General features: G+C 36.8%; 1 protein-coding gene and 1 long non-coding RNA gene across 2 annotated transcripts; both read right to left on the bottom strand.

Annotated features, from left to right (window-relative positions):
• Positions 1-11,558: 11,558 nt before the first annotated feature.
• On the bottom strand, positions 11,559-35,585 carry LOC131149160 (uncharacterized). Its single transcript, XR_009135153.1, has 5 exons — positions 35,378-35,585; positions 35,208-35,304; positions 14,207-14,302; positions 13,478-14,118; positions 11,559-13,373 (listed from the first exon to the last, which is right to left on the bottom strand). It is a non-coding gene; the product is annotated as an uncharacterized LOC131149160 (long non-coding RNA).
• A 1,122-nt stretch (positions 35,586-36,707) lies between these two features.
• Positions 36,708-43,820, bottom strand: LOC131149159 (ruBisCO large subunit-binding protein subunit alpha). The gene is made up of 8 exons (XM_058099334.1): positions 43,470-43,820; positions 42,925-43,111; positions 41,800-41,921; positions 40,669-40,876; positions 39,069-39,214; positions 38,654-38,960; positions 37,755-38,206; positions 36,708-37,215 (listed from the first exon to the last, which is right to left on the bottom strand). Exons 1-8 carry the CDS (start codon positions 43,521-43,523, stop codon positions 36,928-36,930), a joined length of 1,764 nt encoding a protein of 587 aa, XP_057955317.1. The 5' UTR covers positions 43,524-43,820; the 3' UTR covers positions 36,708-36,927.
• Between the last annotated feature and the right edge of the window lie 28,269 nt (positions 43,821-72,089).

Here is a 72,089-nt window from a genome sequence, read left to right as displayed (position 1 = left end):
AGGGGGTATATATAGACACCCCTGAAATTATAATTGTTTGGGACCTATCTGGAATTTTTGGAAAATTTTAAATAGGGTTAATTAAAATTAACAGTGTTTTAACCTCGATAAAATCCGTGCAACCCGAGAGGGTCGGTCAACCATTTTTATGGTTCGGTCGACCGAGTTGCCTAGTTCGGTCGACCAAGATGAATTTGAACTGGGAAGATGGTCCACCAGGCTTAAGTCGATTTTCAGAACCTCTGAGGTTCGATCGACCGGGTTGAGTTTGGTTGACCAAACATGGATGTTCGAACGACTAGGGCGTTGGGATTTTCCATGTGTCTATTTGGTCGACCAGGGCGTTGCTGCTTATTTTGAGGTCGGTCGACCGAAGGGTCAAACCACTGACTTTGGGGAGGTTCGGTCGACCGAAGTGCGCATAGTGTTGGGGTTTGATCAACTAAACATGCCAACTTTGTGCATTTCGGTCCTATTCTTCTTATAAAATTGTCTCTATTTAAATGATAGTTAAATATAAGATTATGGGGGACTTTTTCATGCATAATTGTAGGTCCTATAGTCAACCTAAGGCCTTTAAACTTATCTATCCAATCATGCATGCAATGCATTAATTATTACAGACCTTTGATCTTTAATTATTACAGATCCGAATAAATCTTAATTAAATTACAACAAATAAATGGACAGAGTCTCTAGCTTCTTCACGTCCATGTGCATCATATTGAAACCTCTAATTGATCCTGCACACAAACTCATTAATCATTAAATACCTAAGTATTTGTCATAATCAAAACAAGGTTTAACCTATTAGGTCAACATTCTCCCCCTTTTTGATGATAACAAATACATCATGCAAAAGTGGGTACAGCCTAAAAAGGCTCCCCCTGACAATATGCACAATGAGAATTTTTAAAGATTTATAAGATCAAATATTTTTCAAAAGTACCCAATTTTGTGTCTCTTCTCCCCCTTTTGGCAACAACAAAAAAGGGCTATGATAAACATAAAGCACATAGACGTAGGCATTGAGTATGAATCATTTGAATACAAGATATGTTTGGGAAAGGTTTTTAGAAATTTTGGCAGCATGTCATTCGAAAATAGAGCATTTTCCCAAAAATACATGTATAGAAATTACCTGATTAAGCTTTAGATTAACAGTTTATTCACAACTAACAACTTAAACAGTTCAGTATGAATTAAAACATAAGACATAATATAACTATCAACATGTAAGATATATGATAGCCATGCATTTGCAAAACACATACAAACTCATAAAGTATAAAGCAATGATAGATTTAAAGTTCAGAGCTGTACGTTTCAATGTAAAGACGCTCCCCCTAAGTTCGTGCACTCTATCAAAAATCTAGGAGGCATCTCTACTATGCATTATACCTAGCTCTAGTCTAATCTGTATGAACCTATCTTCTGAAAGGGGTTTGGTGAAAATATCCCCCACTGCTCATTGGTGCACACAAGCTCAAGTGTCACATCCCCTTTCTGCACATGATTACAAAGGAAATGATGTCTAATTTCAATATGTTTAGTTCGTGAATGTGAGATAGGATTTTTAGAAATATTAATTGCACTAGTATTATCACATTTAATTGAAACCGTATCATAGTGCAATCCAAAATCCATAAGTTGTTGTTTCATATAAAGTGTTTGGGCACAACAACTTCCAACCGCAATATATTCTGCTTCAGCTGTGGATAAGGCAACTGATTTTTGTTTCTTGGAGAACCAAGAAACAAGAGATTGTCCTAAGTGGTGACAAGTGCTTCTAGTACTCTTCCTATCAACCTTACTACTGGAAAAGTCAACATCAATATAGCTCACAATCTCAAATGTCGTATGCTTAGGGTACCATAAACCTAATTCTATAGTTCCAACTAGGTACCTAAGTTTTCTTTTCACAGCCAATAAATGAGACTCCTTAGGAGCGGCCTGAAACCTAACACACAAACACAGACTAAACATGATATCAAGTCGACTAACTGTAAAGTATAGGAGGCTACCAATCATACCACGATATAATTTCACATCAATAGGAATTCTTTGCTCATCTTTATCAAATTTGATTGAAGAACTCATAGGAATACTAAAAATTTTACCATCTTCCATATTAAATTTCTTTAGCAAGTCCTTAACATATTTAGATTGGCATATAAAGGCTCCATGTTTAGCCTATTTAATTTGAAATCCTAAGAAGAAACTCAGTTCACCCACCATGCTCATTTTGAATTCACTTTGCATGCATTTGGAAAACTCATTCACAAATCATTATTAGTTGCTCCAAAAATAATATCATCAACATATATTTGAACAAGGAGCATATCATCATTATTAGATTTGATGAAAAGTGTAGTATCAATTTTGCCATGGGTAAACCCATTTTCTAGTAGAAAACTACTAAGCCTCTCATACCAAACTCTAGGAGTTTGTTTCAATCCGTACAAGGCTTTGGACAATCGGTATACATGATCAAGATATTTATGATTTTCAAAATCGGGAGGTTGTTCTACATACACTTCTTCATTAATATAGTCATATAGAAATGCTCTTATAACATCCATTTGATACAATTTAAATTTCTTAAAAGTGGCATAAGCAAGCAACATATGAATGGCTTCCATTCTTACTACAGGAGCATAGGTTTCCTCAAAATCTATCCATTCTTCCTGATTATATCCCTGGGCAATTAGCCTAACTTTATTTCTAGTGACTACCCCATTTTCATCCTTTTTATTTCTATAGACCCATTTAGTTCCACTAATAGTATTATCATTGGGCCTAGGAACTAAGGTCCACACTTTGCTTCTTTCAAATTGGTTAAACTATTCCTGCATAGACATTACCCAAGATTCATCCTCTATGACTTCCTTAATGTTTTTGGGTTCTTCTTGTGATAGAAATGCAACATGACTTACTAGGTTTCTTAAGGAGGATCAGGAGGCTACACCACGTGAAGTTTCACCTATGATTTGATCTAAGCGATGGTTCCTAATAAATTTCCAATCCCTATGCAACTCTTGAACCTCACTCTCAACTTTATTTTCTTTAATTGATTTATCATTAATTTCTAAATTTTTGTCCACGTTACTTTCAATGGATAGCTTATCTAGTCCTTTTCTAATATCAATATCATATTCATCATCTCTTTTAGAAAATGGACTAGATTCATCAAACACAACATGAATAGATTCAATAACAATTAATGTTCTTTTATTAAAAACTATGTATGTTTTACTATTAAGTGAATAACTTAGGAAAATACCTTCATCAGATTTAGAGTCAAATTTCTCTAGGTTCTCATTATCTCTAAGTACAAAGCAATTTACAACCAAAAACATGAAAATATGAAATATTAGGTCTATGGTTGTTCCACAATTCATATGGAGTCTTATTAAATGAAGGTTTAATTAACACTCTATTCATGACATAACATGCAGTATTCACAGTTTCTGCCCAGAAATATTTGGATAATTTATGTTCATTTAGTATTGTCCTACCCATTTCTTGCAAGGACCTACTCTTTCTTTCTACAACTCTGTTTTGTTGTGGGGTCCTAGGTGCAGAAAAATTATATGAAATGCCTTCTAAGTCACAATAGTTTTCTATACCATCAGTTTTTAATTCAGTTCCCCTATCACTTCTTATGTGTCTGATTTTATAGCTTTTTTCATTCTAAATTCTTCTACATAATTTATTGAATTGTTCACATGATTCATCTTTTTGAGAAAGGAATAGCACCCATGTGAACCTAGAATAATCATCCACAATAACAAAGACATACAATTTACCACCTAGACTTTGAACCTAATTAGGACCAAATAAATCTACGTATAGCATTTCAAGTGATCTAGTGGTGGATATTCTTTTTCTTAAAACTTGATTTTGTTTGCTTACCCATTTGACATGCATCACAAATGTTATCTTTCACAAAATGAGTTTTTGGCAAGCCTTTAACTAAGTTCTTTTTTCACAAGTTTTGACGAGATCCATACTAGCATGTCCTAAACATCTATGCCACAACCAACTAACTTCGTTTATTGCAGAAAAACATGTGACTTGTTGAGAAGTTAAATTATCAAAACTAATTGTATACACATTTTCATGACGTTAGCAGTAAAAAGTACTTTGTTATCATATATACTCTCAATAATGCATTTATCATTTTCAAAAGATACTTTATATCCTTTGTCATAAAATTGGCTAATACTCAACAAATTATATTTCAAACCATCAACCAATAATACATTATCAATAACCAGGGAAGGTTCTTTACCAACCCTACCTATACCAATGATTCGCCCCTTTGCATTGTCTCTGAATGTCATGTATCCTCCATCTTTGGGAGTGATGGATGCGAACTTAGCCTTGTCGTCGATCATGTGTCATGAGCAACCGCTATCCAAGTACCATTTGTCCTTGGAAGAAGACGACCTTAAGCATACCTCTTCACCGTGTGCCATTAAGCACAGGTTAGCAACCTCCGAATCACTACGATATGAACCTGAGTCACTGCTAATTAGTTTATCCCATGAAGTGCCTGCTTTCATGGCTTTCTTCTTTTTCCTAAACTCCTTCTTCAGCAAAGGGTGGTCAAGTTTGATATGCCCAACCTTGTTGCAATTGTAGCATGTGGGAGCATGCAATTTTTCCTTTCTTTTACTAGACTCTCCCTTCTCTGATGTTGAATCCCTAAACTTTCTGTGTGGCCTACTGTTCTTCCTAAAGAACCTATTGAATTTTTTAGTAAGCATAGCCATGTCATTCCCAGATTCGGGTTCACTGCACTCACTAGATGTATTAGTAGATGTTTTTAATGCAGTCACCTTCTTCATTCTATTGTGCACATTTAGTCTTTCATTAATAGCTATCAGTTCATCTAATGACATAGCCTTAATGTCTCTACCTTCAGATATGGCCATAACCTTAGCTTCCCAAATAGGAGGCAAACCCCTAAGGACTTTCCTAATCATATCATACGTAGGATAGGTCTTACCTAATGCATGCAGTGAATTAATGATGTGTGTGAATCTAGTGTACATGCTCTTAATGGACTCACCAATATTCATCCTAAATGCTTCATACTCACTAGTCAACATATCAATCCTACTATCTTTTACATCTCTAGTACCCTCATATGTGACCTCTAACTTATCCCATATTTCCTTAGCAGATGAACATGTCATAACTTTATTAAATTTATTAACATCATAACCACAGTACAGGTTATTCATGGCAGTAGCATTTAAACTAACAAGTTTCATATCATCATCAGTATATTCCTCTTCAGTCTTAGGAACTATAGTTGTACATTCAGTTTTCATAGGAACATAGTTTCCCTTAGAGACAACTCTCCACACTTCTCAGTCAATATTCTGAAGATAAACACGCATCCTCTATTTCCAGAAGGTAACTGACACCACTGCAAATCAGAGGTCGTGTGGAAGAGAGTCCCTTAGAGAAAGGGGTTACAGTATTATGAGTCATCTAGATCTTTTGCAAAATAATTATTAAGTCTAAACTACTAAGCTCCAATACCAATTGTTAGCTTTGCTGTAATCCCAAAAGGTGGGGTGAATTGGTATTTTAAAAAATTAATCCCCTAGGTCAATCAACTAGCAACAGTATTACACAAACCTAAGGTCAATCTGGTATGGATAAAATAAATCAATGTATATATTCAGCAAAAAGTAAACTTCACAAGTAAACTAATTAAACATGCACAATAAAACAGTAAAAGAGAGATAACACTAGATATGTTATCGAGGCTTGGCAATAGTGTTTATGTCCCCACCTTGGCTCACAAGCACAAGGATTACACTAAAGCTCACTTAATGGGTGGAGTGGCACCTAATTACAACCAGATCAATTAGCACAGAGCTGATCTCAACCTTTACAACCAATCCTTCTGGGATGGATTACCACCCTCTCATACCACGCCTAGAATACAATCAAATTTCAATACAAGATGCGTACAAGCAATATGCTTCTCAATAAAGTTGATTTGCAACAGTAATAATCAACACACTACTATATGATAAGATATGATAAGTTCAGTGTAGTTTTAATATCTACTCTCAAAAATTAATGCAAATGTAGCAATCAGTACATGAGAGTGTATATGTTAGGATCTTTGTGTCAAGATACTAATATCAATCTCAATGCAGTAACAAAGATCTTCATAACGCAAGCAAATATCTCAAAAATATTTTTCTCAAAAATAAGCACAAGAGATATTTGAAAACGGTTTGTAAAAAATTATTTCATAAACAAAAAGTCATACAAGCTCTTGAGTATTGCAATGATAATGCAAAACTCACAAGCTCTAAGGAGTTTTCCCAAGGAAGACTTATTGATAAAGTCTCCAAGAAAAACTCTTAGCTTACTCTCCAATAAAAATATATCTCAATCAATTAGAACAAATGAGAGTGTAAGCTTAATGAGAAAATCACAAGAACATTCTTACTTAGCAAGATTTGCAATAAGGATGAGTAAGAATGGAAGTAGGATGCTTGAATATGAGAAGTGGGATTTTTTATTTTTAGAGAAAATTTGCTAATCGTGTTTGCTAATCTTGCCCTAATCCATGCAAATGAGGGGGTATATATAGACACCCCTGAAATTATAACCGTTGGGGACCTATCTGGCATTTTTGGAAAAGTTTAAATAGGGTTAATAAAGATTAACAGCGTTTTAACCTCGATAAAATACGAGCAACCCGAGAGGGTTGGTCGACCATTTTTATGGTTCGGTTGACCGGGTTGTCTAGTTCAGTTGACCAAGATGAATTTGAACTAGGAAGATGATTGACCAGGCTTAAGGCAATTTTTAGAACCTCCAAGGTTCAGTCGACTAGGTTGAATTCGGTTGACCGAACATCGACATTCGGTTGACCAGGTCAATTTTCTACAAAAAGTTTGGTCAAACAGAGCGTTGGGATTTCCCACATTTTTGTTTGGTCAACTAGAGTGTTGCTACTTATTTTGAGGTTGGTTGACCGAAGAGTCAAACCATTGACCCTAGGGAGGTTCGATCAACTGAACATGCCAAGTTTGTGCATTTCGGTCCTATTCTTCTTATAAAATTGTCCCCATTCACATGATAGTTAAATCTAAGATTATGGGAGTCTTTTTCATGCATAATTGTAGGTCCTATAGTCAACCTAAGGCCTTTGAGCTTAGCTATCCTATCATGCATGCAATGCATTAATTATTATAGACCTTTGAACTTTAATTATTACAAACCCGAATAAATTTTAATTAAATTACAAAAGATAAATGGAGTAGGTCTCTACCTTCTTCAATTCCATGTGCATCATATTGAAACCTCCAATTGATCCTGCACACAAACTCATTAATCATTAAGTACTAGAGTATTTGTCATAATCAAAACAAGGTATGACCTATCAGGACAACAGTATCCAAATCGAGCATACGAGGACCAAACTGAGCATTTTCAGTCCCGACATGTCCGTCACATTGAACTGGACATGTCAGATCTGTCATCCTCAAAAACTCCTCCCTGGAAGCTTTTTCCCAACTTAGAAGCAAAGTTAGAATAGAAACAAACTACTTAGTAAGCTTAATTCATTTTAAGCACTCAAGTATCCAAATCGGGCATATGAGGTCCAAACCGAGTGTGTTCAGTCCTGACACTTCCGTCACATTGAAATGGACATGCCGCATCTGACGGTCCCCAAAAGATCCAAGTCAATTGAAAATTATACGCTTAGAGGCGAACTTAGTGCACTTAGTTCATTTTAAGCACTCAAGTGTCCAAATCAGGAGGTCCAAACCGAGCGTGGTCAGTCCCAACATGTCTATCACATCAAACTAGACATGTCGGATCTAACTGTCCCCAAAAACTCAATGCCAATTGAAAATTATACGCTTAGAGGCGAACTTAGTACACTTAGTTGAATTTAACAACCCATGTGTCTAATTTGGGCATTTGAGTCCAAACTAAGTTTGGTCAGTCCCGACACATCCGTCACATCAAACTAGATGTGTCAGATCTAACGATCCCCATAAACTCCATGCTAATTAAAAATTATACGCTTAGAGGTGAACTTAGTACACTTAATTCATTTTTAAGCACTCAACTATCCAAATTGAGCAGACGAGGTCCAAACTAAGCGTGATCAATCCCAACTTCTATCACATCGAAGTGGACATGCCAAATCTGACAGTCCCTAAAAAATCCTCCCTGAAAGTGTTTTCCCTACTTAGAAGTAAAATTAGAATAGAAACAAACTACTAAGTAAACTTAGTTCATTTTAAGCACTCAGGTGTCCAAATCGGGCATATGAGGTCCAAACCAAGTGTGGTTTGTCCTGACACGTCCGACACATCGAACTGGACGTGCCGGATCAGATGGTCCCCAAAAACTCCATGCCAATTGAAAATTATATGCTTAGAGGCGAACTTAGTACACTTAGTTGAATTTAACCACCCATGTGTCCAATTCAGGCATTCAAGGTTCAAACTAAGTTCGGTTAGTCCTGACACATCCGTCACATCAAACTGGACGTGCCGAACCTGAAGGTCCCCATAAGTTCCATGCCAATTGAAAATTATATGCTTAGAGGCGAACTTAATACACTTAGTTCATTTTTAAGCACTCAGGTATCCAAATCGAGCATACAAGGTCCAAACTGAGCGTGGTCTATCTCGACACGTCCGTCGCATCGAATTGGACGTGCTGGATCTAATGGTACTCAAAAACTCCTTCCAAAAATCTTTTTCCCCACTTAAAAGCAAAGTTAGAATAGAAACAAACTACTTAGTAAACTTAGTTCATTATAAGCACTCCAATGTCCAAATCAGGAATACAAGGTCCAAACCGAGCATGGTCAGTCCCGACACATCCATCACATCGAACTGGATGTTCTAAATCTGACGGTCCCCAAAAACTTCATGCCAATTGAAAATTATACGCTTAAGGGCGAACTTAGTGCGCTTAGTTAAATTTAATCACCCATGTGTCCGATTTGGGCATTTGAGATCCAAACTAAATTTAGTTAGTTCTGACATGTCCATCACATCGAATTGGACATGCTGGATCTGATGGTCCCCAAAAACTCCTCCCCAAAAGCTTTTTCCCCACTTAAAAGGAAAGTTATAATACAAAAAAATTGCTTAGTAAACTTAGCTTACAATTCGGTCATACGAAGTCCGAACCGAGTGGGCTGACTTTCGACTGATCAAATTTAGTTATTTTATAATTGTATCATTTTTTTCCACTATGTCTGATTTTCCGATTATTTTGCTATCAAATCATATTTAATTATAGTATATACATATATGTTCAAATATTGTATACTAATTTCTTGCATAATTATGATTTTGTAGGATTCGCGGCTGTTAGACCATTACAACGATGACAGACACTACAGTCGGGTCGATGCACTATTGCTTTAATTTTGAATTTTCTTATATTTTGGACTTTATGAACAGAATTATTTTTTATCTTTTAATTTGAATTTGTATTAATGTGTATATATGTATTTGAATTTTGAACAATTTTTATTTGAATTTTGAATAATTCATGAATGTTTTAGTAATTCTGGTTTAATTTTATGTATGCTAAAATATAATTACAGGTTTTTACAAGAATTTTCAAAAAAAAAAAATATTTCAAAATATTAGTAACGATTTACAAAATCATTGCTAATAATAACAAGATGAACTTTTAGTGACGGTTTATTAATCGTCACTAAAAGTCTAAAACGGTCACTCTAAAATCACCATTTTCTGTGTTCAATTTCGTAACAAAAGGCACAATATTAGTAACGGCTTCATAATCATTACTAATAGTATATTATTAGTGACGGTTCTAGTAACCATCACTAAAAGCGTAATGTTAGTGATGGTTTGTTGAGCGTCACTAATAGTGTTATATTAGTGACGGTTATTAAATTCATCACTAATACTTGCGCTTTAATGACAAATTTTATCCAACCAAATGTAAAATTTATAGTGACAATCGTAGTCTATTACTGACGGTTTTTTTTTTTTTTTTTTCGTCACTAATACTCCACTATTAGTGACAATTTGAATATTTCATCACTAATAAGTATTAGTATTCGTAAATATGGTGACAAAGCTGGAACTGTCACTAATACTGACAAAACCGTGACTAATACTATTAATGATGATTTTTTTATTATTAGTGACGGTTTAAAATCGTCTCTAATAACCTTTTTTTCTTCTAGTGAAATATTCCCACACCCAAACTCTTGGATGCCGATGATCATTCATGGCTCTACAAATTCAAATGGATCGAGAAGAGAAAAAGAGGAGAGGAAGCATAAAGTTGGGATGTTTAATTTCTTAAACATGTGTCATTTTAAAATATTATTTTATTATTACTAAAATTATTTGTTTTCGCATACACTTAACAATTGACTAACGGTCAACTAATAAAAGTTTCATTTTGTCAAGAAAATTAAATTTTAGGGGATTTTTTTGGACAATTTTTTAAAACATAAGGGGCGGAGTGTCATTTTCTCGGAAAACTCCAAGAATGTTGGATTTTGCCTATTCTTCTCTCCTCAAACACTAAAGTTTTATCAAATTTGTTTTTAAAATTATGATATTTAAGAATATAAATTCCAAAGATATGACGTGAATAAAAATTTTTAATATTTTAAATAGAATACCAACCCATAAACAAATTTATTCACACGCTTTCACAAATATTCAGAATCTCACCTGCCTCTTCGCCTATTTAATCCAACTTTAAAACGAGGGCGAAACCACAAACCCGCTCGTCAACCACGCCAATGATGTGGGCTAGGCCCACCTCAACCCCTCGTTGAAGGAAATGGAAAATGGGCCACGGGCCCACGGGCCCACTGCAATGCTTTCAGTCTTTTTCTTTTTCATAAAGTGGGTTGGGCCGTGTCCATTAAGACAGTATTTCATATCGTACGGGCTGTTTCCATATGCGGCCCAACTAGTGGACCCACGTACGCTGGCCACCGCACAAACATCGAGGGTCAAGATTGTAAGTAGGTCGTTCCTTGGGGGCATTTGTAAACAATTTAAGTCCCCGAAAAAGGAAAAATAGAACTATAGTTTGAGAGTTTTGTTGGGCCTAACTCAGACCTGTCTTTATTGTTGGGCTTTCTGGCCCATCAGCAGCCCAAGCTCGAGGGAGTGGCCCACTTCCCAATTCTTGCATGGTTTAAACCTCCAATGGGACAGAGAGGTACGAATGAGTTCAATCATAATCAGTCAAATCGGCTGGGTTAACTTAGAATAAAAAATTTTGCAAATCGGGATTAACGTAACGTAACCAGCTTGGTCCGAACCAATCAAAACCGGTCTAAAACAGGAGCGACTAATGAGAGTGGGCCAATTCGGCCTTCGCTATAAAAAGAACTATAGGGTTTGCGAAAGGATGACTTAGTGGACAAATACAACACCACCTTATATTTAGTAGAGTAATTAATATTTATAATAATACGATATAAAACATAAACACCAAGACAATAATAATAATAATGATAGCACGTGCATCACACATGCATAATAATAATAATAATAATAATAATAATAATAATAAACATTTAATTAAAACTAATTTTTTATGTAAAAGATGTTTACTAATAGATACCCAAAAAATAAGGTGAAATTACAAGAGATTGATGCAAGCAAATCTTTGGCGTCGTGAATGATGTTGACACACCAGGTTGCTCTTGATGCTGTGAAGAAAATGCTTTCAAGAATCTGTTTCGCAGACGAGATTTTGTAATGCCATTCCACTCAAGCTCGGGTCCCAATTGAGGGATTCAAGGATGGCCCAGGCTTCTACTGAGAATGAAACCTTTCATACAAAATAATATGAATGGAAAAAAGGGAGCTGCCCCTGCAATAATACTTGTTGATGCTACAAGACTATAATCTTTCCCAAATGCTGCTCACCCAGTGGAGGGTGTGGTGCAATGGCTGATTTTCCAAGCAAGAGGTACTCTAATTATTGTTTCTTTTTTAACCATTTTATTCACATTTAATGATACATTTATAATTTGATGAGAAAATACTAGGCATATTTCAAGGTTCGGGTTCGGGTTCATATTTTGAGGTTTGGGTTCAAGTTTCGATTTCGTTTCCATTTTTGGTTCAGATCTTGAGATTCAGGTTTTGGGTTTCAGCGTAGGTTAACATCATGAAAAATTAATCCGTCCAAATTAACTTCTTGCTTCTTTCTAAATGCATATTAGCATTCTTGGTTGCTCCTTTATATGTTCCTCGCTTTTGCTCCTTTTTATGTTCTCTTTCCTCGACTTTGGCTCTCCACCAGGACAAAAATGCACGCAATAGAAGCATCCACATATCATCATTATTCTCGAATCATTGCATATACAAATCTAATTCCTATTTGAATTCTTTGTATGATGATGAACCCGCCTAGAATCAATGCCAATTAATTAGCTTATAATGTTTGTGAGTTCCTGTATGAGATTGTATACAATAATATGATGCTCCTATGAAATTTTGACTAGAAGAAATGAAATACCTTCATCACCCACAAAAGAGATTATTATATTTACTAAAGATGTGTGAACATTTTTGGAAAAGAACCTAACCAAAGTGAAGAGAATCACCCATGCGAAAATGACACACGAGTCCCAAAAAAGGTACCACTAAATTAAATTTGGAATTTTGAATTGATGACTTCCATTGTATGCGACACCTTTGCTTGGACAAGTGTTGAAGAAAACATGATGATTAGGGCATGAGATGCTTCTCGTAGTGCCTTGATGTCCCAGGGTGCCCTACCCAATGAATTTCTAAGCCGACAATGACAGGAGAACATACGTGAAAACCAGAGAATGAGGATCTACACATTTTTGTTGGCGACAAATGTGAGCACTTAGAAGAAAACTTCAAAGGGAATTTTTTTTGCGTATATATTTAAGAAACAAAAAAGGAAGTCAGCTGGAACTAGCTAGCATTTGTGGTGCCAAATGTAGGGTCATCTAGTACCCACTTTGAGTGCAGTGGGAAGTTGAAATTGGACGATGCAACGGCGAGATGGTGGAAGATAGAGGAGTTTATGATTATCACAAAGTTACCACGACCCATATTTCTACAGTTATTCTGTCTAGTTGATAGAGGCCCAAGTCCAGAAGCCCTTCTTGCAGCCTCAATCAGTGCCCTACCCAATTCCTTCATATCTACATCTTCATTTTCATCATCCACATCCTCCCTTGATTTAGCTGACCACAAATTATATCCCAGTTATTGTTTCAAATTAAAACAGAAGATGCAGCCAGAAGGCCTACTTCCTGATATGTGGTGTTCAACATTTCCCCATTGAGTGATTTCTGAGTGCAAAGAATCTGCCACCTGCATGTCACCAGAAATGCCCATAAAAGTATGACTTAAAATTACCATCCTCGGAATAACATCAACATTCCACCTGTAAAAGATATAAAGAATCATGGAAATACCTGAGGGAGTGCTCCCACTGTCCCACATTTTGGCATTACACAACCAAAAAGATAGATATCACACTATTCGATTTTCAGCCTGCCACTTGAAATTGGAGCATAAACCTAAAGAAGAAACCAGAGTGACGGCTTTGAGGGAGGTATCACTTTAAGTCTCTTTCCTTCCTGTTGATCTTGCAAGAAGGGTTGTGACAGAAGGTATTTCCCTGAAATGTGCTCTTAAGTTGAGGATCTGGGGCTTTTACTTTTTGACATTTTTATTTATCCATATGGAAGTTGAATCTCGTACGTTGTCACTCAAAAAAAGTAAGATCAACCACAACACCTGCATTTTTCTGTATTCTTCTTTCTACTCTTTTGAAGAGGAGCTTAGGCGCAATGGTAAGGTTGTCGCCGTGTGACCTGGAGGTCACGGGTTCGAGGCTTGGAAACAGCCTCTTGCAAAAATGCAAAGTAAGGCTGCATACTATAGACCCATTGTGGTCCGCCCCTTCCCTGAACCCCGCATACGAGGGGGCTTTGTGCACCTTTCTACTCTTTTAACAACTCTGGTAGAGGGAAAATCTGTGCAAGACAAAGCTTACTGAAACATGCACTGCAAAGCAGCTAGGTTGTAAGGCCAATGTTGGAGAGGGCCAGTCCTGCCAAGGAAGAAAATAAAACATGATTCAAATATTGAGCACTCCAGTAATATAATGACATGCCAATAGATTACTTGTAGTTACTTACAGGAAGCCCATCAATTTTTTGCTGTATAATGATGCTTCACTTTTATCAACCGCCCATGTCCTGGCTTGCCCAGAAGGACTTTAGCGCTCATTAACTCTATATGTGGACAGATTGACAGAAACAGGAATCATAAACATAATCAGTGCAAGACCTTGCTTTTTTATCATATGCTACCACAAAGAGCCCTGCTCTGCATAGGGATTTTATGAGAAACAAATTTTTTTTAAAAACCAAATTGCCATACAAAAGGAAGCAAAAAAAAAATATGTATGATAATTGCATAGAAAATAAGAAAAGATCTTTCCCCAAAATTTTTACAATCCAAAAAAGTTCAGAGGAAAGCATTTGTTTTCTTAATTTTTTTTTAAAAATAAATTTCTATATTTACTTAAAAATATAATCCAAGCAGTAAATATTTGATATACTTTCACAGTAATGGGATAATGGAACTTTGAAATGGACACCCGAATCTTTGTGATGTCATCATTATACCTGTATGTAGGTTGAAATGAGCATAAGCTTTTGGTTGAGATCTAACAGTTCTACCAAGTCCATCGACAATCTTGGTGAAAGAATTAGGACACTTACTTTTTGGAACAAAAGGTGAGGACCTGCATTTACTGTATCATCATAAAGAAGCTCATCCCATATCGAGTCAGCTAGCATATCCTCATATGAGATTCTAGGTGTAGTAACCCTAGGCCTAGGAAACACGGACACTTCTGGAAGCCTAAAGTGTTGGTGTTTGACACATATTGGACAGACACATTCCTGACACTCCCCAACAAGCATCCAAAATGTATCGGAAATTTATTTTTTATTTTTGGACATGGACGAGACACCAACATGGCAAGGAAACCTACGGAACGCTTCTTGCACTGAAATGCTGCATTTATGTTGTCCCTTTAATTTTGTTAACAAAATTCGAAAAAAAATTAAGGATGGGACAAAAAATCGAGAGTCAAGTTCTCTGACATTGGAGTGGTTAGACTTTGGAGCCCTAGTACCACTACACCAGCCTTGTAGACCACCGTTGGACCTCCCAGCCCCCAAAATTCCCCCAGGAATTAATCTGGTCTGAAGTTGTCGGAACGAGCTTTATTGAACAAATTTATAGGGGGGCAGCCCCCTATTTTCAACCATTGCAGCTGGCATCGACCTTCAATACAGACAGACACGAAGAAGAATGCAGGCAGCAGAAATGCAAAAGAAAAGAACAAAGATTCCTCACCTGTTATTGACTCAACCACAAATCACGTCAATTCCAATAGACTTAGGATTGGAGGGTCCGATTGGAGTGCATCCAGTAGGAACTGAACCTACGAATTTGCCAATTATGAGTTGGTTGCTTTAACCATTCAGCCATGGATGCTTAGCAGGGATCCTCGTACAAGGTGAATAACCAAATTCCAATTGAAATGAACTCTTTAGGATAAATCAATGCAATTTAGGAGGAATCAATGAATGAACATCAATTCAAATCCGGGATTTTCAAATTGAGAGAGATATTGAGAGAAATTGAGAATTCTCGCTATTTCTTAGATTCATGGACCCAATTCAATTAATGAGATCTTTCATTCACATTTTTTTCCCACCAAGAACATTTTATAAAACTCTTTGACCCCCAAATTTGGAGTATCCTACTTTCATGCAATTCACAAGGTTCAACAAGCAATCAATATTTCACGATCAAGGGTGTAGTACTTTTTGTAGTAGCGATCCTTAAATATAGTATTAACAATCAAAATATGGTGAAAAGAAAAAATCTCTATTTGATAGGGCTTCTTCATATACCTATGAATTCCGTTGGACTTTTTGGATACAACAGAAAAATCTTTTGTGTTTTCCAATATCAATAGATTGATTGTTTCGCTCCTGTATCTTCCAAAAGGAAAAAAGATCTCTGAGAGTTGTTTCCCTGGATCCACATTTTGCCACTCCTTGTTAATCTATTCCTTTTTTTGAATTTCCTGATGAGTGACAACCATTGCCCATTATCAGCCATCTTGAGTTGGTTTTTGGTTGCAACCAATATTTTATAACATGAACATAGTAGATGATCGTATAAGTGCAGTTTGTAAAATGTGTAAGTTTGTAAAATTTGTAATTGATAATTTTGCACAAATGGTGCTTATATTTCATTTTAAATCAAAATTACCAAATATTTGTGGCATGCCTCAATATATATGTTTATATCAATTAACTAATGTATCCCTGCCCTGTCATATCCTTACTTTTTTTTAAATTGCTATGTTGCAGTGTCCATATCGTGTCGTATCAGTATCTCATGTTGGGTGCTTCCTAGCCCTAGCAAAGGACCAACTAAAGGTTGCCCATGTTGCTTGACTTGGAGAAGATGGCTGCCTAATGCAGGCTCCCACATGAGTTGCATCTGCCGAGTAATTAGAGTATAGACTGGAATAGACCTAACAATCACAGGCAAGTTAGAGAGAGAAGCTCTCTTCCCTCTCTAGGGATGCTTGTCTAGGGCATGAATCTCGCTGGCTACCGCCCACCACCACACCCATTTTTCCTCCATCTACAATCTCTTCCCTCATTCTCCATCTCACCTCAACCTCTAGTTTGTTCGGCTAGGTGGTCATGGATTTTCAGCAGCCATTCTGATTCCAGTTTTGAATTTCAGATCTCCTGCCCCATTGCAAGTTTGAAAATTTGAATTTTTCACGGCCATGGGGCACAAGGCCAGGCGCATGGCTGTGAAAAGCCCTTCTATGGGTCCTAAGGTGCTCGGAGGGGACAAGAAGAAGGGCATCGTAACCCAGATTGAAGCAAAGTTGGGGAAGGTTGGGGTCGTAAATAACCAGAGTCCCACAAATGCAAAAGAGGATACTTTGGCTCAGGTTGCTGCGAGTGCTGCGGAGTCAGCTGGGAACTCTTCCAGATGCAGCTTAAGAGAGGTGGAAGATGAGGGCGAGTCTCAGGCTGTGAAGGGTAAACACTGGGACGATGATGACTTGTTGGAGTCTGAAACTTTGGGCACGGAGGACACATTGGAGGAGGCGGAGCACTCTGACGGAGAAAAATCTGCTCGCATGGGTAAGCCATTATCCAACAACAATCTGGAAGCTGAAGGTGTTAAGCAAGATCTTAAAAAGACGCAGGAGAGGAAGTTCTTTTCAAAAGAAAAAGGCAAAGTCCCGTGGGTTGAATTATTTGCCAACAACAGGCATGGTTCTAGCTGTGGGGCTCTGCCTGAGTTCACCTCCAAGGGTTCTGATGTTAGGCCGGATGTGGCAGACCTGGAAAGTCCACATGGCCATTGGAAGAACTGTCTTGTGGGTTATTTTGTTGGGAAGTACCCAGGGAAATCTGCTTTGGACCAGGTTGTTAGCTCATGGAAGGTGAAAGTTCAGATTCTCCATCATTGTAGTGGGTGGATTGTGTTTCAATTTTGTAGTGAGGATGAAATGAGCCAAGTAATCCAAAATGGCCCTTATCTGGCGTTTGGAAGACCACTTCTTTTGAAGATGATGCCACAGTTGTTTCAGTTTGACAACGAGGATCTGAGCACACTCCCAGTGTGGATCCAATTGAGGAACTTACCCCTTGAAATGTGGACTATGCACACCTTGGGGAAAATCTGTTCAGTATTGGGTAGGCCAATGTATGTGAATAAGCTGACCACCAACAAAGAAAGGATTTCTGTTGCTAGAGTGCTGGTTGAGGTGGATGTGGCAAAGGAAATTAAACGTGAAGTTAAAGTGTCGATGCCAAATGGGAAATCAATTGCCCAGGAAATCCACTACGAGAACCTGCCAAAGTTTTTCAAATTCTGCATTCTGGAAAAGAATGCAGGAGCAATCATCTAAAGATCAGACAAGAGCTAAGGACCAGATTAAGGCTCCTTGTGCTCAGGCAAGAGTTGAAGAGGATAGTTCATGCCAGCCACCTCCTAAGGCAGCAGTGAATAACGCACAGGTTCAAGTTAGGGCTGAGGGAACTGTTCAGAATTGCAAGGCCTCAAACAAAACCACTGAGAAATCCAATGCTAGACATAGTTCATGCCAACCGCCTCCTGAGGCAGCAGTGAACGATGCTCAGGTTCATGTAAGGGTTGAAGGAGGTAGTTCTTTCCAGCCACCTCCTAAGGCAGCAGTGAATGAAGTACATTTTCAAGTAAGGGTTGAGAAAGATGTTCAGAACTGCAAGGCATCTAACAAAGCCACTGAGGAAACCAATGGTAGAGGCATAAAGGGAACTAGCAAACTTCCTCTTAATGCGTCTACGCAACTCAAAGCTAAAGGAAAAGACCATCGAGAGGAGTTTTTAATGGTCAAGAGAGAGAAGAAGAGCAAAGGGGCACGTGATTCGTTCCTCTCCAGGGTGATTAATGAAGATAGCTAGTTGGAATGTAAGGGGCTTTAATAAACCCCTTAAGCAAAATGGGGTGTTGGACCTCATTAAGGATAAGAAGATTGATGTTGTAGGTACTTTGGAAACAAAACTAACTGCCAACAGAATGGAGTATTTCATGAAGAAAAGGATGTCTACCTGGTGTCAGGTTAATAATTTTGATGTACATGGTGCTGGCAGGATTCTGGTTGTTTGGAATCTTGAAAAAATTAAGGTTCATGTGATGGACAATACTCAAGTAATCCATTGCTCCCTGAACTCTTTGATTTCATCTTCTTGTATGTATGTTAGCTTTGTGTATGGGCTGCATTCTGTTGTTCCTAGGAGACCATTATGGCAGAGCATTTGTCAGTTTGGCAGCTCCTGCTCATCTCCTTGGATGCTTTTGGGTGATTTTAACAGTGTTTTGCAGACTGAAGAGAAAAAAAATGATAATCCTGTTTCAGCTTATGAAAATAGGGACATGATGGAGTGTTTTCTGATTGTGGACTTTCTGATTTGGGTTCTTCTGGTTGCTTCCTAACCTGGACCAACAGGAAAACCTGGTGTAAATTAGATAGGGCTGTGGTGAATAATGCTTGGACTCAGGCTGAGATGAATGCTCATGCTTCTTTCCAACTTCTTGGGATTATTTCTGATCATGCTTCATGTGTTGTCTCTATACTTAAAAAAGAAGATTTGGGAAGAAAGCCATTTAAATTTTTCAACATGTGAGCACAGCACTGTAGTTTTTTGGATGTGGTTAAGGACTCCTGGAGCAGCAGGGTGGAGGGATGTAAACTATTTCGTCTTACTCAGAAGTTGTTGGCCCTTAAGAGGTCCTTGAAAGCCCTAAATGCCACTCATTATGCTCACATCTCTAGGGCAGTAAGGATTCATGATGATCTAAAGAGTGCCCAACTCATAACGCCCCCAGGAGTGATGAGCTTCAGAGATTGGTCTCAACTAAAAGGGAGATTGCTGTCAGATTAGATGGGGCAAACAGAAGTTTTCTAGCACAACAAGCGAAGAGTAAGTTCCTCAAAAATAGTAACAGAAGCACTACCTTTTTTCATGCCATAATGAAAAGGCATACGACCAAGAATCATATAGTTTCTGTTACTAAGGGAATGGGACTGAAAGAACCAAGTCTCAGCAAGAAGTAGCTGAGGAATTTTTAGAGTTCTATAAGGATCTGCTAGGGTCAGAAAATGAATGTTCCTCTGTAGATCCTAGGGTCATATCTCGTGGCCCTATTTTGAATTGTGATCAAGCAAGGCAAATGGTGGAAGTTATTTTAGATGAAGAGATAAAAGATACTCCTTTTGGCATTGGGGAGGATAGATCCCCTGGGCTGGATGGGTATACTTCCTATTTCTTCAAGAAGACATGGAGTATTATTGGGAAGGATTTTACAATGGCTGTTAAAGAATTTTTCAGGAATGGGAGGCTCCTAAAACAGATTAATCGGACTGCTATTGTGTTGATTGCCAAGTCATAGCATGCCAACTCAGTCTAAGACTATAGGCCTATCTCATGTTGCAATGTGGTGCATAAAGTAATAGCAAAGATTATTGCCAATTGAATTAAGCCTTGTCTGGAGGTATATTGACTGAAAATATATACCTTGTTCAAGAACTGGTTAGAAAGTAGGCAAGGAAATGGATCTCCCCAAGGTGCATGATTAAAATTGATCTCAAAAAGGTCTATGATTCTGTTTCATGGAATTTTTTAAACGAAATGTTGGTGAACCTTAACTTTCCAATGACCATGGTGGGCTGGATAATGCAATGTGTCTCAACAACATCTTACTCACTTTCCTTGAATGGGAGTTTGTTAGGTTTTTTTTAAGGTAAGAAGGGGCTTCAACAAGGGGATCCACTTTCTCCCCTCCTATTTGTGATCTGTCTGGAATACCTTTCGAGATTACTGAAGTCTCTTGAAGGCAATCCTGATTCCAGTTTTCATCCCAAATGTGGTAAATTAAATATCACTCATTTAGCCTTTGCTGATAACCTCATTCTGTTTGCTAGGGGAGACTACTCTTCAGTTAAGTCGATAATGGACTGCCTGGGGTTGTTTTCTGATTGCTCTGGCCTTAAAGCAAGTATCCTCAAGTCTAACATGTATGCTGCAGGTGTTAATGGGTTTGACCTAGAGTCCATTAAAGATCTGACAGGTTTTTCAGAAGGGGATTTTCCTTTCAGGTACTTAGGCATCCCTTTGGCATCCACTCGTTTGAATTCAATGCACTACTCTCCTCTGGTTAGCAAGATCTCCAGTCTTATTGGCACCTGGTCTGAGCATTCTCTCTCCTATGCTGGAAAACTGGAACTTCTGAATTCTGTTATTCAGGGAGTTGACTGTCTTTGGCTTGCCATTTTTCCAATTCCAAAATTGATGTTGGTTCATGTGGTCAAGTTATGTAGATCCTTCCTGTGGGTGGGTGGGGGTGCGCAGGAGAAGGCCTCTTGTGGCCTAGAGGGAGGTTTGTCTACCGAAGGAAGAAGGGGGTCTGGGGGTATTTGACCTCAAAATCTGGAACAGAGCTTTGCTTACTAAGGCCCTGTGGAACATCCATATGAAAAAAGACTCACTGTGGTCCAAGTGGATTAGTCATGTCTATTTGAGAGGGGGCAGCTTACGGGGTGTTTCAGCAAGAAATGAAGACTCACCCCTTTTCAAGAAAATAAATGAGATTAAAAATGAGATTCTGCAGCATTGTGGTAATCCAGAAGAGGCTGAGGAGTTGGTGAGACAGTGGACAATAGGTGAGCAGTTTAACTGCTCTAAAGCCTATCATTTCTGGAGAAACAGGGATAACAAAGTCCCTTGGAATGCTACAGTTTGGAAGAATTGTTGTTTTGCCGAAGCACTCATTTATCTTGTGGCTTGTTGCAAAGGAAAGCTGCTGATAAGCCATAAATTTTATGTGGATGGATTGGACCAATCATGTGTTTTCTATAATTCTAAAATTGAATTCATTGACCATCTGTTTTTCAAATGTAGGTTCTCCTCAATTGTGTGGAGATGCATTAGGGGCAGGATGGGCATTACAAGATCCATGACTACAACTAAATCTGCTCTCAAGTGGCTTCACGAAGAGGCCAGGGGCACAGGAGTTCAGGCTGTTGCTAAGAAGGCCTGCCTTACCATCATGGTTTACTCCCTTTGGCAAGTTAGGAACAAGAGAAAGTTTGAGGGAATTGTGACCCAGCCAAAGACCATCATCAAAGTTGTTCAAACCCACGTTTATAGATTTGTTTATGATAAATTTCCCAATTTGGATGTTCCTTGATCCCTAGGGTGCCCTGGTTTTTGATTGTATCATTTGGTGGATTAGTTATCCTTCGGTTGACTGAGTTGATGAATGTTTGTCAACCTGGCCTTGGCCCCTAGGTATGCCCAGGTTTTTGATATATTGAGTTGTAGTTGATCTGAGCCTTGTGTGGCTTTCTGATTGTACTGCTTTGTAGGTGCTTGTCTGGGAGTTTGTCCTCCCCTTCTCGGGTATGCCAGTGATGCTATACATATATATCCATTTGGTCTTATAATTATAATTTTCAGATCAAAAAAAAAATCCATAGGCACTGAAGTAGAGTCGTGAATACCCTAGTTTGACTCTAATATCTGGGTATCCTGAGGTTTTACCTAGGCTGCCTCACTAGATTGTTTCCCCAGGCGCTTTTCAGGCAAGGTAGGTTGATGTTCTACTTTTTGACCTATCAGAATCACTATTTTGGCATGGAAATTAGCCTATCTTTTGCAGAATTCTTGATGATCTGCTGGAGTGAGCTAATCGAGTTGTGGATTGGGTTACAGTTTCTTGATGATGGGAATGATTAGTTTTAATTGTCTCGATTTCTTTTTCCATGGTAGCATGAGCTTCTTTTAATTTTCCAAAGGCCATGATAAGAGGAAATGTGGACAAGTAGGCTAGGTGTGCAGATATTAGACTCAAGGCACCCCAAATACTCACAATGCTTACAATAAATATGCAAAATCAAAGAATGCTTACGTTCAGGTCTGTGCAGTAAGTTAGGTGCAATTTTGACATAACAATGAAGTTCTTTCTCTATAATTTAGCAATAGAGGAATTTAAAGAGGCAAACTAGGTCAACTCATGCTATGAATTACCAATTATATTGAGCATGAATCATAATTCTCAAACTTGGAACTTGCACCTTCCCCAAAGTCTCAAACCCCAATAATTGAAAAATATATCCTAAAGAAGATGACTGCACTGACAAGCTGCAACAATTCAAGGAGTTACTTTGAAACAATGGATGAATTTACCAACAAACCAAGTAGTTGTCAAAAAGAGAGTGAAATTTCGTGAACAAGAAAATGACAAAAAGGAGAAATAATTTTGTCGAGTGACAGGCTTCACTTTTTTGGCTCTCTTTCTCTCTTAGATTTTTTATTTTTTATTTTTGGGTCTGATTTTTTCCCTATAGAGTGAATTGGATCAAATGGCATTAAGGGGGTATTTGTTTGCAATTAGTAAAATCTAAATAGAACCGGTTCACTAAATGGACTCCAAATTAAGAGACTGGTGATGTTTGTTTACATCCCTGAATGCCCTCTCAATTCCTCTTATTTGGTCAGCAATAATTTTGTTGCTGAACACCATTCCAGGGGAGATTCTTGAATTTTCGTACAATAAGGTAGTCTTCCACTCTCACTGTTCTTCTCTTTTCTTTGTCTTCCTCTTTCTCTGTCTCTCTAGGGATGCACTCTGCTTCCTATGAAGACTACAAAGGATTGCTGCGATAAGGTTGCAGTCCGCATCCATCCGCTCATCAGTGATAAGCGGCGTCAAGGATTTAAGGATTTATGTTCAGTACTTGTCATTGGAGCTCATCTAAATTACGGTCTTCCACTCTCACCGTTGTTCTTGTCACCGTCCTTCCAAGAAAACCTCAAGCATAATATTGTGCTCCTCCTGGGTATAAATTTCAGGAAAATGTTGAAATTTATGTTATGTTGAAGGCTTGATATACGTTGTTCGCCCACAACCTAACAGCTTAAGCTTTTAGATAAAGTAGTAATCTAACATGGTATCAGAGCATGATCCTATCTAAACCCTATTTCCCTTAGTTGTTGCCAGAAAACACCATTCCCACGGCTATTCTTCCCTAATCCACCCCCATCCCATACTAAATCACAAAACCAACTATATAACCATAATCAACACCACCCCCCCCCCCCCCCCCCTGACAGCCCACCGCACAAAACCTTATCGCTAGAGGGCACTCCACACGCCCCCACGGGCTGGCCAAATGCCAGCAAGGCCGACCCCAAATGCAAGTGTGTGAGTAAAGTTCTGCCACTTTTTCCTTTTTTTCTTTTTTTTTTTAATTCTGCCATGCTCTGATTCCTTCTTTAGACTATAATAACAAGTTGTTAGGCTAGTTTTTGCTAAAAAATTCAACCTTTTTTGTTAATTTCTATTCAGGGTTTGTGAAGGCTTCCTTGTGAGTTTTTTGGAGTCGTGGCAGCATTCGTATGTTTAGTTGTGAGGCTGTGGCAGTGCTATATCCGTCGTTGAGTTGTTCACCTCATTCATGGTTGTGTCAGTGCTTCAAATGGTTTGTGATTGTTCCGATTATTGATTGTTCTTCTTGTTTTTGGTGTGGTTGCTGATTTGTGAATGTTGTGGTAACGCTATATCCATCGGTGAGTCATTCACCTCGTATGTCGTTGTGTCAGTGCTTCACACAGTTTGTGATTTTCTTGATTAGTTTTGATTGTTCTTCTTGTTTTTGGTGTGACTGCTGATTTTTGAGTGTGGGGATGGAACCTATGAATCCCAAAAATTTGTTTCCTACATCCCTGCTGCAAATAACGACTCAAAAGTTGGATGGAAAAAACTACGTTCAATGGTCTAAATCTATTCGGATTTATTTAGCAAGATTAAGGAAATTTGACCACTTGCTCTAATCTGATTCTTCTAATGAGAAGAGAATATATGTGTGTGTTCAAGAAGATGCCTTGATTGTTTCCCTTTTATGGAATTCAATGGAGCCACAGATTGCACGGATGTGTATGCATCTAGATACGTGCAAGGAGATTTGGGATTATGTCAAACTTCTATATTCCATTAAGATTGCACTTATATATGATTTATCCCAGGAGTACTTTCAGTTACAACAAGAGGATAGGAGCATTGCAGATTATTTTGGAGAGATGAAGCGTATTCATGAGGAGCTTAACGTCGTGCAAGCTATAACTGCTGACATTCGTGAGATGCAGAAGCAGACAGTTCTTTGTGTTCTAAAAGGCTTGAGACCTGAGTTTGAGGCAATTCAGTGTACAATGTACATATACTCAGTAGTGCTAAGTAGCCATCATTTGTTGATGCTTATTCTCATGTCCTTCGTGCTTCCTTTAGCGTTCATTCTCCTACTTTTGCATTTGGCTCTAAGAGGAAAGTATTTACTACACAAAGTGATTCTAGTTCTCTACCAAACAACCACAAAAGTTATCGCAGTGGCTCAAGTAGTCGTAGTGGTAAAGACAGACGAGGCAGAGGTTCTCCTCATAAGTACACTCATTGTGGACAGAATAATCATGCTATTGAATAGTGTTGGGATCTTCACGTATTGCTAATGCAGCCACCACTGACTTCACACCTTTGGGAGCAGCCAATGCAACCACCACTGACTCCTCACCTTTGGGGTCAAGTGAGGGGCAGCATACTGTCTCTGTGTCAGAGGAAGAGTATTTTGTGTTCCAAAAGTATCAAGCGTCACAACAAGCTTCTCTTCCCATTGCATCTCTTGCCCAAACAGGTAATCACATAGTATCCCTGTCATCCAGTACTCCTCGTCCTAGTCCTTGGGCCAGAGACTCCGCTGCCACTGATCATATCACATGTATACCTATATTTTTCTCCACTCTTTAATATCCTGCAAATTTACCTTATGTTACTCTTGCTGATGGATCCACTACTGCAGTCAAGGGAATTGGGACTATAAATCCCACTTCTTCTACTTCTCTTCCTTCAATTTTATGTATTCCCAAATTTCTTTTCAATCTTATATCCGTTCACAAAATTACTAAATCCATTAATTGTTCAGTGACATTCTTCCCTGATTCGGTGGTTGTTGAAGATTTGGAAACGAGGAAGATGGCAGAGGGCGTGAAGCTAGTGGACACTATCACTTTGAGCCACTATCTCCTTCTCAGTCAGCACTATTGCTACCACACCTCTCCAAACTCATTGTCGCCTGCATCATCCTTCATAGAAAACATTAAAATGTCTTGTTCCTAGTTTGAGTTCTACGACTAGTCTCGATTGCAAGTCTTGTCAGCTAGGAAAGCACCATCGTGTTCTTTCGCTTCCCAGGTCAATAAACAGGCTGCAAGCCCTTTTATCTTAGTTCATTCATATGTTTGGGGTCCTAGTAGGGTAGTGTCCAAGTTGGGTTTCCGGTACTTTGTAACCTTTGTAGATGATTAGTCATAATGATTTGGTTATATTTAATAAAAGATCGTTCTAAGCTATTTCATGTATTTTCTGCCTTTTGTTCTTAAATAAAGACTCAATTTGGTTTTCCAGTTTGAATACTTTGAAGTGATAAAGCTAAAGTGTTTTTTAGTGCATAATTCACTACTTAATTATATGACTCACTTTGGTATTGTTCATCAATCATCAAGTGCCCACACTCCTCAAAAAATGGGGTTCAGAACAGAAAAATAGACATCTTGAAATCACTCGCACTTTACTTTATCAAATGCATGTACCTAAAGTGTTTTGGAGTGATGTTATACTTACTAGTTATCTAATCAACAAAATGCCATCCTCTGTTCTTAGTGATAAAATTCCCTACTCCATTCTCTTTCCTAATTCAACTTTATTTTTCTCTTCTTCCTCATATACTTGGGTGTGTGTCCTTTGTTCATCAACTAACTCCTGGGGTGGATGAGTTGGATCCTCGTGCTATAAATGTGTCTTTCTAGGCTATTCATATACTCAAAAGGGACATCATTGTTATAGTCCTGTGCTACATCGCTTCTTTGTTTGTGTCGATGTTACCTTCTTTGAGTCTACACCTTACTACACCCAGTCACTGAGCGCTTCTGAGCCCAATAAGTCTCTTCCTTTACCTAATCTTCCAGATTCTACATTGTTGTCCTTGCCCAACCAACCATCTGAGCCTCCATGTAGTTCGAGTCCTTCTCATCGCCTTGATCATCCTAATTTGCAGGTGTATTCACAACGATGACTCCAAGGAAGAGAGTCCCCTCTAGCTTCTATTACCATGCCTTTGGTTTCCTCGTCTAATGATCATACTTACCATGATGTTGATCCTCTTACTGCTGTTCAGAAAGGTAAACGTATATGTACTCAACACCCCATTTCCAACTATGTTTCTTGTAACTCCTTATCACCCTTCTATTATTGTTTTGTCACTGCTATATCATTTACTGCCCCATTTAGGGTGGAAGGATGCTATGGTTGAAGGGATGAATGCTTACATGACAATGGTACTTAGGACATGGTATCTCTTCCTCCTGAAAAGTCTATGGTTGGTTTTCGTTGGGTTTACACTGTGAAAGGCAACCCTGATAGTTCTGTAGCTCATCTAAAGGATTGTCTTATTGCTAAGGGATACACCCAGGTGTATGGTCTAGATTATTCTGATACTTTTTCTCTGGTTTCCAAAGTTAGATCAATATGTCTGTTCGTCTCCTTGGCTGCTACTTGTCACTAGCCTTTGCATCAGTTAAATGTGAAAAATGCCTTCTTGCATGGTGACCTCAAAGAGGAGGTTTATATGGAGCAACCGCCTAGGTTTGTTGCTTAGGGGGAGTCAAGCTTAGTGTGTGGACTCAAGAAGGCTTTATATGGTTTAAAACATTCTCCTAGAGCATGGTTTGGTTGTTTCAGTGCTGCAGTAATTGTGTTTAGTCTTCAACGGTGTGCTGTGGATCATTCCATTTTTATCATTATACTTCATCAGGTAGGATCCTTCTGGTTGTTTATGTGGGTGATATTTGAAATTGGCTTGTTGAGATGAAATTGGCTTGTTAAGATCTAAACTGGTTGATACACCCATGGATCCTAACAACAATATAATGTCGAATATGGGTGATTTGCTACCTAATCTTGGACAATACCAAAGACTTGTTATAAAGTTTAATTATCTCACAATTACTCAGCCGGATATATCTTTTGCAACAAATTTTGCGAGTCAATTTCTAGATTCTCCGAGGACAAGTCATTGGGACACAGCAATTTGCATCTTGAGATATCTCAAAGGTGCACTCGGGAGAGGTCTTTTATATTATGATGAGGGTCACACATATATCCATGGATATACAAATGCAAATTGGGATGGATCGCCTTTCGATCAGAGATCCACCATCGGGTACTGTATCTTGATTGGTGGTAATTTAGTTTCTTGGAAAAGTAAGAAACAAACTATGGTGGCAAGGTAAAGTGCTAAATAAGAATATAGAGCTATGGCTCACTCTACCTGTGAACTTTTCTGGTTGAAGAACATGTTGGAAGAATTGGGTTTTCCGCATTCACAGTCTATGAAGTTGATGTGTGATAATCAACTTGCTCTTCATATTGCCTCCAACCCTGCTTTTCATGAACGGACGAAGCACATTGAAGTTCATTGCCACTTTGTTCAGCAAAAACTTGTGCAGAAGCTCATTACAACTGCTTAAGTGATGTCAGACATGCAACTTGCTAACTTGTTTACCAAAGCGTTGGGGAGTGCTTGTGTTAAATTCATTTGTAACAAGTTAAGAGCTTATGACATTTATGCTCTAGTTTGAAGGGGAGTGTTAGAGGTTATATATGTCTTTTAGTATTACTATTATTGAGTGCAACAGTATGTTAATTAGTGAGAGTTAGTAAAGGTATTATTGTCATTAGAATATATTTAAATTTGTATTATAAATAGAGGGAGAGATCTATCTTCAAGTGAGTTCACTCATTTTAACCAAATCTTAACATGATATCAGATCTGGTTACCAGGAGGTCCTGGGTTCTAGTCCTGTTGCCCACGTTTATTATTTGATGTTTAAAAATTATTGTACTCCCTGTAATGGGTGTTATCTATCGTTTGTTTATTGCTCCATATATTGTCGAACTGCACATGCAGAGGAGTGTTAAAGGCTTGATATACATCGTTTCCCACAGCCAAATAGCTTAAGCTTTTAGGTAAAGTGGTAATCTAATTACCTGTAATTGGGGCTCGCCTTTTTAGTGATGCTGCTGTGATTGGATGACTCCTTAGAGATCTGGATCTCAAAACTTATTTTTATTTTGGAAAATCTGAAAGGGTTGTGTGCTTGAGTTCATCTTAAGATAGAAGACAGTGAAGACAAGACCCCTACAGGCTGCCACACCCATGACCAAGAGTTGATCAATTTAATTGTTATTTTTTGTTGAAATTTTTCTTCAACATGAAGAATGCAAGCATTTTTTCAGTACAATTTGGGTAATTTCATTTGCGTTACAATATTTTTATAATTTTTAATTTAAAAAAAAAAATACATATTCAGTTGTTTAGGATTTCCCAAACAAATTATATTTTTTAGCATTAAGGGGTTCAATCTGCTGTATATTGGTTCACCAAATTCAAAGCCTAATTTAGCATTTAGCAATTAACGCTCAATTTTGCCAAACGGCCCCCAATAGATCAGTCCTGCTTTGAGAGCTGCATGAGTGGGCCTAGTCAACAGGTTGGGTTCAGGTTTGGGAAGCTAAAGAGTTTTCAGCAAGAAAGATGAATTCCTAGCAAAGATTTTGCACATATGATTTGATTGAACTTCCTAAACGTAGAAAAGCAATTAGTGAGTCTTCATGCTCAAGAGAAACGGGCAGATGGGTTTGTTAGTGGTAGATGGGTTTGGAGAAAAGAAAGAGCTTGACTATTCGATGAGATATTCTCTCTGGTCATTAAAATGATTTCCATTCAAGCAATTCCCATTTTGGCAACTAGCATGGACATTGAGCTTGATCAATTGGATATAAAACTAATTTCCTCCATTGGGGTCGAAAGGAAGAGATTTATATGGTGTGGTGAGAAAGTCTGGTAATTAAGAGCACAAAGTTCATAGGTTGAAAAAGAGTGCCAAGCAGCTAAAGATGGCATCCTGACAGTAGTACAAGAAGTTCAACTCATTCATGGTGTGTCATGGCCATAAGAGGACTTGTTTTACACAGGAGTATCTCAGGTGACAGTTTCATAATTTTATTTATGTCAATGATATGCTGGACATAATGCTCAGTTGATTAACACACTGAAAAAACAGTTATGAGTACTTCTTCCTGAAGGATTTAGGAGTAGCAAAATAAATTTTGGTAAAATTTAGGGTTTGCAAAAGGAAATTATTGTGAGCAGGTACTTGAAAGGTTCACAAGCAAAATGCTAACTGCCCCTTCAGTATCCATCTCACTGCCTGTTTGCCATTTTGTTCACTTATGATTTTAAAAGCATGGAAGAAATGTGCGTGGTTTCATTTTAAATATCTTAAAAAAAAAAAAAAAAAAAAAAAAGAAGTTTCCACAACTTGGCAGAATATTGAAAACCACAAAATATGGTTTTTGTCCGTTTTCACAAGAATAACAACACACTACCTTTTGTCCAACCTCCCCTCACACATTTTTCCTTCTCCATCTCACCTGAAACAATTACAGGCTAGGCATGATCTCAAGTCTGTTGTAGCAACCCCTTTGGTCAGCTAAGATTTAATCTCTTACATTTTTTATTTTTTTTTTCTTTTTTTTTTTCTTTTTTTTTTCTTTTTTTTTTCTTTGACTCGGAGAGGGTGAAACTAGAGGGGATCATGCCACCAAACTTGCACCACTGCCACTGTTACTGCATCGCAACTCTCCCCTGTTGTTGATCTGTTGTCATCATCATTCATCACTCACCATGTCAAACAAATTTGGAGGGGATGCTGTTGGAATTGGTGTGATCCCAAGAGGGGGGTGAATTGGGTTTTAAAAACTTTTTGGCTAATTTAAACAAATCACTGATTCACCACAGTATCATATCCCATTCAACATGTACACGTGTATGTAAAGCGAGTTTAACAATAAAAGCAAACATAAACGTGTACAGTATCTTATTTAAATCAAATGTGTGCATGAAAATAATTTCGACAATAAATAAACATTCATACACATGCTGAAATTAAAGTGCAAGAATTGAAATAAGATAAGGAGAGAACGACACCAGATTTGTTATCGAGGTTCGGCCAAACCAGCCTACATCCCCGCCTTGGGCTTACCCCCAAGGATTCCACTATACCTGCTCACTTAAACGGGCGGAGCAAAAGCCTTTTACATCCTCTCCTTACATTGCGAAGAAAACCCCAGCTCAATTACTAGGCTGAGCCAAACTAGTCTCACTTGCGGGGCTGAGACTCCCCAGTTCAATTCCGGGCTGAACCGAACCGGTCTCACTTGCGGGGCTGAGACTCCCCAGTTCAATTAATGGACTGAACCGAACCATTACAATAAAATCATTTTGTACATAAAATATACTTCTGAAATACAAGCAGAGATGTACAACATTAAAATCTAATATGCATTCTCATATGATTTTGAAATGAAGCTCATGTAGAGTATGGGTTTTCTCTCAAAATATTTTTCAAGTAAAACTTGAGAGTTTGGAAAATGATTGACCTTTATAAAATAGAAGGAGAAGCCTCTCAAGCAAGTATATATTAAATTGATATATGCTCAAGGCTCCCTCTTATATAACCCAAAGAAATTCTCCAACAAATGTATGTCAAAATAAGAGTAGGAGAATATTAGGGTTTTCTTCAAAATGATTGACCTTAGTAAAATTAATCCCAAGAAGGCATTCAAGCAAAATATATGAGCAAGAATATTAGCCCAAGCCTTCAAGACATTATTCACAATAAATTTCTCCAAAAAATATTTTTTCAAATAAAAGAATATGGGAGAAATTTAATCTTTGAAAATATATCACAAATGAAAGAAGAAGGCCATCAAGCAATATATATGTATATGATATATGCTCATGCCTCTTCACATAAAATCCCCAAAAATATTTTCTCCCAAAATGATTTTCAAATAAAAGAAGAGTAGGAGAAAAATGAGAATTTAGAGAACAAATGGGGTATAGAAGTGTGGGAGAATCAAAGAATGATAAACTAATTTAACAAAGGGATTCTCCAACAATTTTCAAGTGTTTTGGGGTTGTATTTATAGGCAAAAACCCCTTGTGACCGTTATATAGCCGTTGGGACCTTAAAATATATTTTTATTTTGAAAACTAGTCGTTTTTTGGCCGCTGGGACACTTTCCCGAGAAGGTCGGTCGACCAGGCTCAAGGTACGGTCGACCGGGGCTGAAATCAACAAGTTTCGGTCGACCTTAGTGAAGGCTCGGTCGACCGGCCTCTACTTTTCTGCGCAGACACTGTTCAGTGTTTTGGCTATAACTTTTCCTATACAACTCCAAATTGGATGTTCTTGATACCAATAGAAAGGTAAGAGAAAATCCCACAACTTTTATGTTGAACACATTTTAAGATAATGGCTTTTGGCTTAAGAAAAATGTCCATCAATGAGACAAAAGAAACATGAAGGGAGTTTTTCTTTTACGGACATGTTTCAGTGTTTTGGGCATAACTTTTTTTGTGTAACTCCAATTTGGACGTTCTTGGTATCAAACTCAAGCTATGGCAAAATTCCACAATTTTCATGTTGAACAAGGTTTGATTTGAGATCGAATTGAGTAAGAAAATTGTTCATTTCTAACATTCGGTCGACTGGCCGGTTGACCGACCCCTTTGAAAAATTTAGTTTTTGCCTTCTTTTAACTCTAAAACCATTTAAAAACCTTTGTATAAGTTAGGCATTTTATGAAAAAAGTTTTTCATGTTATTTGGGATCCTATGGTCAATCTAAGGTCAGGTAGAGCTTCAAATTTAAATCATGTAAGATGCATGCACATTCAACCCTAATTACTATTACAACCCAGAAAATAAATAAAGTCTTCGTGTCTTCTGCTCCTCAATGCTCCATGGAATATGCCGATTGGTGTTCTTCTCAGTGCTCTTTACGACTTCCATTTTGCATTCATCACTTGTGCTTACAGAAATATAAACCTATTCACACTCAGTTACATAAGTGGGATACTGTGGTTTGTCATTATCAAAACAGGGATCGGACTCAAAAAGTCAACAGATGCCCATGCCACTGCATGCTCCCCTGGTTTTGATTTCTATCGTCACCCTCATTAGATCTGTAAGAGACGCCTCACTGCTGCATCACTACCCTGTTCCTGATTTGCCACCATCATCACGTTCACTGCACCACACCACTCAAATCTGGAGATCCCAAAGCTTTGTCATCTTCCCTTTGCTCTCCCTCTCTCTCTCTGAATCTCTCTCTCTACATATATATATATATATATATATATATATATATATATATGAAGACTACATCCCCTTTTTTTCATTTTATCTGTAATCCAACCAAACAATTTTTTTTTTCAGTTTTTATTTTTATTTTTTGTTTTGGCTTTCGGTTGAAGGGCATCCCCGGGTCACAAGGCTCCCTGCTTTGTGAGGGTAGGGGGAGGGTCATCAGAGTGTACGCAGCCTTACCCTTGCTTTTGTGCAAAGAGGTTGTTTCCTTGGACTCAAACCCATGACCGTTTTTCACAAGGGAGGACCCGGTGACAATGGTTTCGGTCTCAATTTTCAAAAATTTTTACAACAATACCAAAACAACCTAAATTAGTTAGCACTCCACTTGCTAGTCATCTTAAGTTTGAGCGAGAAATCATGTCGTGCTACCAATGAGAAGAAGGATGACACAACAGTTGTTCCTTAGTCCATTGTCGGGAGTTTGATGTATGCAATGGATTATAGTCAGCTAAACATTGCTCATGCACCTAGCATGGTAAGCAGATTCCTCGATAATCTCAGAAACCCAATGGGGCAGTGAAACAAAAACTTATAGGGAGCTCAAAAGTGTTGCTTGTGTTTTCGAGGGTTTGAACCAATTCTTGAATGCTTTATGATGCTGACAAGGCAAGTGGTCTTGATTATAAAACTGTTTTATTTTGCAGGAAGGGCTATTTCTGGGCAATCTAAACTACAAAAGTGACTTGAATTTTATACAACTAAGATGGAGTATATTTCTACTAATGAACCAAGAAAGGAGATGATTTGGTTGAAAGATTTCTTCAAGATTTGGATTTGAAACAGAGAATGCGTGCGGTATACAGTGACAATTGGAGAGCAACAGATTTCAAGAATGTGTAACATTCTAGCAAGAAACACATTGATGTGACAAAGTAGCAAAAGAACATTTCTATCATAAAAGATTCCGCATAGAGAAATCCTGCAGATGTGAGTACTAAGGTAATTTAGAGAGAGAAATTTGCGCTACACAAGGACCTGGCCAGCATGGACTCCAAGTCATAGTTTCATTCTTGGTGTTTACCTCACTCCATGGTCTAGAGTGGGAGATTGTGGAGCAGGCCCAAAGCTCCAGTCCCATGTTAACTTTTTTAATAAAAAAGGAGTATGAAGCAGTCGACTATCAACAGTACAACCATAACTGAACCCCACACACACTAGGAGAGGAGAGACGGATTGAGACAAGAAAAACAAAAACAAAAACAAAAAAAAGGTTTTTAGAATCGGTGTTTGGAAGACGTCGGTCAATATGAGAACAAAAATGGGAGTGCTCTTGGGTTTCTTACAGCTAATCGTTGGTACTTCAAGCATGCTCTCCCAAAGCCCCAACCACACAATTCCACCATGGCTCTTCGTCATTGCATGGCATAAAGACTTTGGCAGGATTTGGCTATTTTTCAAGTTGTGGGACGTATTGCTTGTAGTGAGATCTTTCTAGGAAATTTATTTGGTGATATTTGCAGTTTCCTCATTGTTTTACACCACAAGATTGGCAAACTTGGGAGGGTAAAAATTTTGCATTGCCACTATTACATAGTTGAGTACTTTTCATGCTGTTTCTATGTTAACTCTGGGTTCTGCTGTCACAATATTATCTTTATTATTACTGGCCAGTGACTGCATGGCGATTCACTCACATATTTACTCCTAAATTATGCTCTCTTTTTTTTTTGTTATTTAATTTACACATAACCACTTGTTGTGACAGGAGTGGTGGGACTTCAAAGAAAAGAACCTCCTTGCCTCTCCAATGAATGCTAAATAAGATTGAAAAGGGGAAGACTATTAGGCAGCTCCCATCCTCTTGCAGCTGAAGAAGCTTTCTTTATTTCATTATTTGAGATGCTGTTACTCGGCTTCCTTCCAAATCAATAAAATTATAAAGCAGCAGATACATGGGATGTTTTTGAGGGATAAACAGTTTAAAGTGGCTTGTTCTCTTCTCTGCAGAAGCTGATGGGGTCTTCCTATTGATAATACTATCGGCACTTTTGTGTAAAAATCATGAAGAAACAAGAGACCACTTGTTTTCCAGAAGGCCCCTTTTCAAAGCTAGCACCAGCCCATGTTTAAAGGCCTTTGCGCAGAGATCAATATGTAATTGGCAATTTTGAATTCTGTCGGACTAGTAACTCATCGTACATTATTTTAAAATTTAAAAATAAAAAAAGAGGTTAATCTTCGAGAAATTTTTATTGAAAATGCAAGTACTGTACCTTCTAACACTTGCATGCCTGCATTCGACGCTCTCTTTGTGATTGCCGAGGTTTAGGCGAGGCGGATAAAGGACCAAATAGCTTTGATTCTCCCTTCCTGATTCGTATCAAAACCAAGGTTAGGATTATTCGGTATAAGAGAAAAATGACAGAAAGAGAAAGAGACAAACCTTTCGACCAAGACCGGGCGGAGATCGCCAGAGGGGGTGGATTCCCGGTGGCCGCCGTTGTGTTCTCGTTGTAGGGTTTCGCTTCCAGTTGGGTGCGGATTGAGAAAGATTGAGGGGAAACAGAGCCGATGGCTCTGAAGCTCCGTGCTGCTACAATTGAGAGTGAGGGAGAGTATACAAACTGAAAAACCAGACGCACCACGAGGAGAAAAATATTAGAGCGCCGTTTGGTATATAAAAACGACCAGAAATAAAATTTAAAAATTTAAAATGTAACAATTTAATATTTTTAAAAATTAAAAATAAATTAGGAATTTAATTGAACACATGCTCAGTTTTATTTTTAAATTAAATAATATTTTAGAATATATAATTAAAATAATAAGAATACAAAACAATACCAATTTAAAATATTACAATAAAGTGAAAATTATTGTTTTACTTAATTATCATTTCAACAATTCACTACAATTGAAAAATATTTAAATTATTTTTAAATAAATTTTGTTAGCATATTTTTATTCTAATTATATTTTAAATTTATATTAATTTTAGACTTAAATTATATATAAAATGAATTATTTGATTTACAATAGTTGATTCTTGATCTAAAAGTATTCAAGCAAAAAGTTTGCATAAATAATAAAAAAAACATAAAAAAAAAATTCAAAATTGTTGAAAATCATCAATAAAAAAATTAAATATGTTCAAATGCATTTTTACAACTTGTTCTTAAATAGGGTTATTTCATATGAACTAGAGGAAGATAGGGTTATATAATTTATGAATCCCATTTGAAAAGGAAGATAGTATTATTTATCATGACTAGAATAAGATAGGATTATTCTTTATGCAGAGTGTTTTTAATGTTTTCATTGTTTGCCTCATGAACAAATTAGAATTGGGGATATTTAAGATTTCAGCATTTGCAAAAATAAAATAAAATTATTTTTTACAATTTTACATTTTTGACACATAATTTTCTGTTTCAATCTATTTTAATTCCATTCTTGCATACCAAATATTAAATAACTCTTTAATTGAGAAAAAAAATAATTATCTATTTGAGCTAAACAATGATTTGTTTAGTCATAAAAAACTATTTAAAAATGACTATTCCTTCTCACTCCATTATAAAATTTAAAAATAACCATTAATTTTATAAAGGTAAAAAAAAATTAAATTTACATTTTTTATATAATAATAAAAAAAATTTAATGCAAACTATCAAGTTTTTTATAACTAACTATAAATTATCCATGCGTAAACCAAAGCCTCAATGTTTGATGAGCTGTTCAATAGGGAAACACCAAAATAGACAAGCATAATATCACAGACAATACGCTCCTGCTTCCATTGATAAAAGATTAATCAATCCACATCAGAACCAACAACATTCCAAGGTGGTCTATAGATCATTACAAAAAAAATACACTGCTCACGTTCGTGATGGCTGGGCCAATTGAACCCAGCTCTTACCATAAGTTCACCGCAACAGGACAACTCTTACCATCTCTGAGATCCTAACCAGAGCTAATATATTAGAATGATCACACCACAAGGCCTTGTGTGGGAGCACCTGCAGATGTCTTTGGTTTAGGCTTCTCCACCACAATGGCCTGCGTTGTCAGGACCATCCCTGCAACCGACGCAGCATTCTGTAATGCACATCTTGCCACCTTGGCTGGGTCGATGACTCCGGCTGCCATCAGGTTCTCATATATGTTTGTCATCGCGTTGTACCCAACCTCCCATTCACCAGCCTTTATCTTCTCCACAACCACCTCACCTTCAACCCCTGCATTCTGGGCTATCAAAGCTGCCGGTGATACCAGCGCCTGCATGCATTCAAACAGCAGAGAATGCCGGCATCAAAACACACCATTAACAATCTCATAACCTAAAGCAAGTAACTAATACCATTGAAACTCATTTCACGAAAAGACCCAAGCAGAAGTCTGTTTCACACAGAATTTCTGGGTGTTTTTTGCTAACCTAAGTGTGAAACTTTTTTAATTGAAGTGGGAGTGAATTCCAATCAGCTTCATCCGGTCACATTGTCTACTAATTAAGCTACATCCTTGTTTCAAAAAAAATTGCCCTCAGTGCACCCCATGCACTAAAAATTTAGGCCTCTACTCCCTACTCTAAGCACAGGATGAAAGAAGGTGCCGACACCGATTACTGAGTGGGCAATCAATTAACTGAGTCCCCACGGCATCATCTAAACATGATGAAATTTTTTCTCAGCACCTGCTCTGGTAGGAATGGGTGACATCTAGAATTTGGGTATCCTATTTGCAGATGACTAGAGCCATCCCAATTTACAATTTAAGTTACGCACAAGAGTCCCAGGCAAATATGTAGTAGGTGTTACCTTCTGTACAATATCAGCACCTAACCGCTCATCTGCATCATCAAGTTTATTTTTAATTGCGGGGACATGGGTTGAGAGATGAACAAAAGCAGCACCACCACCAGGCACAATCCCTTCCTCTATTGCAGCAAAAGTGGCATTCTTGGCATCCTCAATGCGTAGCTTACGATCCTCGAGTTCGGTCTCTGTAGCAGCCCCAACTTTTATAACAGCAACCCCACCAGATAATTTGGCAACTCTCTCAGCCAATTTCTCCAAGTCATATACAGAGTCAGTCTCAGCTAACTCCCTTTTAATCTGTGCAATCCTTGCCTGTATTTCATCTTTTGATGCTGCATCAGCAATAATGGTGGTGGAGTCCTTGCTGATAGTAATCTTTCTTGCCAAACCAAGCTGTTCAACCGTGGTATTCTCAACAAGCAATCCCAGATCACCAGCTTGGAACTCCGCTCCTGGAGGATGGAGAAAAAGACACAAGATAAAACCTATTTTCATGCATATAAAATTGATTAAGAAGCAATCTTACAAAAAATGCAACCCTGTTTCCCTTCAATGTGTGATATTTTGCATATATATATATGCAAACATCATTTCTCGAACAGGGGAAATGTTAAAGGAAAATGCAATCTCCTTGTATGTCAAAGAGCATCAAAGGGCTTTTTCAATGGGGATTAACCTGTCATTCAGGACTGACTTATGCAAAATTGTGTTACATTACCATCTTGCAACTCATCTAGAAAACTAAGTAAAACCAACATTAAGTATCACATATCCAATCCACAGAGAAACCACATCCCCATGCACTGAGAAATTGTGTACTACAACACCTTCAAAATAGAATTAGAAAGAGACAAGGTGGATAGAACTTGCCAATATTTCATTCCCAAGGGAAGTAATACCTGTCACAATAGCGATATCTTGAAGAAGAGCCTTTCTTCTCTCACCAAAACCAGGTGCTTTTATGGCTGCAACATTAAGGATGCCACGCAGCTTGTTTACAACAAGAGTAGCCAATGCCTCCCCAGTTACATCCTCAGCAACTATAAGCAAAGGTGCTCTCAATTGAGTGGTCTTTTCTAACAAGGGTATAATATCCTTGATTGCTGATATCTTCTGATCCGTAACCAAAACTCTAGCATTCTCGAATTCAGCAATAGATTTCTCAGGGTTGGTAACAAATTGTGGAGAGATATAACCTCTATCAATCTACCAACCAAGGGAAAATGCAACATATCAGATAAGAACCAACCAGATAGACATCGACACATGAGTCCAAATAACAAAAGTTTTAAAGGACTACATGGAGATACAAACCTCCATTCCTTCTTCAACATCAACTGTTGTCTCAAAAGAGGAGGATGATTCAATGGATAAAACGCCATCAGGTCCAACCTTATCAATTGCATCAGCAATCATTTTCCCAATAAACTCATCGTTTCCAGCAGAAATAGTAGCAACAGCTGAAGTGCAATGGAAAAATTATCAATACAATAAAAAATTAAATGCCTGCTAAATAGATTCATACTATATGGTTGGTGCCATGATTTTAAATAACAGCCGCGACCATTATGTACTGTCGTTACATAAAAGTTTTTTGAGCTCCCAATACAATTACACATTGCAAAATCAGTGGGAAGAAAAAGCATGGCCATTACGGACTGTTACGTAAAGGCCACTATTGCCATCACGCCATTATGCCAAAAAAATTATTTATTTTTTATTCTTTCTTCTCGCTTTTGTCCCCCATTCATACTATATGGTTGGTGCCATGGTTGGTTTTAAATAACGGCCGCAACCATTATTTAATGTCGTTACATAACAGCTTTTTGAGCTCCCAATACCATTACACACTGCAAAATCAGTGGGAAGAAAAATCATGGCCATTACGGACTGTTGCGTAAAGGCCACTACTGCCATCATGCCATTATGCCAAAAAATTTATTTATTTTTTACTTTTTCTTCTCACTTTTGTCCCCCCCCCCCCCCCCCTTTTTCTCTAAATCATTCTCAATCTAACATGTGGCGAGAGGGGAAAAAGATTATAATGAGGATGATGATACAAAATTTACTATTTTATAAATACTCATAAGAGATGCATTAGTTAACAATTTGAAAACACTAACTTGTTAGGAAAATATTTTATTTTGATAATATTAGCAATTTTATATTTATGTTCTATATTTTTCAACTTCAACCTTCTTTTTGTTTCTAGTTATTGTATACTTGTATTATTAATATCTTATCTATCTAAAAGATTAATGGAGTGTGATGTATTTTGTTTTATTAATAAATTTAGCACACATATGAATTTATCACACATAAGAATAATGAGAAAGTATAAATACGCGCACACATAATTTTTATATCAATGGTGGTTTAAAATAAATGTAAACTTCTTGTCCTTACCAAACAACTTAGTGAGATGAACTAAAGGTCCAAAATACACTAAAACTTTTTCTAAGAGGGGCTAAAAACTTAAAGCATGCAAATACACTAATATGCACAAGTTTGTGCGTCCTTGAAAAAAATTCACAGATGTTACACCCTCTTCCTGCTATGCAACATCCGCTACTCCCACTTCCTGTCACACCCGTTATCATTACATTACACTACCCACCACCGTGATTTAAAACCATGGTTAGTGCATAGGAAAATTATGGAATTGGTCATCTCCTTGTTCTTCATTCAATTATTTATTCCATTTCATCCCCCTCCAAACAAAAAAGAAAAAGAAAAATATAATGATAATAATAAAACAAACACCCAAAAACAGAAAGAAAATGAAAAATATAATGATAGTAATAATTAAACAAATACAAACCCAATAATAATAATAAAAATTCAACAAACCCAAAAAATAAAAATTCAACAAACCCAAACATGACATCAGCTCTTGCACTGTAAGAAATACTACCTTTTATATCATCACGACCTTTGATAGGCCTAGCTTTCTTCTCTAACTCTTCCACCAATCCCTGCACAGTTTTGTCAATCCCTTTCTTTATTGAGACAGGATTCGCACCAGAGGTAACATTCAATAGGCCAAGCTTAATTATTTCGCGTGCAATAACTGATGCAGTGGTGGTACCGTCACCAGCAGAGTCATTAGTTTTACTGGCAACCTATATCCCCAGTGAAAACATGTCAACAAAGACAAACCACAATTTCTGAAACAAACTGATCAGCATTGCAATGTAAACAATACAGATCAAAGCTATAAAAAGAACAGCATTACAATATCAACAATACAGATAAAATCTATAAAAAGTAAAGGGGCCATCTAGTACCATGGTCAAAAATTATGAAAGCAAAAACCAGAAACAAACTAAAAGCCAAAAACAGAAACTAAAAACAAACCGGCAACCTGTTTATGTTTAGTTAATATTTGTAAAGTTTAAAAAAAAAAAAAATTAAGAACTTAACTGAAAATGCTCATTTTCGCCTTTAAATCATACGATAATAATAAAAATAATAATAATAATAATAATAATAATAATAAATGAGCAAAATTATACAGATTAAAAATACTACGATAAAATAAAAATTATTATAATTATTTTCTTTAATTAATATTTTCAAAATTCACTATACAATAAAAATCTTATTGCACATAACAACTGAAAATAGTAAAGATATTTTCTATTTGGATTTTATTATTTTTCAATTTTTCTTGAAATTTGTGTGTACTTTTATTTTAAGTATGTTTAAATTCATATGATCATTTTATTTTAATTTTAACTTTAATTAAAAAGTATTATAAAATGAATGATTTAATCCAAAAAAATTTATTTTTGGAGATTAAAATTTCTCACAAGAAGTTGTCAAAACAGTTGAAAACTATAAAATCAGATTTTTACTTTTTACGTAAACCCCTGAAAATCGACAACAAAAATACAAAATTGGCAATCATAAACAAAGTATTTAACAATCTAATTCTTCATTTGCAAAAACCAAAACAGAAAAAAGAAAACAACAACAATACCAAACAGACCCTAAATAAGGTTTAGTCATACTAGACTAAACACTATAAAGATGAAGATCTAACCTCCCTAATAAGGGCAGCACCAGCATTTTCCATGGCATCAGCTAGCTCTATAGCTCGAGCAATTGTTACCCCATCATTTACTACTTTTGGATTCCCAAATTCATCCAATACAACATTCCTCCCTTCAAAAAACAAAAACATATGTCAGCTCCAATTGTTATCCTATGGTAATGCTGATCATGTAATTTTTAAGACAAGCTATACAAGCAAGATAATTGTGTCATACAGTTTTCAAAAATGTAATGTCCTCGTGAAAAAGAAAGCTCAAAATAAGAAAACCAAAGAGCTCAAAGCAATTGTAATTAACACTAGTGGGTGAATAGTGCAATGTCATAACAAAAAGTAATTAATTAAGCTTTGAAAAAAAAGAGTTTCAAGCAAAACAAAAAACAAGCATCCTGTCTGGTAACTGAACACTGAAGTACTACAATCGTCCCTGCTGTTATTCTACATGCAAGAACTTTCTGCACCACATGTGTCACTATTAAAGAAAATTAAAATTAAATTTACTTAACACAAGTCTAGTGTCTTGTAAAAGCATGGATACCTACATTATGCCCCTCCCAAACCCCCGGAATGGCATGGGAGCCTTGTACACAGGATGCTGCAATTTTTTTAAGAAACAGAAAGAATGTTTCCAAGATCAAAAAAGTAGTGTCATGCTTAAATATTATTAGCAATAAAAAGAGTAAAGCGACGCTGACCTTCCCTGAGGTTTGACAAATAGACACAAACTTACCCTAAGGGTTTAAAATTTTTAAGAACCTCCACTAGGGTTTGTCAAAAAGACACTAAACTCTCTTATATTTGACAAAAAGATAAACTTCTCAAGGGATATAAGTGTTCCAAAAAATAAATGTAAAGGGGGATATATGAAATGTTTGAAATGTCAGGAAATGCCTGTTGAATTTTTGAAACCCCAAGAGAACTCCATATCTTTCTGTTAAACCTCAGCAGATGACACTACTTTTGCCCTAAAATAGATGGCAACTTGTTTGAACAGCAAAACACAACCAATGAAGTGAAAAAAATATACATAGATATCACATACAACAAACCCCTTTCAATGACATGTCATAACATACCAAGAAAGTATCGTGCTAAACGTATGAAAGAGTGGATTACCTCTAGGACCAAGAGTAAGCCCTACAGCGTCAGCAAGCTTATCAATGCCAGACTGAATTGCAGTCCTCGAGGCCTGGTCAAAGGCTATCTCCTTGGCCGCAGCTCGGACAACAAACCTGCTGCCTGATTGCCTGTAATTGAATTTCTGCCCCAACTGCTGCTGATTCACCCTTCTCCTCAAGCTTTCCTGCACCAACACGACATTCCGTAACACTCTAATAAGCAGATGGCCTTAGCATTTTCTTTCTAAAAATTAAAATTTCCCTCCCGGAAACACGAAATGAATAATTTTTTTCTTCCCAAAACACAACAGCCATGAATTAGCAGTGACACAAGATAATTTTTTCACTGGACAAGAGCCCGTATTGGAAAATGAAACTACCAAAACCAAAACAATATATATATATATATATATATATATATATATTGATAGCACCCAAAAAAAAAATTCATATAAAATAATCGAACTTTAATTTCTTTCCTCTAGATTTTCAAGGAATCGAAACACAGAACGGAGAAATGTAACATCAAAGACCAGCAAGTACCTGTTTGGTGGAAAGAAGGATCGAAGCCGAAGAGATTGCATTGGCTGACGCCATACCTTGAAGCTCTTGGCTTAACTAGGGTTTCGGGATTTCTGGTTTGGTGAAGCTTCAGAGAAGCGTGCACAAGAGCGCTGGATAAGGAGGGGAGCAGAAGTCAGCAGGCAGAGGGTTTTGGCAATTGGGGGTTTATAGCGATGGAAGGGACTAGAGTGAGGGATAGCTTCCAGAAGATTCTTGTACTTCCAGAACCGTTCAGGCACCCTGTATTCGATCTGGCTTGGTTCGTTGAGGGGTTGGGAGAACCACCCGACCCGGCCCATCCAATCCAACTGGGCATAAACTATGGTTTTCAAATTACGTTGGCTGGGTAGATCGGCATTACTCGATTTAATTTGACTAAAATATAATGATAAAAAAATAATAAATAAGTTAATAATAAATAAAATGTTAAAATTGTATATTTTAGTTGTTTCTCTTTTGGTAAGGTTTTTTTTTAAAAAACTCTTCCCAACATCGGCTTTATCTTTCAAGTCATTATAAACATAAATCATTTTACGTATTTGTAAAATTTTAATTTCACTTGTTCCGCTAAGAGAATGAATTTACAATTTTGAATTTGAATTCTATACATTTAGTTATTTAGACATATAATATAAAATTATATTAAATATTTTCAAAATTCACACAAATCCAACACAAGTTGATCCTACCCACAAATGATTTTTTTTATCTAATTTATTTTGATGAATAGCATGTGGTGATTTTGAAATTATCATTAAAATTTATTTTACATATATATATATATATATATATATATAAGCTTTGATTAAAATTAATATTAATTAAATATATTTTAAATATTTAAACTAAAGATAAATATTTTTTTTTGAGATTTTTATAAATATACAAATATTTGTAGTATTCAAAAAGTTATGTCATTGAAATAATAATAGTTACTTTTCTTAAATAATCAACTTCTCGGGATGGTGTGATTTATATTTTTGTTGATAACAATGTAGCTATTGAAATGATTAATAAAGATATTTTGATAAATACATATTTGTGTGTATATATATATATATATATATATATATATATATATAGATATATGTAGAGAGAGAGAGAGAGAGAGAAGAAGATGAAGAAGAAAAGGATGTAATGAGTATTATTTAGTTCTTTCATTTTTCAACATCCTTTTACAATTTAGATAGTATTTCATTACAAAATATTCGGTAATTTTAAATTTTATAGAATATGCTGAAATAATGAATGTGACTTGTGTCCATTAGTCTATTGCAAGGATATTATTTTTTATTGTGACGTCCCAAACCCGCCAAGTGGGGCCCGGGTGCTACGTGTTTCAATCACCTGTTTCTGATATCATAATTAATAAGCACGCAGCGAAACATAAATAAATAATCTCAAATAAATACCAGAGTTCTATATAACAACCCAAAAACGATCACTATAACATCCAAATATTCGTATCCACAACTAGCATTTAAAACATAACCCAATACAAATATATTTGTATATATATATATATCAATATCTCACAATACCCCAAAAAGAAACCACCAAAAACAACCCCAGCCTAGGCCTTTAAACCCGATCTCTAGAAGAACCTGAAAAGTTGTTAATCCACTAAGATGAGACACTTCTTAGTAAGGGTGGAATAAATTATAACAGTGTGTGACAAATGAGTTTTAATATTTACATATCAAAATAAACTGTTTCTCACATAATATCAATAACAACTGAGAAAATGCACCATTAATAACATTCCCAACATCTAATGTCATACACACATCCAATATGTACAAATACATAATTTTTATGCAGGCGAAAGTCCCCAAGTATGGGGAAGATTATCCGCCCATACAAGTAGCTTCCTTCTGCTCTAGTACTAAAAACTACCTACTAGAGCACTCACCTTACTTAATAAGCCCTTGGGTGAAGTATTACATCGCCGTCGGTATACATATCTTTATTATTTTAAAAGGTTTTCGAGGATCGAGATGTCTACCCGCCCATACAAGTAGCATCCATTTACACTGATACCAAGAAACTACCTAGTAGAGCACTCGCCTTTCTCAACAAGCCCCCGGTGGTATATTTACCTCACCGCATGCACACACATGCATTCACAATATGCTATACCATTATTTTTATGCTATAATTAAATTCACATATGCACAACACATCCACACAGGAATCATGCAACTTATATTTCGTCTTCCAATGTCCTCAATACGTGGCCCACACAGAGCAACTGTGTACATATCAGTACGTAGCTCACACAGGCACTTACGTACTTCTTATCTACACGTGGCCCACATAGGCACCACTACCCACATAGGGTACATAACATGGCCCATACATACGCCATTATCCACACATGATATAACGTGACCCACACAGGCACCACTACCCACACAAGGTACATAACATGGCCCACATAAGCGCCATTATTCACACAGGATATAACATGGCCCACACAGGCACCACTATTCACCAGTATCCAATCCCCATGACCTATCCGTCATACATCAGTAGAACAAGCTCCTCAACCTGCCAATGTCCTACCCCATATAAATGATAATATGACAAGCTCCTCGACCTGCTAACGTCATATCATGATTTATATCTACGCAATATAACAACCTCCTCATGCCAACATTATATTGAGATGCATACGAATAACCAAACCAGTTAGTTCACATAGACGCATCAATGCATTTCCACATAAGAATCCAACAGATCAATTCATTTCCCACACAATATTCCAACAGATCAATACATTTTCACACAAGAGTCAAACATAACAATTCATTTATCATGTCATAATCATTCCAAACACCCCCACATGCAAACCCAAATACCACAGTAATTCATATTCAATTTATTAGGAAAAATTACTCCCATGTCACATGAATTTAATATCATATGCAATTATCTCAAATATAAATCTTAAACAAAAATCATCATTTTTCCAGTAATCAGACTATTCTGAAAATCATATAGATAAATAATAATTTTCATATGCTTGTAAATAACTGGTTCACCTTAATAAAATACTGATATAATGCTATTCCCCCTTACCTGATTCCCTGAACCACACCTGCAAGGCTCCCAAAATTATACCCGCGACATTCACCCGAACCCTGATTCAATCAAATCAACCCCAATAAAATATTATTTTAACCTTTCCTAATTTACAATAATTAAATATCAATTAATTTCTAAATAACTCATTTATCCTAATTTTGGGGCTATTCTTACAACGATCCCATGAGAAATCTGCTCCGCTAGATTTGTAGAGAATCATTCCTAAATTCTTGTGGAGGTGTTCGATCGTCAATTTAGCTTAAAATTTAAGAAAAATTGAGCTAAGAATGAGAATTCGCCTTACCCCAAGAGATATGCCCATGTTATTCCTACGACAAATCCACTTCGGTAGATATGTCGGTGGTGAAGAATAGAGTTCGGTGGTATTCTCAGATTTTCAATTGGGCGAGAATCTGCCATGAAATCGTAGAAAGAGGAGGAGTGGAGAACGTGAGCTGAGAGAAATTTTTTTTTTTTTTTTCTTTCTTTCTTTCCCTGCTGTTCTGTGTGTGAATCCCTTATTTTTTTCTTTCTTCTCCTCTTCCTGCTTGCTCCAGGAAACTTAGCCTTTAACTTTTTTTTTTTTTCTTTCTTTCCTTTATCTCTTACTTTACTTTTATATATATATATATATATATATATATATATATATATATATATATACTTATATATACTTATACATATATACTTATATATATACACACACACACACACACACATATATATATATATATACAAAATCCTCAAATTTCTTAATTTAATTAATTTTCTTACTAATAATTAATTAATTAATAATAATAATTTTTTTAATTATTTTTTTTGGGTCATTACATTTATTGTATACATTTTACGATTTTTTTTATATGATTAGTAATAAATATTAACATATTAAATATTAAAAAATTGATTATAAATATATTTCAATAATATTGATTTATCACAAAATCCATTTCTTAAAATTATATATTTCTTAATAAAAGCAATAAACTTTTTAAAGTGTTCAAGTTGGTTTTTTTTTTTTTTTTAATAAAAGTGTAAGTGCAAGCCAAACATAACTTTAATAGTTATTTTCCATCAACTTTCAATACGTTATTTAGTATCAGTTATTCAATATATCTACTATTAGAAAAGAGATTCCTCTACTTTGGTTTGACCTTTAAAATTCCAAAAATAACACCACAAACTTCTTACAATATTATTTTATACTCCCAAACCCCAAATTTCAAAAACTTCCCACATTCACGGTCAAATATTCCATTAATTCTCTTTGTTTCCAAATTCAAATCTCAAGCAATCTTCTATTTTTTTTTTCCTCCATCATTCTACTTCTTCATTCAAATCTAAAGCATAGGAATTCATTTTTTGTATTTTTTTTTTCATTTTCTCTCAATTAATCTATTATGTTACAAAATTTCACCAGAATACTAAGGATTTCACTGAAATCCCTAGATTTCACTAATTAAGTGAAGTGTGAGTGATGGGGATCAATATGTCATACCCCTTTCTTTTGTTGATTTGGTGACACATGAACGACCTCCCGATATTCAATCTTTTGTTGACATGGTGACACATGGACGAGCTTTAGATATCCACTATTGTTTATATCTATTTTGTAGGAACACATGAGATCAATTGAAGATCGTTTACTTATTGTGATTAGAAGACTTTCTTTTATGGAAGACTTTGTTATCATATTGACTTTATATTTTTTTTGGATATGTTATTTCAAGATTATTAGGTGCTTGAAGACCATATTTGAAGACCCAAGTGAAATATTGAATCAAAGTCCAACTCAAGACTCATATGGGCCCCACATGGCTTGTGAGCCCCACATGGCTTGTGGGCCCCACATGGCTCCAATAGGCACCACACTAATTTTGGTCTTCCTTTTGGAATATGTTTAAATTTCAAATTTGAATTGTAATAATGCAAGACAACTAAACTTGACTTGTGTGCTTATGAGTTGGAGTTCATTGTTTTTTAGTAAGTATTAATTGTGTTAGATTAATAGTTGTTGAAAGTTATTGAGAGTTGTTAAGTGTTTAATGCTTTGTCTCCTGGGCTATGCTTATAAATAGTCTTCTTATTGTAAGAACAAACTATGAAGTTGAAGTTGAATATAGAAGAAACATTTCTTTGCTTGTGCTTGTAAAATTTGTCCCTCTCCTTGTGAGTGAGTAGTGTGAGGCTAAAACGTTCTCTCCAGAGATCAAGTGGTGAGAGACCACTAAACTATCCAACGACTCCATCAACCCCTCCTTCATCTAATACTCTCATGGCCCCCATCAACACCACACAGCCAGCACCTTCATACACCCACACGACGATCATTATCTACACTTCATCGCTGCGTTCGTCTTGTGATTCAAAGCTTGTACGAAGGACCTGCAGTGTGATCTAACTACGTGTGGAACAACATCAAGTCATCCAAAACAATCTCTTGGTCACTTCAGTGCTTGCTTGAATCCTTTGTTATATTTTGTGAACCTTTTCTAGTAGATTAAAATCACATCTTTGAATAACTCATTTGATCCATAGATTGCAATATTGGTACTTGTTAGTTAAAATCAATTGTATGAATATTAGTTTGCTAACATAGAACTTATATTCTTGAATCTTTGAAATAGCAAATTTTAAGCATATAACTTGATTCCTTTGTGAAGGAACCAATTGGGACTAAATTGCTGGACAAGTCATACACCTTTTCAAAATCCTTGAACATGTAAAATAAAGCATGATTTATTGTGTTTATGTTCGAATAATTGAATTCTTAATTTAAAGTGTTTAAGTGTATGTGCTTGTGTGAGGGTTGAATCGTAGGACATAAGTCGACCATTCCCGTCCTACATCATCTTGGTACAAAGCCTAGGTCGAATTAGGCGAACCTTTTAAGTCCCAACACCTTTATTTTCCATCTGCAGAATTGATGTGCAATTTTCATTGTCAAAACCTTCCCATCTTCAAAAACCTTAAACAAAAAATTGTGGAAAATTTTCTTAGCTTTCTTTTGACACCAAGATCGCCTTATTTGGAGTCTTGTAGCAAACGTTATGCCCCAAATACCGAAAGGTGTTCGCGACTGAAAATCCTTTAGCATCTCTCGGGTTTCTAGAAAAATGGGTGACGATTTTGCCCAGAACAGCCCACCTATACCCTAAAGTTTGGGTATTTGGACCTTAGTTATGTTAGGTTTACGCTTGACCTTACTTTTTGTAACCAACCACCACCCAAAGGGCTGCCCTAGTGCTCTCCGAATCCTTTCCCAACCCCTAGGATGTCTACTCAAGTCGGGAATCCTTTCCGAGGTCGTAGGATTCATGCTGAGAGAAAGCCACTTATGACTCCTAGAGAAAGACCTTCCCTCTCTCCACAAAGGCGAGTGAGTCGCCAAGATGACATTGCTAGGATACCCCTACGTCATGAGCCCTATGCCCAACATTGCAATGATGAGGACTATGACATTGATTACCTTCATATTAGGAGATCTTACTGAAGGGACCATCATGATCCTTACAAGGATGTAATGAAGCAAGTAAAGATAGAAGCCCCCACCTATGATGGGCATATGGACCCTAAAGTTTTCCAAGATTGGTTGACTGGGATGGATTCCTATTTTGATTAGTATAAAATAACTGCCTCTCATTGGGTTAAGTTTGCAAAAATGAAGTTAACGGGGCAAGCCAAGCTCCATTGGATGAATATTGAGAGGCAAGAAGTGAGGTTAGATCATAGACCCATTAAGCATTGGAATCTAATGAAGGATAGGTTAAGGGAGAAGTATGTACCCCTTAGTTATGGAGAGCACCTTATAGATCAACTTTTAGGTAGCATGACTGTTTCAGAATACATAAGTCAATTCGATGAGTTGTCTATAAGATGTGGTGTCTATGAGACTGTTAGTCAGCAGATCTCCCTATTTTGCCTAGGATTAAAGTCTGAACTAAGGACAAAATTGTTTCCCCATCACATTAAGTCCCTTGAACAGGCCTATAATTTAGCTCATGACTTTGAGCAAATGACTAAAAGGCCTATGGGAAAACAGTTTGATACCTCTTCCAATGAGTCATACTCTCGATAGGTATAGAGTTATGACAACTCCCGACGAGCACAATTAGGTCTAGGTATCTCCAAAGGGAGCAATCTCATAGTCCAACAACCTATGGACAAAGGAAAAGCACCCATGACTGGATCCTCTCACCAAAGTTCTGGCAGTGCAGTGTGCTTCAGGTGCCATAAACAAGGACACTTTTCCAAACAATGTTCCACAAGGAATTTGGCGCTTGATAGGGAAAATGGTGAGAAAAAAAAAGAAGGAAAAGAAAGAAATTAGTGGGGAATCTTTGAACGCCATAAGTAAAAAGTTGTGTGAGCAGGAAAGTCAAGATACATATGAAGTGAATGTGGTTGTTGCTAAGGAGACTGAAATGGCCCTTTTTGAGAAAAAAACACATGTGGAAGTATCATCCCTACCTTCTGAGTTTAAGGATGTCAACTTTGAGTCACCTAATGAGTCATCTCTCATGAGAGACAATCAACATATCACTGACCTTGTTTCTTATCATCTTTGCCTCGTTTGCTACATCATAGAGTGAACCTGATAGAACATGAGGAGCTGAAACAAGTAAATGAATTGAAGGAACATGATTTTTGTAACACCCCGAACCCACAAACCTGGTCCGGCGCATTATACTTGAATAGACCGTGCTTTGTCGCGACTCGAACTCGGATGCCACGTAATCCATTTTCTTGTACCTCAGAAAATATAACTATAATCCTCAATAAATATAATACCAGAGTTTTCTACATCTATTTACATTTCAAAGTAAACCATTCATCCACCTGTATTCACATATATACATATCTCCAAAAACATACTCCACAACCTCCAATATTCACAACTTAGAAACTTAAAACATAAAACATAAATTTATACAACCCAAAAGTATCATCAAGTTTATACCCTTTTTCCTTCTTATAACAAAAAATGCTATAATAATCCCGAGCTCTCTAAGTTCGCTCCCGTGGAAATCTTGAAAAAGATAAATTTGCATTCGATTGAGACACATCTCAATAAGAGAAGAAACAATATATTAAATTAGCGTGTGGCCAACATGAGGTTTGTAAATAACATATGTATATGTATTCATCATTAGCAAAGCATTATCATAATTTCTAATATCCTTTCCAGAGCCGGATCAAACACATGCGAGGTATTTTACCCACAAGAATACCTAAGGATTAGGGTGATTATCCGCCCATACAAGTAGCACCCCTCTACTCTGATACTTTAGGCAACCAATGGTCACAACTGAAACATATCAGAATACTTACCTTACTCAATAAGCCCTCAGGTGAAGAAGTAATCTCATACTCACACAGTTCATACAATGGTTTACCAGCAAAGGCCCGAGAATAAGGAAATTTACCCGCTTATACAAGTAATTTTCCTCTACCCTAATATGTTATGCAGCCTACCGCTACATCTGATACCTACTAGGGCACTGGCCTTTCTCAGCAAGCCCTTGGGCAAAGAGTTTGCCCTGCCCATATAAATACATATCATACTAGCATGAATATTGATATTGCAATATACAATTCATTCTTACTTTACTTGGTATTTGTTATCTCTATATATACATTTTTTCATGTTCTCAATAGTTCATATTTCATAGTTCACTTTCATAGTTCACATTACAAAAATCTCATGTAAAGTCAACCTTGCGTGGATCTCATGTAAAGTTCATCCTACGTGGATCTCATGTAAAGTCCATCCTACGTGGATCTCATGTATAGTCCATCCTACGTGGATCTCATGTATAATCCACCTTGCGTGGATCTCATGTCATATAAATATCATTTGTAACAGTCTGCATTACGTGGATCTCGTGTCATATACTTCTTTTGTAATAGTTCATGTCACGTGAATCTCATGTCATATTAAACAATACACATGCAATACATATTTTTATCACATTTCAGTATTCCCAACATCTCATAAATGTACATATCATAATTCATCACAATATTTTCATTCTTATTACATTTCTTATATAACCTGCATCTCATACATATAACATATTTCAATACAAAATTTCTATTTTACTCATGCCACACAATTAACCAATATATTTCAAACATGTTCTGTAAAATAAGTCAACCCTCATTTATTATTATTATATTGAATTATACCTTTAATATCTTACATAATTATCCTGAAAATTTTTTCACTTTCATTAGTCCATTTTCACATATACATATCTAACAAAACAGCCCTAGGCTAAAAAATTATAATTTAAACGGTTGACATTTTTAATCCATAAGAAAACATATAAAAAATACTTAAATTATCAATTTTTTAATCCATTTAATTCGTAAAATCCTGGTTTAATATATATTCCCCCTTACCTGTTTTCTTCAACTACGCCAACAAGAACCACAGAAGATGCCTGTGGCGCTCACCCGAACCCTAAATCAAAAACTCTAGTTTAATCAAGTAAACCCTAAATAACTTACTATTTCTTCATTTTCTCAACCTGTAAACATTAAATAAGCATTTAAAACCCTAAAATTAAAAATTTTAACCCTTACCTCAACTTTGGAGTGTTTTCCGAAAAGCCCAATTTATAAAATACGTTTTGCTAGATGTGTAGAGAATCTTCCCTAGAACACCATAGCGGTCTCTGATCATCGATTCGGGCTGCATTAGGGCTGGATTCTTAGAGAGAAGGGATAGAGTCTTTTTAGAGAGAGAAAGAATGGTGAGAAATGGATTTCTTCGCATGAAAGTTTCCCAAACCCTTGTACACTCGAAGTTGCCAAGTGGGCTCGTCGATGAGAAGACAGGATTCGTCAACGAGTCACAGAAGGAACTTCGTCGATGAGAGAATGTGTTCATCAATGAAACTTAAAATCCGAAATTTACTCACTTGAGATCTCTTGGTCAACGAGGGACTGAACTTCGTCGATGATTTCTAGAAGAACACTTGTTGACGAGGTTTGCTGTTCTTCTACTTTTAAATCTTCATTTTTCCCTTATCCTTTATTTATCTATCCAATTTATTATTTTTTCCTAATTATTTAATTATTATAATTTTTCGGGTCGTTACATTCTCCCCTCCTTTATAAAATTTCATCCTCGAAATTTCGCTAATCATTCATTTCTACATTCCACTAGATTACATACAATTCCATAATATCATTTGATAAACTTTAACATTGTAACGATATGATTTTTCATGCCATTTTTTTCCACTTAAACATATATAGCAAATCTCCCTAGATTATCTGCTGAAAACATCTTAGGCCCCAAGGGAGCACTGAAGAAGCTTTGTATACATTACATTCCTAAGTAGCGGTAAATATAAAACTATATACTATATTTACAATACCAGAAATCTAAAAGTCCCAAAATATACATTACAAAACTCCCAGTGACATCCATCAAAACCCTGGAATCTATCCAAATAACCAACACCCAGGAAACACTCACCCTTCAAAAAGGGCAGTGCAAGAACCTCTTTACCTGCGAGCCTAATCTGCTCGCCTAGTTGGATCACCTGTGTTGACCCTATGAGTCCAATCTTATTTTGATAATGACAAATCACTTGGTATTTGATTTGTGCATTGAGATTGTGAGCAGGAATATTATTTAGCATGCATGAAAGGTGAATGAGTCATGGAAGCCACGAGAAGTAAAGCATATACACCTGGCATAACCCATGGAACAAAAAGTGAAGAAGGATGAAGGAACAAGCTTCTAGTTGAAGACTTTAATGGGAATTGGTATCTAGATTTGATGTATTTACATGTCATATGATATATTTTGAAGCTCAATTACATCTTAGATTGACCTTAAGACTCATGCATCTCATCAACAATTTATTAGAAATAGTTCTAAGTTGAAATGAATTTTTGAGGCAAATTATTAGAGGCCTCGTCGATGAACCCCTTGGTCTTGTCGACGAACATATGAAGTCCACTTGGCGATGAACATATTGTCTCATTGAAGAGAAAATACTGAGAGCACTAAAATTTCAGATAGGGCTCTCGTCGATGAACTCATAGCCTCGTCGACGAACGAGTGTTATACACTTGTCAACGAACTTACCCATTCGTTGACGAATGTCGGGGCGCTGACTTACGTTTTAGCGTGAACACAGACGCAAAACCCTTATTTTTAAATGATCCAACGACCAAGATTCAATCTGAGAGTGAGAACATTATTTGAACACACCCTAAACCCTAGAGACAGGAAGAGACACACGTTAGAGAGACTAATATGGTGATCTTGTACTAAGTGAGCCTTCACTCATAAGATTTTGCTAATACTCTACTGCATTCATACTCTTTGGGTAAATCAACTTAGCTTTTTCAAAGGGATTTAAATCTACGCGTCTTGCAAAAGATCCTTGGCGATTGAGGTTTGATAAACTTGTGATTGTTTGTGGCATATATATATATTTCAAAGATTTTCTATCTCTCTTACTCATAGATCTGCTATTTTTATTGACAAGCAAAATTCATGTGTTATTACTTGATAAGTTTTATTTGAGAAAGGATTTTTGCTAAATGGTTGAATATTTGTGATATTCAAGTTTATACTTTCATTTAAAGATTTGATATTTGTTTATTGCGAAAACTATTTGATTGAAAATTCTCAGAGCATCTAAATACATATTCTTAAGGAATATCCTTTAAATATAGAGTTTAAGTTTTTGGAATATTTAAAGTCATATTTTTATTCAAAGATTTAATCTTGCAAAATATTTGATAGCGAGAACGTAGATCTACGTATTATTCTAGTATATTTTAAAAGGATCTCTTTTTATATTCTTGCATAAAGTATTCAAAAATCAAACCCAAAGTTTTGCAAAACATTTATTTATAAAAATTATTTTTGGGAGATATTGATTAAAGCGTAGATTTGTGAAGCATATCATTCTTAATATGTAAAGATCATATTGGTGCATACACATTAAGCTTCAAGAATTTATCATATGATTATGTTTTAGGATTTATCTTGTACTCACTAGCTTTGTGTAGAAGCATTTGAGTTTTTGTAGAAATTGTAATTCCATTTTGTATACATGGTTTGGGTTGTGAACCGGGACTGAGGAGGAAGCTACACCTCTTGTAAGTAGCAGGTTGTAAGGGAAGCTCTGTCCTAGTTAAAGGAGCGGATTATTTAGTGGAATCCTTGAGAGAGTTACTCAAGGCAAGGACGTAGGCTGGGGTAGGTCGAACCTCGTAAAATTGAGTTTGCATCTCCTTACCCTTACCTCTATTTAAATTTCATGTAATCATATTGTGTATGTGTTGATCAATTGGTGAATGATTGAATAATTGGGTAATATTGTATGCTTGATAAAGAAACATATAAAATTACTCATTGGGTTGATTAATTTAAAAAAAAATTGATTAAGGTAGTAATTAGTAGCTTGGAACTTTGTAATTTATTGTTTTCAAAATTAGAACCTAAAAGACTTATTTTTAAAAATACCCAATTCACCCCCCTCTTGAGATAATACCGTAATTCACAACCTAAAAAATGTTAAGTCACTGGGATGAGACAACGCTTAGTAAGAGGAGATATGCTATCACTAGTGTGTGGCAACTGAGTTACAAATTTAATATACTGATATAATACTGAAACTGTAACACAGGTAGTCTGGTATACTGTACAGATTACATTTATTATAATTTAAAATACAACTGTATATCTGAGTTTTCTAGCTACACATAATTCTAGTATTATAATAAATTTGCTGTTGTACTGTAAATCTGTGTATATAGAAACAATTGTGATAATACCCTAAGAACTGAATGTCATGATTTAACCCCTTATGATAAGGTTGTGCGGCCCATAGGCGGGACTTAACTTTGGTTGGCCCACCAGGTAAGTCAATCTGAAACTCTACCAATCACCAATCTGGCCCACTGCAATCTCTCCAAGTGCAATAACTAGTCTCTACCTCGTCAAACCGGCCTCCTCAACCCAGAACACTGGGGAGACTGCAATCTCTCCATAGACACGGTTGACGGAATCCACATACTATCTAAGATATGTGGTTGCACTCTGATATGAAAATAACAATGGTACTGTGCTCTACTAACCGAACATAACTTGATTTATCTGGGTCTGATACTGTATATATTATTTTTATATTTATCCTACTATTTTCATCATGTTTCCAAAATAACCATAACACTATAAATCTGAACTAAAAATACTGTAATATCTGAATAACATAACTGTAGTATCTGATTGTTATAACTGTATGATTGACTGAATAATCTGTAATATCTGAGTGTTATGGTTTTGGAAAGCATAACATTCTGTAATTACTGTAAAATACTGGTCTATAAAATATCTGTAAAATTTGTCTGATAAAAATATGACTGGTAAATATATCTGTCAGTATATATATACACTGTAAATCATGATATTCTGATAAACTACATAAATTATGTATGAGACAAATATCTACTCAGACCACACAATTAATACAACTCATATTCTGAAATCTATAAAACTATATAATTTTATACTTTATACCTTAATAAACAAATACTATAATTTTTCTAATAATATTTCTAAATTTCCTAGTAAAGCATATTTCCCTTACCCATCTTACTGGGTGGCTAGCCTCTACTCAACTCTCACACTCTCGGTGTACCAACCCCATAAACCTACATTTACATGTACAAATCCTCCAGTAAATCAATACACCCATATTTCCGCATATTCATAATTTCTTGAACTATAATTTACCTGAACTCCCGAACAGATACTTGTTGGGGTCCTCAACCTATGACTACGGGGCCCAAAACACCCTATTCCTGAAAATATAACACCCCAATTTATTCCACAAAACACTAGTATATCCTCATAGAATACAAAATATGATGCCAAATAATACTAGTAATACTGAAAATACTTAAAAAATCTACTTACCCAAAATTTGGGATGATTCCCAAACTACTCAAATTGAATTTCGCTCTAGATAGGTTGTAGAGAAACTCCACAGGATCATTGTGGTAGCTTCTGATCGTTGAATCGAGGAGAATCGAAGTTAGAAATCTAGAGAGAAGTGGCAGAAACCGTTTTCTAGAGAGAGAAAATGAGAGAGAGATTTCACTGAAAACTCACTTTCTTCATATTTATAGGTGGTTGGTCACGTGGCCTCGTCAACGAGTCCATGAAGGTGATTTATCGACGAAGACGGTGCCCTCACTAACGAAATTCAGGCCCTGAGAATAGCCTCTCGGTAAATTCTCGTCAACGAGACACGCGTCCACGTCGACGAGCTTAAGAAGACGATTTGTTGACGAGACTTTGTCCCTTTTGTGAAATTTCCCTTTCTTTCTTTCCTTTTCTTATTATTTAATTACTATAAATTCTCTAGGTCTCTATATTCTCCCTTCCTTATAAAATTTCGTTCTCGAAATTTACTATTTGTACTATACACCACTCTCTAAAGAAAATTGGCTACTTATTTTATTAATTACCCTCACTTATGGCGGAGGAATATCGTGGTTACATTCAAGGTCCTAGGAGATTACAAATATACCCATAAAATAAAATTCTCCCAAAACCAAAACATTACCTATCCTATAATCTAAAATACAACCATATATATTAGTCAGTGTTGTTTAGGTAAAGACAAAGTTTTTTTAGTGTAAAGTGATATATAACTAATATTATAATTCATTAAATAAGTGTGGGTACTTCTGTATAATTTCTTCCTCAAGCTCCCACGAAACTTCTTCTATAGCATGGTTTCTCCACAAAACTTTCACTAACTAAATTTCCTTGGTACGCAATTCCTGTGTCTTCCAGTCTAAGATCTGTACTAGTGTTCCTCATACGCTAATGAATATTTAAACTTTATTTCTGCATAATTGATTATGTGGGACGGGTCTAGGATGTATTTCCTTAGCATGACAACATGGAATACATCGTGTATTCTAGACAAAGCTAGTGGCAGAGTTAGCCTGTAGGCAACTGACCCCACTCTCTCAAGTATCTCAAAATGACCAATATACCTAGGGCTTAACTTGCCCTTCTTCCCAAATCTTATAACCCCTCTTAGAGGAACTATCTTTAAGAATACCCGATCCCTCACATCAAATTCTAACTCTTGGCGGCGAGTGTCTGCGTAACTCTTCTGGCAACTCTAAGCCGTACTGATTCTTTCTTTAATTAATCGGACTTTACTAGATGCCTACTACACCATCTCCAGACCCAAAATTAGCCTCTCGCCTACTTCATCCCAGAAAAAAGGAGAACGACACCTCCTACCATAAAGCGCCTCATAAGGTGCCATGCCGATGCTGGCCTGATAGCGGTTATTGTAAGCAAACTCAACCAACAACATAAACTGATCCAGCTACCCCCAAAATTCAGCACGTATGCACATAGCATATTCTCTAATATCTGGATCATCCTCTCAGTCTGACCATTTGTCTGAGGATGAAAAGCAGTGCTAAATGCTAACTGTGTTCCCATAGCCTCCTGAAAGCTTTTCCAAAATCGTGAAGTAAACCGAGGATCTCGGTCGAAGACTATGGATACCGGTACACCATGGACGCGTACTATTTCCTAAACATATATTTCTGCCAATTTGTACATGGAATAGTTGACTTTAATAGGGATGAAGTGAGCGGTCTTCGTCAAATGATCAACGATCACCCAAATAGCATTCAACCCATGTCGCACTAGTGGTAGCCCAGTAATAAAATCCATAGAGACGTGATCCCATTTCCACTCTGGAATGAAGAGTGGCTACAACTGCCCTGTGGGTCTCTAGTGCTTAGCCTTTATCTGCTGGCATGTCAAGCATTGCTTTACAAATTCAGCGATATCATTCTTCATGCCGCTCCACCAAAAGGATTCTCGTAAATTCCGATACATTTTAGTACTACCTGGATGTATGGTGTATAGGGATCTGTGAGCCTTCTCCAATATAGTACTCTTGATCTCAGTATCTACAGGAACACATAGTCTGGTACAGAACCGTAGGGCTCCATCATCTGATAAGCTAAAATCCTCTTCCTGTCTGTCTTACACTTTCTCTATCAACTTTGCTAACTCTGGGTCAAAATTCTTACTAGCTTTAATCCTTTCTTGCAAAATAGGTCGAATCACCAAGTTAGCAATGAATGACTGGTGATCATCCTCTATCAGCTCCATGCCTAATCTCTCCAAATCCATTAGAATAGGGTGCAGAATCTCCACTGTTGATAATACCGCTCCCATGAACTTTCAGCTCAATGTATCAGCCACCATGTTTGCTTTCCCTGGATGGTAGCCAATAGTGCAATCATAATCTTTAATAAGTTCTAACCATATTCTTTGCCTCATATTCAATTCCTTTTGAGTTAAGAAATACTTCAAACTTTTGTGGTCCGTAAAGATTTCACATTTCCCTCTGTACAGATAATGCCTCCAAATCTTGAGAGCGTACACCACTGTAGCTAGTTCCAAATCATGCACAAGATAGTTTTTCTCATATTTTTTAAACTGCCTAGAAGCATATGCAATAACCTTGTCGTCCTATATCAATAAGTGCCCAAGTCCTTTTAGGGATGCATCACTGTATATCATGAACCCATCCTCTCTTGATGGAATAGCTAACACTGGGGCGGTGACCAACCGCTGCTTCAATTCCTAAAAGCTCTGTTCACAGTCATCGGTCCATTCAAACCTCACATTTTTCCTTATGAGTTGCGTCAACGAACCCGATAATTTGGAGAACCTGTCAACAAAGCATCGGTAGTAGCCTGCCAAACCCAGAAAAATTCTAACCTCTTGGATATTCCCTGGTCTCACCCAACTCACCACTACCTCTATCTTACTTAGGTCAACTGATATGCCATCCCCGGAGATCACATGACCAAGAAATGTAACTTGCCTTAACCAGAATTCACATTTCTTGAATTTTGCGTACAACTTCCTTTCTCTTAATGTTTGCAACACCAACCTCAAATGATGCTCGTGCTCCTCAAAACTCCTCGAGTAGACTAATATATCATCTATAAAAACTAGAAAGAACTTATCCAAAAACTGATGGAACACCCAATTCATTAAATCCATAAATATTGCTGGTGCATTAGTCAACCCAAATGGCATCACCAGAAACTCGTAATGCCCATATCTAGTTCGGAATGCCGTTTTCGAAATGTCTTCTGTCCTAACTTTCACCTGATGGTAACCCGATCGAAGGTCAATTTTAAAATAGACCTGGGTCCCTTGGAGCTAATCAAACAAATCGTCGATCCTGAGAAGAGGATATTTATTCTTGACTATTAGTTTATTTATTTTTCGATAATCTATGTACGTCCTCATGGTCCCATCTTTCTTCTTTTCGAATAGAATTGGTGTTCCCCAGGACGACACACTGGGCCTGATAATTCCTTTATCCAGAAATTCTTGCAATTGATCTTTTAGTTCCTTTAACTCGGCCGGAGCCATTCGGTAAGGTGCTTTAGATACTGGTGCCAACCCCGGTAGAAGATCCACGGTAAATTCAACTTCACGGTCTGGTGGTAAATCAGGTAATTCTTCTGAAAAAACGTTTGAAAATTCTTTAACCACGGGAATATCTATATGTTTCAGTTCTTCTTTTGGCAATTCTTTTATGTAGGCAACAAATCTTTAGCAACCATCTTGAATAAGCTTCCTCACCTGAATAGCTAACACAAGTTGTGGTCAAGCGCGCACACGTGAACCAATAAATCTGTATTCTTGCTCACTAGGAGGTTTGACAACCATCTTGAATCAATTTCCTCACCTGAATAGCTGACACAAGTTGTGGTGAAGCCCGCACACATGAACCAATAAATCTGTATTCTTACTCACCAGGAGGTCTGAAAATCACTTCTTTTAAATGACAATCAATATTGGCATGATTAATTGCCAACCAATCCATACCCAATATTACATCAAACCCCTGCATCTTTAATATCACAAGATCAGCTGGCAGTACTTTTCCCTGAATGGCTACTAGAAAATCCCTAAGTGCCTTCCTACACCTCACCACTAATCCAGTCGGCATAGCTACAACCAACTCAACATCTAACAACCTTGCCTCATACCCAGTTAATTTAGCATACCCCGATGAAATAAAAGAATGGATGGCACCCCTGTAAAAAAAAACAACAACTTTATACGAAGAAATGGTAAAGGTACCCGTGACTACGTCTCCAGTTGCCTCGGCATCACCCGACATCAATGCATAGACCCTCACCAGTGCAGTGTTCCTCTGTTGGCCTCGACGGGGCACCTAATAACCTCCCCGAATTGGTTTGGGAGCTGGTGCCTGGGCTAACGATCCCTAACATGACCAAGACCTATGCCCGGGTCTCCCACAACGATAGCTGACGTTCTCTCCCATCCTACATTCACTTGGATGCCTCCAGTCACATTCGGGACAAATAGGAATAGCCTGTCCACCCTAAGAACCACTGCACCCCATCATCTGTTCTTGAATTTCTCCATATTGGTCTCCTTTCCACGGTCCCTGGCTAGAACCCGCCTAGAAATCTTAAGGCGTGGGCCTCTTCCTCTGACTCTGAGCTGTGGCACCCCTCTGTATGCCACTCTCGATAATAGTAGCTCTGTCCACCACCTCCACGAATGTTTGAGCTCGAAAATCGATGACTTGCTCAAACAAATTCTGCCTTAGACATTCCTCAAATTTCCTTACTTTCCTCTCCTCGTTTGGTGCCAAGTGTGGGGAAAATCGAGACAACTCAATAAATAATGTTGCGTACTGTGATACTGTCACCTGCCCCTGAGCTAAATGCAGGAATTCTACTACCTTCGCACTCTGAACGATAGCAGGGAAATATTGCTCGAAGAACAGCTCCTTGAACCAACTCCATGTCACTAGCATAGGATCAAGTCTCTGTTCCTCAATTAATCGTGCTGATCTCCACCAGCGCTTTGCCTCTCTTATCAATTTAAATGTCGCAAATACTACCTTATGTTCATTTGTACATGAAAGCACCGCCAATATCTCCTTAATTTCCTAAACCCAATTTTCAGCCACAATCGGGTTAGCTCCTCCAACAAAGGATGGGGGCTTCATCCGCGTAAACTACTAGATCGTGCAGCCATGCTCCCCCGAGCTCCTAGCCATCTCAGCCATCACCTGATGGATGATGCTGCGCAGTACTACATCAGAATCTCTACCCCCCATACTAGAAGGTCCTGCTCCGTCACCCCCAGCATTTGTACCACTACTCCCTGAGTTCATACTGAAAAGATGAAGAACATAATATAAGGACCCTATCTCCTATACCGATCTAATTTATTTTATCTAATTGAACTCTCATATTCACTATCAACTACCCTCCCTAGTCCTAACTCAAAATTCAATCTTGTAGCCTAGACACAGCTCGTCAATAGTTTACTATGACTTTCCTGAAATCTTCATCCCAGGAAAGACATAGAAATCACCATGAAAATCCTGTACCCAGACCATAGAACCTGTTAGTTTTACCGTGATCCCAAGAGGGGGGGGGTGAATTGGTACTCTTAAAATTTAAGCCCTAGGTAAATCTCCTAACAACAGTATATTCACAACCCTATGGTCAATCTAGTGCAAGTAATGTAAATATGTACCAAAAATTAAATAGAGCAATTTAATTAACAACACATACACCAGAAAGCAGTAAAGGAGAGTGACATGCAGAAATGTTATCGAGGTTCGGCAAATTGCCTACATCCCTACCTTGGCTAACAAGCACAAGGATTACCATTATACTTGCTCACTTAAACGGGTGGAGCGGCACCTAAACAAATCAGGTCAATTAGCATAGGGCTGACCTCAACCTTTATAACTAATCCTTACCGGGCTGGATTACCGCCCCCTCAGGCCACGCCTGGAAACACTCAGTATCATAACAATGAGATTGGTACAGTGATTATACTTTCATGTAAAGCAGATGTGTACCCAGTTACATGAAATCACATTTACCACCAAATGATATAATAAGTAAGCTCAATGTGGTTTAATATATCTACTCTCAAATATATTTACAATCAGTGTAATCAGTGCACGAGAGTGCAAACCAATATGATCTTTGTATCACATGATGTATTCAATCTAAATGCTCAAACAAAGATATCAGTCAAACTTCATATATTTCAACCAGCAGATTTTCTCAATTGTATAAACCTCAAGTAATGTATAAGTTTGGTTTGCAGAAAGAGATTCAATCTTTGTGTTCAACAGATGATATAACTCAATGAATATTGCAACAAAGATTTTCATCATATAAACAAATATCTCTTCAAATATTTTTCAAGATAAAATACACTAGATATATGAAAATGATTTGAAAAGATTTTGCAACCAAAATCAAATACGAACTGCTTAAGATGTTGCAATGAATATGCAATACTCAGAAGATCAAACGAAGTCTTCTTAGGAAAGACTTATTAATAAAGTCCCCTAAGAATACTTAACGTTTTTCTCTCAAATAAAATTGAATCAATCAAGCACAACACTTAGGAGAGCAAACCTATATAGCAATCAACACTCAAATTAAACTTACAAAGGATTTTTGGCAATGAGGTAAGGTAAGAATGAGTGTATGGAGCTTAGAAAAGAGTAGTAAGAATTTTGGAATTGAGAGAGAATATTTCTAATCAAGTTTGCTAATCTTGTTGCTAATCATTCCAAATGAAGGGGTATATATAGGCTTCCCCCTGATTATAATCGTTAAGGACACAAATGGAATAATTATAAAAGTTTTAATGTTATTTAATTAATTTAACCCCATTAAAAAATTGTTAACTGTGGTAAATTTTTGGGGCAACCCGAGAGCATCGGTCGACCGAGGCAAGTCAGTTGACCTAAGTTCTTGAGGTTCGGTCGACCAGGCATTAAATGTCCTGTGAGTTCGGTCGACCGGACTTGTAAGTCCAAAGGCGATTTCTCCTTTTTGTGAGGTTCGGTCGACCGGGAAGATTTTGAACTAACTCGGTCGGTCGACCAGGGCGTTGCAATGTAATATGGGTTCGGTCGACCAGGTGGTCAATAAAGTTGATTCCTAGAGGGTTCGGTCGACCGAGGTCAAATGAACTATAAGAGTTCGATCGACCAGGTTGTGGTCAACCTGTTGACCCAGCACCGGTTCGATCGATTGAGCATTTTTCTACAAGGAAGTTCGGTCGATCGAGTGTGCACATTTAGTGCCATTCAGTCCTGTTTAAGCCAACAATCGCTCTATTCAAATGACTAAACATGTGTATGCATGAGTGAGTGTCCTAGGGTCATTTCTAGGTCCTTTTTAGTTATGAGCTTACTTATCACATCATGCAGGTGATGTGTGTGATTATTACAAACCAAGTCCTATTTACTATTACAGACCCTTTGAATGAAAATGAAATAAAATACAACACATATATATTGGGTCTTCAACTTCACTCTCTCTTTGTGCTATCATTATGATTTTCCAATTTGAATATGAAATTGGAATAGCTTCCCAAGGGGAGGGGGGAGTGAATTGGGATTTAAAAATTTTATTCCCCTTTATCTTAGTTCTTTTGAATTATAACAATAATCAAAACTTAAACACAATCACAAAATTTTTCTAGAATAATCACAATCAAAATAATATAATCTATCACTCAATCCTTGTAACAATAGCCCTGTATCAATGAGAAAATTTGCTGAACTTGTATCACAGTTACACTTCTTCCTAATGTTCAGCTTTTAAATAAATTTTTAGATTAATAAGTCAAGGATGATCAACCAATGTAGTCCTTTTCGATTTTCGCAATCAATGCTGATCAATCCAAAACAAATTACCTTCATGTCTATTTAACAACCGAACACTCAGAATTTATGAATTTTAAAGCAACCACACAGATTGTATCTTTTGCTGAAAATAAAGAGTATGGAAGAGAAAGAAGAACACAGGGTTTTAGGAGGTTCGACTTCAACACAGTCTACGTCCTCACCCTTGGCAAAACCACCAAAGGATTCACTATCACCGTTCCTTTACCAGGTAGAACAATATGACTCACTCGAAAAATAAGTAGCTCGGAAGTTATCCCAAGTATAGGAGTTACATCGTGTAATACTCAGCCCAAGGGCTAGATCGTCTCCTCAGGAAATGCATTTTAATTTCAAATTTTACGTTCGTCCAATCGAAAATAAAAATACAGTGAACTCAGTTCAGATTCGGGATCTCAAAGGTGTTTGATTTTACTTTTGACAAATTAAATAACACGTGAATTAAAACTCTAAACCTAGCATGCACTGAAATTGAGAGCAAAAATGAAAACTCTAATCTACTTAAGGAAACACTAAAACACGTGTTAATCAAAATTGGTAACCTAGAACATGGGATTAAAAACATGCAATAAAAACTCAATCGGATTCAAAAAACGCAATAAAGACCAGAACTTTAACACAATCAAGAACTTGAACCACAATCACAAATTAAACACAACCATGAACTCTAACGAAAAGAAAACATTCCAATGATAACGGAACACGGAAAAAAAAAAAATGAACTTTAACAAACCGACCCTAACTAAACCGAGATTTGACAAAAAAAAAATTAAACTTTCTTGAAAAACAACTAATTAAATAGATAAATAATTCTAACACAGACTTAATTGAAAGAAAAAGAAAATAAGTAAATAGATAAATAAATACTGTAAGAAGAATGAAGAGCCTAAATAAATACCCCAATAAAAATGTGTTCTTTAGTAAAAAAAAGTTATAAACAACAATCAAAGTCTAAAACAAAAAAACTTTAATACAATTCAAATCATTTTAATCCAATACTCAAGCGATTAATAATAATAAAATAAACATAAAGAAAAGTTGAGAGAGAGAATAAGAGAGAGAGAGAATAAAGGCTCATGGAGGCTTTCAGCCAAGGTAGTGTTGCAAAGAATGCTTGAACCCGCAGGCAATGGAGGCTATTGGTATGTTTCTGGTGCTCGGGTTGCTGATCTGTAACTGGAGCTGCTGCTCGGGTGAAGTCCTGGCCGAGGGCTGGAGCTTGGTGGCTGGTTCGTACTGCAGAGACTGGTGTGGCTTGTGGGAGCTGCAGCTAGGAGAAGGTTGGAGCATAACAGATAAGGAGAGGGAGAGAGAAAGATAGGGGAAGAGAACGAGAATGAGAAAAATAAAGCAGAAGGAGAGTTTGGGAGAGAAGAGCAGGGAGAGAAGGAAAACCAAGGAAAGAAAAGAGAAAGGAAGAAGGGAGAAGGGGCGGGGCTCACCAAGAAAAGAAGAAGGAGAAAAAGAAGATTTAAAGGGGATAGGGAGAAGCCCTATGATCCAGCTGGAATCCGACCCGACCCGGCCCTGCATGGCTGGGTCAAATCAAAGCTCATTTAAATATAATTTTTTTTTTCATTCTCCGTGATCACGACTAAATTTGACCTTCTTGGAGCTCATTTCTCTAGAAACTCAAAACATAGAAGTTATAGATAATCCTTTCTTATTTCTCTAGAATTTTGAATCATCTTGATTAGAGCTCAAATAGAAAAGTTATGCACAAATTACAAACTAATTCCGGTTTCGACTCCTGGGAATTTTTCTACAATAAAAAATTATCAAAAATTCATAAATTGTTCAATAAAACTAAAAAATGATAAATAGGGTACTTTGTTAAAATATTGAACCTAATTAGATATTTAATTAAAAATAGGAATCATAATGTCCGGATTAAGATGCCTAATTACGCAGTTTTGGCGCGTAATCACAATACCAGTTACAACACTCCTTGGGTAAGGCTAGAGCCCATCTTCTCCAAACAATATCCCCTTGTTTGGTCTAACGATTCAGCACTCGAACCGTCAATTAATCTGTTACAAAGATATAAAACAAGGCGTACAAGAACTTGCTCCTCAAAGAGATGATTAGTACAAATTGAAAAACTATGCACTTCAGTAAATTCAGAATATGAAAATTCAATACGAAGCTCTAAAGATTTATCACCGTAAGTATCTTTCAATAGATGAAAGAATCAATAATCGATGCACAATCACAGTGAGAAACTCAGTAAGACTTCAGAGATTTTCGTGAGTGATGAGAGTAATGGAGAACTTTTAGAATTTAAGTAAGCTTTGAGAGAGTATGATAGTGTTAGAATTGGTGTATTCCCAAGAGGGGGGGTGAATTGGAATTTTCAAATTTATCACCTAGGTTAAATAAAATACTCATATAAAACAACCTAGGGTTGGTCTATATAATTCCAAATGCGCAGATATAAAAGATATGTGGAAATTTAAGTTAAGCGCATCATTCACATAATAACATACGCGTGCGGTAAATGTAAAGTGCAGAAATGTAAATAAACACACGATATGTTATCAAGGTTCGGCCAACAGTGCCTACGTCCCCGCCTCAAGCTCGCAAGCTAGAGGATTCCACTAATAGCTCACTTAAGGGTGGAGCGGCACCGTTTACAACTAGGTCAAATTAACACAAGGCTGACCTCAACCTTAACCAGGTCAATTAGCTAGGCTGGCCTCAACCTACACGCCTTAACAGGACGACGCACCTAGCTTTCCTAACCGGGTCTAAGCCAATCCGGGACTATTCTAGGGCTAGTCTCCCTCTTCAGGCCCGTGCCTGGAAATACAACCAAAGTGTATTACAATCAAATGGTACAATGATTGTGCTTTCGTGTAAAGCAGATATGTACCCAGATGCGCGCAATAACAAACACCACAGTATGATTCAATATGTAAGCTCAGTGTGGTTTATGATGTCTACTCTCAAATAAATTTACTATCGTGTAATGCGTACGTGAGAGTGTCAATCAAGTAGTCTTTGTATCACAAGATATTCAGGCAAGATGTTCATATAAAGATACTAGCCAAACAAAATATATATGTATTACAATGAGCGGATTTTCTCAATCGTATTATGCTCTAGTAATGTATATGTTTGGTTTGCAAAAGATATATAATCTTTGTATCCAGCAAACAATATGTAGGTCAATGAATATTGCAATAAAGATCAATATCACATAAACAAATATCTTTTCAAAGTTATATCAAGATAAATCCCACAAGATATTTGGAAATGTTTTGAAGAGATTTTGCAATCCAAAAACAAATACAAACTACACAATATATTGCAATGAGTGTGCAATACTTGGAAGTTTAATATAAGTCTTCTTAGGAGAGACTTATTAACAAAGTCCCCTAAGAATACTTGGGTTGACTCTCAATTAAAATCGTTACAAACAAGTACCACACTTGGGAGAGCAACCCTAGAAAACAACAACACTTAAATCACACTTACAAAGTATATTTGAGTGGAAGATCTGGTAAGAATAAGTATTAGAGACTCAATAAATGAGTATTTTAAACTTTGGGATTTTCAGAGAATTTTTCTTAATTAGATATCCTAATCTGTTACTAATTTTCTCAAATGAACTTGTATATATAGGCAAGGGAGAAAATATGACCATTGGGGACCTATAGGGTATTATTAGAAAAGTCTAATGACGTTTAAGGCATTTTAACCCTGTTTAGAAAAATATTAACCACGGTAAAATTGGACCAACCCGAGAGGTCCGGTCGACCAGAAGTGGTTCGGTCGACTAGGACTCAAGTAGCTCGGTCGACCGGGGGCATTTTGAACTGAGTGGTCGGTCGATCGAGAAAGGGCGATTTTCAAAAAACACCGAGGTTCGGTCGACCGGGGCCTTTTTGAACTATAGGGCTCGGTCGACCAGACCATTGGGAATTCTTCCAAGACCCTTCGGTCGATCAGGTAGTTGGAGTTCAAATCTGGTTGGTCGACCGGGAGGTAAAAAATTTGACTCCTAGGAGGTTCGGTCGACCGAGGTCAAATGACCTACAAGGTCTCGGTCGACCGGGTCTGGGTCAAACTGTTGACCCGGACAGGTTTCGGTCGACCGGGCCAAATTGAATTGAGTTGGCCAGTCGACCGAAAGTGCACCAAGTGTGCATTTTGGTCCCTTCTTGTAACATATAAACCCTATTCAAGTGCCTATTACATACAAGTGCAAAGGTGAGTGTCCTAAGGTTACTTGGGGTCCAATTTGAGATCACCAAAAAATTCCGGTGTCGGTCGACCGAAGGTTCACCCTAAGGTCTTTCTATGGTTCGGTTTGAGCTTTGGTAGTAAATCATACATTTGATGTGCGTGAGCTTATTACAAACCGAATGCCCTAATTACTATTACAGACCAATATAAATATATTACAAAGAATATGATTTGGTCTTCAAGCTTTTCTTGCTTTGTGCACATCTTGATCTTATCATTTTTTATTCCTGCACAAAACCTCAAACGTTCATTAGATACAATGATATTTGTCATAATCAAAACCGGGCGTGACCAATCAGGTCAACAGATAGCTGAATTGATTTCTTAGTGTCTAAATTTATGAACCTTGAGGGTATTTATAGATGTAAAACGGCTTTGTGCTTGTTCCCCAAATTTACTTGGAGTAGGGTCCAAGTTGTAAATTAGTTTGGGCTTCAAATAATTTAAATTTCAAAAATATGCCCTTTGAGTATTTTGAAAATTTCCGTAAGCCAGACGACTATGTAGTCATTGGAAGTCGTCTGTCCATGTATATCATATATATTTTTTCAAATAGGAAAGGTGGCAGTCAGCTGTCCTCATGGTGGCAGTCGTCTGTCATTAAACAAATTTATTTTTCAAAACACACAGAATGGTGGTAGTCGGCTGGCAAAACACACACAGATGACTCACTGGTCACTGGCAGTCGTCTGTCAATTGCTTGACAGTCATCTATCAGGCTTCTGACTTGTGTTTAAAATGCTTTAAAAACTTGCCAATTGTCTGTCACTAGACAGACAGTCGTTTGTCAGCTAATTGTTTCTCTTTTCAAGTCATTTTTAATTTCTCTCTCTTTTGTTTAATTAACCTTGGAATTTTAACTTATTTTAACTTTGAAAAAAACGTGTTCCAAGATTTTAAAACTAAGATTTCTAAGTGCCTTTGCCTTAATGAGCTTCAAAAAGAAATTTCATATTTGAATAAACTTTGAAGTACTTACAAAGCTTATTTTACAAACATATTTGAAACTTCTTTGCTTTTAGTCCTTTTGATGCTGCTCTTTAATCTTTCAGACTTCTATGAGCTTTCATTATGGATCTCGGGTATTCATGGATGACTTTCCTTGTTCCTTGATCCTTGTAGGCTTTCATGTCGGGGTATATGAAATTTGAGCAAATCATCTTTGCCTGAAATAATATCACCTGAAAACCCATTAGATAACTTTACTTTGTTATCATGAAAATCAAGAGTTTGTAAGCCTAACTAGGCCAACAATATCCCCTCTTTTTAATGATGACAAAGAAAGGGTAAAGATATAATTAATGCTCCCCCTGTCAATAAGCATAGACTTAAAATAATCGCATTAAGACATAATTTTAGAAGAGTGAAAGTTTCAGATTTATCATTGAAGCATATTCATACATAAAACTTATAATTCATAGAACTCGTAGTACATCAAACTGAAAATACAAATACATATACATAGACTCCTAGACTTTGCTCACACATATACTCCCCTGATGACATCAACAAAAAGGCATAATACATCTAGTAACTAAGTATGTGTAGCATACAACATATCAAAAAGTTCAAATTTGAAAAGTCTATGGTCAAGTATCAGAAGCTGTGTCACTATCTTCAGCAATTCCCTTTCCTTTGGATTGCTGTGATCCTTCTTCTTCTTCATTTTCAGCTTCTTCATCATCATCATTTTCATTACTCTCGTTATCTGAGTCAGTGACATTTTTTTGTGACATGCTGCTCTATTTTGGCAATGCGTTGGTCCAGTGAAGATATTTATCATCAATGTTTGAGATCTTATACTGAAGAGAAGCAAAATTATCCCTCATCTCAGAACTGAAGCTAGAATAGTGTTGATAAAAAGGGAGAAACCAAGGAGGGATATAAACTTCTTTAGGAGCTGGATTCCTTTCTTCTGGTGCTGGTCGTGTTAGTCTATTGCCCCTAAACATCCATCCTTTGGTGTACTTTTTGTAACCCATCCTCTTTAAGGTAGTGGAGGAGAATAGGTTGTAATGGGTTCGCTTCACCGGTTTGGAAGATGGAGTGATGACTTGAAAATGAGCAAATACTAAGGAAAGAATGTCACCATACGGAAGCCCAATTCTAGGAGATTCGAGCTTCATAACCATCCATTTGAGTACAAGGCTGGCTAAATCCAATTTCTTTCCTTTTAATATGCACCACATAACGAAACAATTGAAGAAAGATACATGATCAAAGGATCCTAACCTCAGAATTATATTGTAAGTAATGATCTTGTGAAGGATTTGTGCTTGGAGATTGAGCTGTTTGTATGGTGGAGGATGTCCAAAATAAACGGGTTGATCGTTCATCACAAGAGGCAAAAATTCTTGTGGTGAAAAACCCTGCTCCATAGTCCACTGTTTTTCTATTGGATTGCACTCAAAATCCCCATGCTTGATATGAAGTGTTTTCCGTAATGAGTGTGGAG

This window comes from Malania oleifera, chromosome 2, assembly GCF_029873635.1.
Source record: "Malania oleifera isolate guangnan ecotype guangnan chromosome 2, ASM2987363v1, whole genome shotgun sequence".
Lineage (NCBI taxonomy): Eukaryota > Viridiplantae > Streptophyta > Magnoliopsida > Santalales > Ximeniaceae > Malania > Malania oleifera.
This window is presented reverse-complemented; position numbering and strand designations above follow the sequence as displayed.

Coding starts and splice junctions, on each gene's coding strand:
- LOC131149159 (XM_058099334.1), bottom strand. CDS start 43,523: ATGGCGTCAGCCAATGCAATCTCTTCGGCTTCGATCCTTCTTTCCACC. Junction 40,877..41,799: donor GTGCTGCCCTTATTAGGGAG/GTTAGATCTTCA, acceptor CTGGGGATATAG/GTTGCCAGTAAAACTAATGA. Junction 39,215..40,668: donor AGGTCGTGATGATATAAAAG/GTAGTATTTCTT, acceptor ATTGCACTTCAG/CTGTTGCTACTATTTCTGCT.